A 72,089-nucleotide genomic window follows, 5' to 3' on the forward strand; every position below is an offset into this window, starting at 1 on the left:
TAAGCAGGAGTTGTCAGAAAAGTTACCACAGGGATAACTGGCTTGTGGCGACCAAGCATTCATAGTGACGTCGCTTTTTGATCCTTCAATGTCGGCTTTTCTTGTCATTGTGAAGCAGAATTCACCAAGCGTTGGATTGTTCACCCACTAATAGGGAACGTGAGCTGGGATTAGACCGTCGTGAGACAGGTTAGTTTTACCCTACTGATTATGTGTTGTTGCAATAGTAAGTAAGTAAACACCGCCCGCCTGGGATACGCAGGTTTGGGAAAAGAGCGCTCCTATAACGTCATGGAAGACAGAGAATATCACATGGAAATAGATAACACCGCCCCCCTGGAATGTACAGGTGGTGGAACGAGCGCTCCCGTCGGCGCGCACTCCGACAATCGGTTTATCAATTAAGGGAATAAACACGGATTAAACTATCGGATGACACACAGGCAAGACTTGGTAGCGGCAGGAATGCTTTCTGTAATGACACGCACGTCCGCAAGGTGAGGCAGGAAAGGTGAAGGTGATACCGACTCGTAGGCAAAGGATTCAGGTAACTCAAAGGAGGGGGATCCGCCGATCCACACGCTCCTGCCGAACAATCAGAACACTACAGCTGACGACAGGTTGTCATCTCTTGCCGCCAGGAACCAACCTGGACACTCCCTAAACCCAGCCTTTTATACACACAGATGCAAAATATCTCACAAAGTGTCCCAAAGAGCAACAAATTTGTCCCCATTGACGATGAAAAGGTACAAAAGATGCAAAACCATTACCGTGACACAAATAAACAACAAAAATATTAGAAACATACCAATTAAAATAAAATACTACAACGTGTTAAAAGTTGTTGGAGTGTCTTGGAGCCAGTCACTTTTGATTGTACTTTCACATAAATGTTTTTGTCTTCCAGTAAATCACGACTGCAGGCATGACCGACATACCAACACCGGAAAAAAAACTAACATCCTGCTGAAGTATCCAAAAGTCACCATGCAGCTGACATAGAGAACTGAAAGTAAGACTTCCGTAAATGGAGTTTCCACCTCAGACTGGAAAGTTTTATCTGCAGATACTTAGAGAACAATTCAGACCATCACAGACCTTCACACAGCAGACGACACTCCATCTCACACAGGTATGTCTCTCTGAGTTCACCTTCTCAGGTTCAGATGCCTTTTCATCAGATTGTTCACACGAAAAACAGAAAAACAACTGAGACTCTATCAGACTTTCAGTTATTCAGTCAGCAGGTTTTTCACATCGCGTCTATCAGTGTTTGAGTGATGCCAATTCTGTAGCTAAATGCTGACTCAATGAGCAGGACACAGAGAGCTACTTGGAAAAATGCTGATGTTAAAGATCGGGTCAATGAGTTCACCAACTGCTAATGCTAATGTTAATGCTAATGCTAATGCTACCTGTTGGCTGGGTGATCATTACATTGTTTCCCTCTCTGCTGCAGACTCCATCATGAGCTCAGGAAGTCAATACCGATGGGCTGAAGAAAACTTACAGCTGCCGCCTGGGGCCTCTCGTATGGAGCTCTCAGGGCCCGTTAACTGTAAAATCTACGAGATGTACCTCGGTACCACCAGCTCCAACGCCGACATGATCCTGAGTTCAGGCTTCAGACAGTTTTCTGACGGGATGCTGGGTCGAGGAGTCTACCTCAGCAGGTCCCTGGAGAAAGCCAGCCGCTACCCGATCGGGCACCCAGAGTACGACAGGGTGGTCATCAAGGTTCTGCTCAAGGTAGGGAAGGCGGAAGCCATCTACCATGCTGCCCCCCTCCAGAAAACCTGGCACGACCTCAGCTACGACACCTGGGTGGCGCCACGCGGTTGCATGGTGAGAACCGACCTGGAGGACTGTGTGTTGGGCCCGGCCAGCATCCAGCTCATCGGCACCATCCGGCCCCAGCCCATCAACGGTCCAAGCAACTGATAAAATGCACTATAACCAGGCTAATAGAAATTATTATTGTATCTTCAAATGTATTTTATGTATTTGGATTAAAAATAGTCAAAAAGTGTCCATGCGTATTGTTTGAATAAAAGTGGTGGACATGAGCGAAACAGTACATAAAGACAAAAAGACAACATAAAGATAAATAGACATAACATAAAGACATAAATAAAATGTCAACATTGTCTGGAGGATACACCTTTTAAGATGAAACATCTCATTTTTGAGGGGGTCCTTAAATCCACCAAGGACAGAAATCAGATGTATAAGACAGGTACAGTATTATAGACATGATGTGAAATACAAAATACAAAACCAACACAAACAATAACACCAGAAATACAGAACCCTCTGCAGTCACTGCCCACAGTTACACTACAAGAACATTTACTATTATTATTATTATTATTATTATTATTATTATTATTATTATAAATCAAAAACAGTTGCTAATTAGTTTGAAGATCTTAAAAAATGCCATTTTAAAACATTTGATTAGAATAGTTGATTAGCATGCTTTAGACCATAAGGTCTCCATCTCTTCCAAACTCTGCCCTCTGGAAGGAGGTTCTGCTCCACCAGGACCAGAACCTCACGACACAAGAACAGTTTCTTCCCCTCTGCCACCGCTCTCATAAACAAGGCCTGTAAATCTTCGTCATATTTGTTGTTGTTGTCATTGCTATTGTGTTGTTTTTGTCTTAATTCCTCTTATTTCTATTTTATACCTTTGCCTTTTTAAATCTGTTCTTTCTTGTGTCTGTGGTCGCACCTTCACCAAAACAAATTCCTCATATAGGCTGCTGTACTTGGCAATAAACCTCTTTCTGATTCTGATTCTGATAAGTTCTGATCATGTCCACGTTTTAACCTCTGGAGCGCAGCCCTCTCCGGCCCAGATCAACCTCCTGATGGGCTCCAGACTCCAGAGGCTCCAGGCTAAAGGGGCTGCAGGGGCTCCAGGCTCCAGACTCCATGCCTCAGTGGCTCCAAGCAGTCCGGGGGCTCCAGGGCACGGCTGCCAACCTCTCAGTGCTGGGGGGCTGCTTCAGGACACCATCTCAATATAGTGCTGGTGCCATCCTCAAGATTTGCAAGAAGAAAAACAAAAGAAAGAAAAAAACACACAGCCCAAAAACAAATGACTTTGTGCAATCAGCTGGGCTGCAAGTGGAAGAGACATAAAACATGCAGGAAGGGTTAGGCTTAGGACTGGAGTTCGACACAAGTGCTCCGGGGCAGGGGAAGGCCTCTACGGGCCATGAGAGCCGACTTCTGGTCTCTCCACAGATGAAATACAACATGCAAGAAGAAAGAGGAAAAACTCTCAGGTGATTTATTTTAACTGTTCAGAACAGAGCAAGAGCTCCCTCTGCTGCACACAGTCTCTCCCCTTCTCTCTCACACACACACACAAAACACACACACACACACACACACACACACACACACACACACACACACACACACACACACACACACACACACACACACACACAGACGTAAAAAATGTCCAAAAGAATACCAGAGAGCAACAGATGTGTCCACATTGACTGTAGAAGTGAACAAAAACACACCAACCCATTGCAGAATGGCTCAGTGCATTACAGAACACATTTAAAAAAATGTTCCTATTTAAAATAAAAACATTACTAAAATGTAATAGAATGTATTAAAAGTTTTAAAAGTGAGTCGGACCATGTTAGTTTTGGTTTTATTTTCCTGTAAAAGCCTTTGTCTTCCAGTAAGTCAAGACTGCAGGCATGAGACCGCAGAGCGACATGCCAAGGCCTGAAAAAAAAACTCTCATATCCTCCTGAACGTTCACAAATGTGATCATGGGGCCGTCATAGAGAAACTGAAAGTAAACATTAGACTCCCATATATGGAGTTTGCTCCTGTGGTTGTGAGGTTTTATCTGCAGGCACTGGCAGAACGACACGGACCAACACAGACCTTCACACTGCAGACGAAACTCCATCTCACACAGGTACGTCTCTCTGACTTCTCCTTCTCAGGATCAGATGTGTTTTCATCAGACTGTTCACAGGAAAACAGAAAAACCACTGAGATTCTATCAGACATTCAGTTTCATTGTGTTTGATAGGAAGGACCCGGCGCTCCTCGGGTGAAGGAGGTTTTAGTTTTAGTGATTTTAGTTTATTTTGAAGCACGGCACTCTCAGAAACCAGTTCAAACCGGACCAGATCTAGATTCACCCCGTTTCAGAAAAAAGCCCAGCAGAGGTTGTAGTTTGTGCGGCAGAGGAGCTGCCGATCACTCTTGAACACCACCGTCATCCCGTCTGTCCCCCGTCACTCCCTCACCGTCTGGTTTGGATAAAACAGGATAGAAACGGAGAGCAAAGGAACAACCGGGTCTGCAGAGGAACAACCGGGTCCGACCTGCCCTCCACCCGGGACCTGGACAGGAAACAGGAAACATCTCTGCAGACCCTTCACATCCCAAACACACACTCTTTACAGTCCTTCCTTCTGGTAGGCGTTACAGAGCTCTGCACACCAAAACCAGCAGATGACTTTTTCTCCCCCGTTACCCTGATGAACGCTGCAAAACCTCCAGAACCCTGCCGTCACACGGTCACTGCAAACACCGATGGATCCTAGAATGTTCATACTATTGAGATTTTTATAATGTCCATCATTCCCTAACCTAATTTCAGTACTTTGTCTCTTTTTCCTTCTTTTCTGTTGCTGCTTGTTTTTTTTTTTTAATTCTTTTTTTCTTGTCGTCATGTTAAACTTAGAGAGTGAAACATAAACCGGAGTCGAATTCCTTGCTTGTCTTGAACAAACCTGATAACCGCAGACCAGTTCAAATAGAATTAACACAGAGAGAAACAAAATCATACCAGTCAAACGCATCGAACTACGCACAGTTTAGTTTGAACCAGTCACAAAATCACCTCAGTCTAGTTATAAAACAGCTTAAATCAACCCAAAGCTTGACAAAATCAGTTTAAAGGACCTATATCATGCAAAATCCACTTTTTTAAAGTTTTAAGCATGCCACAAAACTGATTTCCCTTTCAAACCACCCCCAAAATGTTATATGCCTTCATCCACACATGTCTGCGTAATCTCTTTCAGTCTGCTGCTCTCCACAGCAGCCCCTCCCTTCGGGTAGAAAACAGCTCGCTTGAAACTCTTCAAACCAAAGTACTTCACAAAAGTTGAACTCCTCCCCAGCACTCTCCCCCCCCACCCCACCCCCCCCCCCTCCAAATGTGACAATTGTAATGATAAAAATATACATGGATAAGTGACTTGATAAGTTACTTTACGTACTGCTAATGCTAAAGCTAACTGTTGGCTGGGTGATCAGGACAGTGTGTTTCTCTCTCTGCTGCAGATTCCATCATGAATCTAGGAGGTCTAATCCAATGGGCCGAAGAGGACTTCCAGCTGCCGCCCGGGACCTTACGTATGGAGCTCTCAGGCCCCGTTAACGGTCAAACCTACGTGATGTACCACGGTACCACCCGCTCCAACGCTGACCAGATCCTGAATAATGGCTTCAGGCAGTCTTCTGACGGGATGCTGGGTCGAGGAGTCTACCTGAGCAGGGACCTGGAGAAAGCCAGCCGCTACCCGCTCCGGCACCCCGAGTACGACAGGGTGGTCATCACGGTTGTGGTCAACGTGGGGAAGGTGAAACGCATCGACTATCAGAAACATCCCCTCCAGAAAACCTGGCACGACCACGGCTACGACACCGCCTGGGTGCCGCCACGCTGCGGCATGGTGCCCAGCGGCCTGGAGGAGAACTGTGTGTGGGACCCGGCCAGGATCCGGATCATCCGCACCATCCAACCCAAGCCAGCACCCAACATTCAGGATCGACCTGACTGCGCCTGCAGCTAATGCAGATTCTTTTAGTGTCTTCAAATGTATGTTTTATAACTTTGAATTAAAAGATAAAAAACAAAGTGTCATTGGAATATTTTGAATAAAAGTGGTGGACTTGAGACAGACAGGTTCACAAAAACAGGACGAGACACAAAACGATGAAAAAAAACCCATGAAAACACAATTATCAAAATACCTAAAAGGGCCTCTCTCTGTATCAGCCTCCCTCCTTCCCTGCCTCCCTCTCAGAGTGCATGCTGTGTGTGTGTGTGTGTGTGTGTGTGTGTGTGTGTGTGTGTGTGTGTGTGTGTGTGTGTGTGTGTGTGTGTGCATGTGAGCTGTGAAGGAGTTTGAGTGTGTAATCGACCTTTGTCCACATTATTCTGGGTGTTTTTTTTCACTTTCTGGTTTCGTCCTTTAAAAATTCATGACTTATTGGTAAAGGGCGGGAGAGTCACTTTATTAGCGGGTTCTTGTTGGAGGAGTCATGGCGTCCCTCCCTGGGGAGGGCTCGTCAGCTCGAACCATCAGACATGGGGCTCGGGTGGAGGCTCGGTTCTCTGTGGAGCAGGTCCTCCTGGCTGCAGGACACCTGAACATCCTGTACGCCTCTCGGATGAACAAGACCGTGACAGTTTTTCTCTGAGAGGAGGTTTTGGTCCAGAATCAGGGCGTCTTACTGGATGTTTTAAATGTGAAGGTGTCATTATTCATTCCATCCTGCAACAGAAACTGAGCTTCAGGGAAGTCAGACTCTGATGCAGACATGATAAAGTGAACCACGTCCAGTCCCTCTGCAGGCAGGCCTTCATATATGAACGACTGACACTGCACACTCTCTTCTGTAAGGCCTTTGGACTCAGTGGAGACAGAGAAAAGTGGACTTTGAGAGTTTGGACAACTGGTGGGAGGTGGGAAACCCAGACTAAACAGCACATCTGGTTGTTGATCAGCATGTGATAATAATAGATATAACAGTACAATGTCACAATAATGCTGATCAGAATCATACAACTACATCAATGACAATCAAGTACAATATAAATCCTTCAACCAGTTCTCTCAATAAACATCTCTATCTGTCTGAAGAGTTTATGACTTCATTTCATTCTGTTTGTCTGTGTGTCCTCCATGTATGATGTTTATAATAAACTCGATCAAAAGTTGAAAACTGATCTATTTATGATCACTTCTATGCAACACACAGCAGCGTGAATGTCTGCTCACCCTCTAGCAGACTAGACAACAATGCTTGTTTTCATTGGTTGTTGCACTATTTTAGCCCATCCCTTCCCTTTTTTGACTGACAGGTATGTGACAGGCTTGTGTTTGATTCCATCGCAGCGGCGCACCAGACAAAATTACCGTTAATTTGTTTTTTCAGTTTTCAGTATATGGCATGAGTGCGTGACAAAAGACGTGTGGGGCCGAGTCGGGGCCGAGCTGGTCGGGGCCAACTTGGCTTGGGGCCGATTTGACTGTAATCCGAATGCGTTGGCTCACTCTCTGACTCTGTTGGATTCTGTATATCATGGAGCACTGAGGTTCGTAACCAGTTGTAAACCACTCACACGTCACTGCATGTTATACTCCAGCGCCAACCTATCGTCACTATCCCAGTGCAGAACCATGCACTGGTTGTCACACCCTGTGCCCCCCGGCCATGCGGGGGCGCTCTGGGCCAGTTTTGGTTTTGTTTTCTCATTTTTGCATGCCCTGTCTCTCCTGCTTGTCTGTTCTTCACGTTCTACGTTCTCCTGTGTGTCTCCGTCTCGTTAGTGCCCTAGTGTGCCTCACCTGTGTCTACCCTGTTTAAGCCTGCATCCCTCACTTGCCCTTGTCAGAGCGTTGTGGGTTGTCTGTGTGCTCTGTGTCCCTGCCTGCACCACAGCTCGCCCTGCGTTCCTGCAATAAATAAGCTCAACTCTGCCTGGCTGCCTGCGTGTGGGTCCTTCCATCCTGCACCCGTGACACCGGTATATGTTTATTTATAAATCCATCCTGGGCCTGCTGCCTTCTTACCTGTCTAAGTACATGACACCTTCTCGGTCACGCTCGATCTCCGTTCATTAGAATACTTAGCCTTCACCGTCCCTCCTGTTCGTACTGAACTTGGAAAAAAGGCTTTTTCATTCTCTGCCCCTTCAACCTGGAACAAGCTACAATGTGAGCTCAAGTTCTCCAGCTTGATTCCTTTTGGTGAATTCAAAAATCAATTAGGAAGGCTGAAGAGCCTGTCAGTAGGGGATTGCTCATGTTTTTTTTTTAAATGTTTTTAATATCATGACTGGTGTTTTTACTGCTTCATTTTAGTATTTGTATATTTTAATGTTTTATGTTTTGTATGTCTGTCTGATATTCATTTGCTGTTGCACAGGTCTCTCTTGTAAATGAGACCCTGGGTCTCAATGGGATAACCTGTATAAATAAAGGCTAAATAAAAAAGTTAAAAAAAAAGTCTTGTTTGTACGGCTGTTGGAAGTGGATTCATGCACAGAAAATAAATGGGTCGCAGCACCCAAAGGGAGGAAGTGTGGGACTCATTGATTGACTCGCTGTGCAGACACGTCCCCCTCTCCACCCTCAGGAACTCAAAGTGTATGAGCCCAGACAGGGAATGGGTCGTACACACACACACTGTTCTGTCAGAAGTGGCAGTGAGCCGACTCTGCCTCCCATCCCATCCCCCGTCAGGGAGAACAAAGACCAGGTGATTCCTATCACCTGATTGATGCTCCTGGCCAGGTGGGTGGAGGGAAGACCTGCTTCACAGCCTTCCTGCTTGGGGCAGGAGACAGACCAGGGGAGGACGCAGCTCTAGTAAAAGCTCTCACAAAAGTTGTTCTTCCCTGGGTTAAACCAGTGCGGAAGAACCCTTCGAACTGGATGGACTGCCGGTAAGCCTGCGGAACGGTGGCCATTTCCACATCTCCACTGACTTCAGGGAGAAGCGTTGCGTGCAGGAGCACCTGGGCTTTCCAGCTGCGAAGGACTTTAAGTTTAACATTTTCTTTTCATCAAAGTCATTAAAGTAGTAAGAAGTCATTCACTAGATCAAAGTAAGACTTAATATTTTTTATTTATTAAGGTGGTAAAATTTAAGTTAAAATCCACTGGAAAGGAACCTTAAGATAAGCAGTTAGGAAAGGGATTTGATTTATTTTTGTGCTCATTTGCCACCTGTGCTTGAGCTGTTAAATAAGTTTAATATTTTAAAACTGAGAATCTACCTTTAATACTGAGAACCTGCCTTTGTTAAAATCACTTGGTCCTTTATGGCCAGTTCATTATTAGTTCTTTTGTAAGAGAATCTAGAAGTAATTGGCGTATTTTGTTTCCTTAAGGTTTTTCACCTGAGGACCTTCCATCAATTATAAGTTATCTAACATCCTAAAGGGAAGCCCAAAGCGATTAAGAACCTGCTAAAGAGCTAAAGAAAACTAAGGGATCTAAAGGGCTAAGGAGTTAAAGGAAACTAAAGGAATCCGGAAAAAAACACAGAATTGTTGGAAATAAGAGTGGGAAAGAAAACCTGGACTGGTTCTTGAGTGAAACCCTGCACAACACCTTTTCGAGGGGAATGCTCTGTGTCAAGTCCGACACGGCGCACAAACACGGATGACTTGACACACACACACACACACACACACAGATGTAAAAAATCTCCAAAAGAATACCAGAGAGCAACAGATCTGCCCACATTGACTGTAGAAGTGAACAAAAACACACCAACCTATTGCAGAATGGCTCAGTGCATTACAGAACATTATAGAATGCATTGAAGAAATGTACCTTTTTAAAATAAAAACATTACTAAAATGTACTAAAAGTTAAAATAGTATAGACTATTGTAATGCCCTTTACATCGGAGTGTCCCAGTCTCGCCTGAATCGCCTCCAACTGGTGCAAAACGCTGCAGCTCGCTTCCTAACAAACACGCCTCACCGTGAGCACATTACCCCAGTTCTTCTATCATTGCATTGGCTTCCAGTTTCTTTTAGAGTCGATTTTAAACTCTTACTTTTTGTTTTTAAAGCACTTAATGGCCTTGCTCCCCCATACCTTACAGAGCTTCTCAAAGTTCGCAGTTCAAACAGGGCTTTGAGGTCATCAAACCAGCTCTTGTTGGAAGTCCCTAGAGCCCGATATAAACACTGGGGAGATCGGGCGTTTCCTGTTGCTGGGCCCAGACTTTGGAACGAACTGCCCCCCGACATGCAAACCATCACTGACCTGGGCCTTTTTAAATCCAGGCTTAAAACTCAGCTATTCAGGCTGGTTTTTAACTCTCAGCAGCACAGTGGCTCTTTGTTTTAATTGTATTTTATCTGTTTTTATTTTCACAGCTCCTTTTAATTGATCATGGACAAAATTTCAATTTGTACCATCCGTTTTATTTGTTTTAGTTATGATTTTATTGCTTTTATCTCACTGCAAAGCACTTTGGTCACCTTTTGTGTGTAAAGGGCTATACAAATAAAATTTGATTAGATTTTTGATAAAAGTGAGTCGGAGCATGTTAGTTTTGTTTTATTTTCCTGTAAAAGCCTTTGTCTTCCAGTAAGTCAAGACTGCAGGCATGAGACCGCAGAGCGACATGCCAAGGCCTGAAAAAAAACTCTCATATCCTCCTGAATGTTTACAAATGTTATATGCCAATCATAGAGAAACTGAAAGTAAAAATGTAGTTTTTGCTCCTGTGGTTGTGAGGTTTTATCTGCAGGCACTGGCAGAACGACACAGACCAACACAGACCTTCACACTGCAGACGAAACTCCATCTCACACAGGTACGTCTCTCTGATTTCACCTTCTCAGGATCAGATGTGTTTTCATCAGACTGTTCACAGGAAAACAGAAAAACCACTGAGAATCTATCAGACATTCAGTTTCATTGTGTTTGATAGGAAGGACCCGGCGCTCCTCGGGTGAAGGAGGTTTTAGTTTTAGTGATTTTAGTTTATTTTGAAGCACGGCACTCTCAGAAACCAGTTCAAACCGGACCAGATCTAGATTCACCCCGTTTCAGAAAAAAGCCCAGCAGAGGTTGTAGTTTGTGCGGCAGAGGAGCTGCCGATCACTCTTGAACACCACCGTCATCCCGTCTGTCCCCCGTCACTCCCTCACCGTCTGGTTTGGATAAAACAGGATAGAAACGGAGAGCAGAGGAACAACCGGGTCTGCAGAGAAAACAACAGGGTCCGACCTGCCCTCCACCCGGGACCTGGACAGGAAACAGGAAACATCTCTGCAGACCCTTCACATCCCAAACACACACTCTTTACAGTGCTTCCTTCCGGTAGGCGTTACAGAGCTCTGCACACCAAAACCAGCAGATGACTTTTTCTCCCCCGTTACCCTGATGAACGCTGCAAAACCTCCAGAACCCTGCCGTCACACAGTCACTGCAAACACCGATGGATCCTAGAATGTTCATACTATTGAGATTTTTATAATGTCCATCATTCCCTAACCTAATTTCAGTACTTTGTCTCTTTTTCCTTCTTTTCTGTTGCTGCTTGTTTTTTCTTTATTTTTTCTTTTCATGTTAATCATATAAAGAGAGAAATATAAAGTCAAATTCCTTGGTTATTTTGTACAAACCTGGCTAATAAAGCTGATTCTGATTTAGATAACAGCAGACAAGTTCAAATCAGATTAACACACAGAAACAAAATCATACCAGTCTAACACATCGGAACACTCGGTTTAGTTTGAACCAGTCATAAAATCACCTCAATCTAGTTACAAAACGGCTTAAATCAACCCAAAGCTCGACAAAATCAGTTTAAACTGGTTGAGTAACTACCTCAAACCATTTTTTAACCAATGCAAACTAGATTAAACTAGCCAGAAAACCAGTTTGAACCATTCCAAAACCAGTTCAAACCAGTCAGAAAACCACTTCAAGTCAGAAAACGGTTGGTAACTATTTATTTGTGGCATGTGGAGAACCAACCACAACAGTCAAGACAGGAACCATTTTTAACATTCTAACCCTGAGACCAGTTTCAGCTAGTAATGTTGAGGCTAACAGCAGGCTCAGTGAGCAGGACAGAGAGAAAAGGCTGATGAGAGTGATGCTAAAGCTAAATGTTGTGTCAGGCAGTGGCTGCTAGCGATGCTAATGCTGAAGCTAAATGTTGTGTCAGGCAGTGTCTGCTAGCGATGCTAATGCTGAAGCTAAATGTTGGCTCAGTGAGCAGGACAGAGAAAGCCACTTGGAAAGCTGCTGGTTGTGGTTATGAGTCCGTCCCTGTCTGTCTGCAGAGTCGCACACTGGCAGCTCTTCGTTTATTAATCTGTTCTCGGGCTGCTTCCTACTTGACGCCATGTTTGATCAGGTCAAGAAAACATTTTGGGTTGCACTCTCAGGATCTTATTAAAATGTCTGTTCCCAGGCGGTCTGTGTCCCCCCTCATGGAATTGTCTCCAGACGGTCACTGTTGGGGAATTTAAATCCCTGCAAAAGAATGTATTTGTTGTTGTAACTACCTGCTGCAATGCTGAGTCCCTCTTATAAAAGGGGTTTTATATCTCAACGAGGCTTTTACCATGGTTGTAATGATAAAAATAAAATTGGATAAGTGAGTTTACATTCTGCTAATGCCAAAGCTAACTGTTGGCTGGGTGATCAGGAGAGTGTGTTTCTTCTTCTGCTGCAGATTCCATCATGAGTGAACACCAATGGGCCGAAGAAGACTTCTACCCACCCCCAGGGACCTTACGTATGGAGCTCTCAGGCCCCGTTAACGGTCAAACCTATGTGATGTACCACGGTACCACCAGCTCCAACGCTGACCAGATCCTGAGTTCTGGCTTCAGGCAGTCTTCTGACGGGATGCTGGGTCAAGGAGTCTACCTGAGCAGGGACCTGGAGAAAGCCAGCCGCTACCCGATCGGGCACCCTGAGTACGACAGGGTGGTCATCAAGGTTGTGGTCAACGTGGGGAAGGTGAAACGCATCGACTATCAGCAACATCCCCTCCAGAAAACCTGGCACAACCACGGCTACGACACCGCCTGGGTGCCGCCCAACTGTGGCATGGTGCCCAGCGGCCTGGAGGAGAACTGTGTGTGGGACCCGGCCAGGATCCGGATCATCGACACCATCCGACCCAAGCCCATCAGGGCTGCAAGCATCCAGTACCCGCCCAGGATCGGGTTCACCATCGGCATTCAGTATCAAACTGGCTGCACATGCAGCTAATGCTGATTCTTGTTGTGTTTCAGATATACGTTTTATAAATTTGGATTAAAAGATGAAAAATGAAGTGTCATTGGAATATTTTGAATAAAAGTGGTGGACTTGAGGTCAAGGTTTATTTGTAAAGCACATGTAAAATACAGTAAACACTGCCCAAAGTACTGTACATATTAAAGCACGAAAATAAAAGAACAACAAAAGTACATTTAAGGAATTGAGGTACAAAAAAAATGTCGAGCTCAGCTCGTGTTGAAAGCCAGTGCAAATGAGTTTTTAAAAGCGATTTAAAACACAACAGTTGGAGCTGAACGAATGCTCAGTGGGAGCTCATTCCAAAGTTTAGGTGCAGCAACTGCAGAGGCTCTACATGACCGCAGAGCTCTCGCAGGAGCGTACAAACAGAACTTCTGACAAATATTCAGGAGCCAGACCATTCAAACATTTAAACACACACAATAAAATCTTAAAATGAACTCTAAAAGTCACAAGGAGCCAATGAAGTGATTTCAGCACAGGAGTGATGTGATCAAAGCGCCTTTTCCCTGTCAGGAGGCGAGCAGTTGCATTTTGGACCAGCTGTAAATGACGAAAGAAGCGTCTAGACCACAGTACAATGAGTTACAATAGTCTAGACGTGTCGTGATTAGCGTGTGAAATAGTTTTTCCAGCTGGTCCAAGGGTATATAAGATTTTACTTTTGCAATCAGACGCAGCTGAAAGAAACTTGTTTTCACCACTGAACAGATTTGCCTGTCTAATTTAAAAGAGCTGTCAATCATGACACCAAGATTTTTCACACAAGAGCTATGAGTAACATCAAATGTAACTGTGGGGTCAGGTTTTCCAAACACAATTACCTCAGTTTTATTCTCATTTAGGTTCAGAAAATTGGATTTCAGCCAAACTTTAACTTCATTTATATAATTTTGTAAGGACTGGAGCGAGGCTTTGGACGTGAGTGGTATATATATCTGAATATCATCTGCAAAGCAATGAAAGGGAACTTGATATTTCCTGAAAATTGAGTCAAGAGGCAACATATATAAAGAAAACAAAGTTGGGCCTAATATGGAGCCCTGGGGCACTCCACATGTAAGGCATGCTTTGGATGATAAAAAGGAACCAATATTCACAGAAAAATGCTTCCCGGAAAGACACGACCTGAACCATTTTAACGCAGTGTCTTTGATACCAACTACAGAATCTAGCGTGATAATACAATCTCATGATCCACAGTATCAAATGCTGCAGTGAGATCTAAAAGCACCAAAACAGCAGGGTGACCAGACTCCATTGTTAAAAGTAGATCATTAAAAATTTTCAACAGTGCAGTTTCAGTGCTGTGACAAGATTTAAAACCAGATTGAAATTTCTCAGCTATTTTGTTAAGATCCAAGTGACACTGAAGTTGGGATAAGACAACTTTTTCTTGAACTTTTGATAGAAAAGGCAGCTTAGAAATTGGCCTATAGTTTGAAAGTTCTGCAGGATCCAAGTCGTGCTTTTTTAAAAGGGGCTGGACAACAGCATGCTTGAAAACCTCAGGAACACAGCCTGAGTTAAGTGAAGTGTTGATCAACTTCAAGATGTATGGACCAACGGAATCAATAACAGATTTTAAAAGTTTTCATGGGAGGCTATCAATCAGACACGCAGAAGCTTTTAGGCTTTGGACCACTTTGGTAATTTCAGGCAAAGAAACTGGCTCAAAATGACTGAAATTCACAAGGTCACTGCGGCACCCAACAGTAACAGCAACAGAACCAGTAAACATACAGTGTGTGTGTGTGTGTGTGTGTGTGTGTGTGTGTGTGTGAGCTGTGGAGGAGTTTGAGTGTGTAATGGACCTTTGTCCACATTATTCTGGGTATTTTTCACACTTTCTGGTTTCGTCCTGTAAAAGTAAGAGGTGTTTAATTCATGACTTATTGGTAAAGGGTAGGACAGTCACTTTATTAGCGGGTTCTTGTTGGAGGAGTCATGGCGTCCCTCCCTGGGGAGGGCTCATCAGCTCGAACCATCAGACATGGGGCTCAGGGCTGAGCCTCAAATCTCTGTAGATCAGGTCCTCCTGGCTGCAGGACACCTGAACATCCTGTACGCCTCGGATGAACAAGGCTGTGGCAGTTTTTCTCTGAGAGGAGGTTTTGGTCCAGAATCAGGGCGTCTTACTGGTTGTTTTAAATGTGAAGGTGTCATTATTCATTCCATCTACTTGGGTTACTGTGTCAGGAATTCCCCTTTCATTCCCAAAGACATCCTGGAACAGAAACTGAGCCGCTTCAGAAGTTTTCCCAGCAGCTTCAGGGAAGTCAGACTCTGATGCAGACATGTTAAAGTGAACCACGTCCAGTCCCTCTGCAGGCAGGCCTTCGTATATGACCGACTGACACTGCACACTCTCTTCAGTCAGGCCTTTGGACTCAGTGGAGACAGAGAAAAGTGGACTTCGTGAGTTTGGACAACTGGTGGGAGGTGGGAAAAACCCAGATGAAGCTCTTTTGGAAACAGCACATCTCACACAGTGCAGGATCTCATAAAACATGTCAATTTCAGCTAAAGAAATAAATTGGTGCACTAGAAGAGCACTTGTTTGAGGTTCTGTGTTCCTGTCTGGATTCTGAAACTCTGCCTTTGAACTGCACGAGGTCCATCCTGACCCTGCTCCCCAGAAAGAGGGATCTGGGTCTGTGGAAGAACTGGAGGCCATCTCACTCCTCTACACTGATTATAAAATACTTGCGAGGTGTATCGAAACAGACTAAAGGACTATATGAACTTCATCATCAAGGAGGGACAAACTTACTGTGTCCCAAAACGGACTGTGATGGAGAATCTCTTTTTAATGAGAGACATTACTGACATTTCTGAAGCACAGGGCTTAAATGTTGGACTGTTGTCAACTGATCAAGAAAAAGCTTTTCCAACCAAACAGGAGCACATCAGACTCCACACATTTCCTCAAGTGAGTCCACCTGCAGACTTGGTGAAATAGGCTGAGTCTAGTGTGCTCTTGCTTGGTTGGATCAAAAACCAGCAGCCACAGCGGCCCTTTCTGGACCGGTTTGGAGACCCCTGCTCTATCCTCTGACTGAGGGGGCCTGAGGACTGGTTGATCTTTATAGTTGACTGCAAACACTCCGACTTCAGACCGCACAACGGTACCTATTGGGAAAAATCCAAAACTCCCACTACAACCAACACCTGTTTCTGCTGAACCTGACTGGCGTCCATTTATCGCACACATCAGTCTTTTACCGGTCTGTCCTCAACGTCTGGAGAATCGTCTTCACTGTCATTACTCTGCTCCACCACCATGGAACGAGTTTAGACATCAGCCGGTCTGACCAAGCTGGGAGATCTGAGGACGACTGGACGAAGGAAGACTGCAGCCAGACTGAGCCGTAACACCGGGCCAAAATCACAGCGTACGGTGGAGAAACATCTGGACCAGGTGATGGGAGCTCGTCACTGGCTGATGTTCAGGAGCCCAGTTAGTCCGGGACGTTGGCATCTGGGTCCTCTCCCAGAGGCACCTGGAGGCCCCTGTACAAGGCCCCAGCAGAGAAACACACTGTGGTGTGTGTGTGTGTGTGTGTGTGTGTGTGTGTGTGTGTGTGTGTGTGTGTGTGTGTGTGTGATGTACTGTATAAAGTAGTTTTCTTTCACATGTTCACTTGAAAAAAATGGGATTTTTTTAAAAATATGACAACTGACCAATAAAGCATTGGTTAAGGGTCCAAGATACCTCTCTCTCTCTCTCTCTCTCTCTCTCTCTCTCTCTCTCTCTCTCTCTCTCTCTGTCTCTCCATCACTCACACACAGATACAAAAAAATCTCCCAAAGTGTCCCAAAGAGCAACAAATTTGTCCCCATTGACTATCAAAATGAACAAAAGATGCAAAATCATTACAGAGACACAAATAAACAACAAAAATATTAGAAACATACCGATTAAAAAAAAAAAATACTATAACGTTGTCGAGGTGTAGAATCTTCAGGCCGTCTCCATGAGGCCGCTCCAGCAGAGGCTTCCCCTCCAATCACGCCTCGATCCCACAGAGCCTTTTTGGATCCCAATATCAAGGTGTACAATAAGGACCTGACAACTTCTGGCTGTTTAGTGTGTGAATTTATTACAAAAAGATGTTGTTTCCCTGACAAGGAATTCTAGTCTTTGAGTCCCTGGTCTACCCAAAAGTAGCGTCCAGCAGGCAAAAAGCGATGTCTAATCTGTGTGTGTGTGTATTTCTGATTCCTCCCTCGCAGGCGGGGTTCTCAAACAGTGGTTCTCGGTAGTTTTCCATCGTCCGCCCCGTCCTTTCTCCCAGGCACGTGGATCTCCCAGGTTCCACATCCCGGGTTATCTCGCTCCGACAGTCTCCGTCCTTCACTCCCTCAAGTGTTATCTGCAAGAGCTCAGACGAGAAAAACTTCCCGGGACCTCATGAGCTTTTTTCATGGCTAAGGTTACAAATCATTAAGAAATACAAAGAAATACAAAAGCAGCTGCAAAACAAAGTTAAATGCATATTATATTGGGATATTTTTCCCTGAGTATCATATGTGAGCAAGCAAGTATTAAAATAAGGATATTGAAACTAAAATAAATTCCCACAACGTGTTAAAAGTTGTTGGAGCGTCTTGGAGCCAGTTACTTTTGATTTTACTTTCACATAAATGTTTTTGTCTTCCAGTAAATCACAGCTGCAGGCATGACCGACATACCAGCACCGGAAAAAAACTGACATCTTGCTGAAGTCCCGGAACGTTAACATGCAGCTAGAAAACTGAAAGTAAGACTTCCATATATGGGGTTTCCTCCAGAGGCTCGACAGTTTTATCTGCAGATACTCAGAGAACAATTCAGACCTTCACACTGCAGACGACACTCCATCTCACACAGGTACGTCTCTCTGAGTTCACCTTCTCAGGTTCAGATGCCTTTTCATCAGATTGTTCACACCAAAAACAGAAAAACAACTGAGACTCCATCAGACTTTCAGTTAATCAATCAGCAGGTTGTTCACATCACGTCTATCAGTTTTCAAATGACACTCATTCTTTAGAGAGCTACTTCGAAAAGTGCTGATGTTAAATATCAGGTCAGTGAGTTCACCAACTGGTAATGCTAAAGCTTCCTGTTGGCGGCAATCAGGACAGTGTGTTTCCCTCTCTGCTGCAGACGCCATCCGAGTGTGTTCTGCTTAAAAAAGTGAAATACGTAATTCTGAAACAGTGAGAAACAAACCGGCGCTCCTCGGGTGAAGGAGGCTTTCATTTTCGTAATTTTACTTTGTTTTGAAGCACCGCAGCAGGTTTTTCACATTACTTCTATCAGTTCACAGACACAGATGAATGAAAAGATCAATTTCATCTGCATTCTGTCCTGATAAAGCTCTGAAATCTGCTCCACTCTCCATGCTCTCAGCTTCGCTCTCAGAAACATGACTGCTGCTTCTCTCAGACTCCAAACCAGTTCAGACCAGCTGGAAACCAGTTCAAACCTGACCATGTCTGGTGTTGGTTCCTGAATGAAGCCCAAGCTTGACGCTCATATTCCCTCTTCTAATCCACACTTAAAATGAAAAAAGCTTCACAGGATCCTCTGGATTTAGTTCAACTGTTTAGTTAAAGTTAAAGTTAAAATTAAAGTTAGAGTTAGGGTACAAAGCAAAATGTCCACAGGAAACAAAGTTCAACTGTTTAAATGTCCACAGGAAAATGTCCACAGGAAACAAAGTTCAACTGTTTAGTTAAAGTTAAAGTTAAAGTTAAAGTTAAAATTAAAGTTAGAGTTAGGGTACAAAGCAAAATGTCCACAGGAAACAAAGTCAAATAACAGAGGTAATAACAAGAAAAGTAAAAAACTGTGGCTCTGCTCCACTTGCGTGAAGCATGACAGCCAGACCCATAACTTAAAATTTCAACGGTCAATTAAATATGCAACCTTACAAGAGAATCTGTTTACTCCATAATATCAAACCAAATCAAATGTAACTGATCACACCATGAACTTATTATCCTGTAACTATTTTAACCTGTAACTAGTCCCTTTGTATCTCAGACACAAATAAACTTTTTTTCATTCATTCTCCGCCGCTTTATCCCTTTCAGGGTTGCGGGTGGCTGGAGCCGATCCCAGCTGCTGTGGGCAAAGGCGGGGTACACCCTGGACAGTTCGCCAGTCTGTCGCAGGGCTGACATATGTAGACAAACAACCATTCACTCACACATTCATACCTAGGGGCAAATTAGGGTGATCAATTAACCTACCATGCATGTTTTTTGACCATGGGAGGAAGCCGGAGTACCCGGAGGGAACCCACGCACACACAGGGAGAACATGCAAACTCCCCGAGACCTGGCCGGTATTTGAACCCAGGACCTTCTTGCTGTGAGGCAAGAGCGCTAACCACCGCGCCACCGTGCGGCCCAAATAAACTTTTCAATATAAAATTGCAATTTTCACGTGAATAAACTCAAACTGTATCTTCTACACTTCCACATCTAGATTCATCCAGTTTACACCATCGCAGAGCAGTTCAGATCAGATTACTGCAGTCAGGAATGAAATCAGATCAGTCAAGCTCCAGTTAAAGGAGCAAAATGTTTGTTTGTTTGTTTGTTTGTTTCGAGCAGAATTTCATTCTCAGTGCTCAACAGTAAACAAAAATCATCACAATCCAATCCGACACAATACAATAACAAAACACATTTATATTATCTCGAAAGGAAGTGGGATGAAGTAAAACTTATTATCTCCCATCCCTCTTCACTTAAACGCTTTAAAGATATTACAACCTTCATTGTTACACAATTATGTTCACTGTACAGTTAATAACACACTTCCTTTTTTATAAACAAAAATCATTCTCCTTAATATATTTTTCAAAGGGCATTTCTTTAAAGGTGTAACATAGGATGTTCTATTTGCTTTGAGTTCCGGGTGGCTCATCAAAATAACTGGTGGGTCTGTTTGTCAATCATTCTGCTGAGCTGCTTTCGTAAAGCCGCTGAACGTGCTCGCTCCCAATAAGGTTCTACTTATTGTGCATTCAGAGTGTTTATGTAGCGGGTGAGCTTCAGCTTCAGCCAGTACTTTCCAATGGCGAGTCTGACATGATGAAACTGTAACTGTTTCGGAAAATAAGTTTTATGAGCAAGGCTGATCGCACAAACTGTAAACAGAGCCGTGCACGCCCGGAGAAGATGAGCTCGCGCTCGCTCGCTTCCGCCATTGATAGGCGTTTCCTCGGTCGTCTGGCGCATACGCCAGACAACCGAGGTTTGGCTTCGTCTTTTTCGAGAAAATCCTATATTAAACCTTTAAAGGCATATTCGAGGATTCTCCGCCTATTTCATATAAACATGGCCGATTTGCCATTTTTGGAGCACTGCGCATGCACGGCTCCCTCCATGAGGACTGTGGGAGCGCGCACGTCAGCCGCATGTCAGTTTGTTTACATCCGTACAGCTGGAGCATCGTCTTTCCACATAGGATTAAAACACATTTGTAATCATGTCGGACTCTTCTTCCAATCATACATAAGAATACGATCCGTTAAGTAGAGTCTTACGTGTTTATGCAGCAGAAACGTTTGAATGTGATAATCAGCATGTTACCTGTCCAGCAGAAACTTCCCCATGTCGTGATCAGTCCTAAATCCCGTTTGTGTTTTGAATGTCCGCCGCCTCGTAAAGGAATCTCCCAGTAAAACACATGTTTTTCCCTTCTTTTCTATGGGCTTCCTTCTATCCTCTGCCATCTCAAACAATGTTCTTTTTTTGGGGCTGGCCGTCTTCGGAGGCTCCCGCTGCATGTCACTTCCTAAACAATGCTCTGCGCATGCCTGGCTCGAAACCAGAGCGCACAGAGGTGGTGACTCGACATGATATTTCATCACGCAAACGCGTTCCCACATTGATTGGCATTATGACTGCCCAATCACGATTTGGAACCATACAATTCTGATTGGTTCTAAGGAGCCTCCAGTATACTTTTAAGTTGCTTTTTAAATAATCTCATATTTGGACATTCCTTGAGCTGTCTTCCCAGTTTGTTCCACAGTTTTACCCCTTGAACTGAAGGACAAAGTCTTTTCCGTTTATTATTTGCCCTTCTAACTGTAAAATTATGTGTATGTCGTAAATTATACCCTACACCTACTCTTTTAGAAAATAAAAGTTGGATGTTTTTTGGAAGATTGTCCTTACTTGCTCTAAATACGATTTGTACAGACAATAAATCAACAACATCTTGAAATTTTAATAATTTAGAATTTGCAAAAAGTATGTTTGTATGTTCTCTGTAACCCACACCATGTTTTATTCTTATTGCTTTCATCTGTAAAATGACAAGAGGGTGTAATGCTTAGCAGCTTAAAGGTTCTTTTAAAAGACAGGTCGTGGTGAGAGTAAAGTTACCTCTACTAGTTTCGGTCACATCCGGTGACCTTCCTCAGGAGGCACGTCATGTGATGGGAAGTGATGTGTCAAATAGGCTGCTGGCTCTTCTTCTGATGTTTTCCAGACAGTGACGTGCCTCCTGAGGAAGGTCAACGGATGTGACCAAAACTAGTAGAGGTAACTTTACTCTCACCACTACCTGTCCTTTAAAAGAACCTTTTAGCTGCTAAGAGAATTGAAGACAGTATGAACCTTTACCAAAAGGGTGTAACGCTATTTTATAGTTATTTCCCCATACTTCTGCACAGTCAGTAAAATATGGCAAAACTAATGAACAATAAAGTATACGCAATGAATTTTTATTTAGGTCATGTTTTGCCTTATTTAATACTGAAATACTTCGTGAAACTTTTCTTTGAACATGACATATATGATTTCCAATTAATTTTATCATCTATTAATACTCCTAAAAATTTTATTTCATTTACTTTTACAATAATTGTATCATCCAACTTACTTTTAACATCATTTGTTCCCATGTTTCCAAACACCGTTGACTTGGTTTTCCCCAAGTTTAATGACAATTTGTTTCTATCTAACCACAATTTAATTTTATTCAATTCTGTATTCATTTCCTGCTCTAATGCCTGGAGATCATTCCCAGTACAAAAAAATATTTGTATTATCCACAAACAAAACTAACTTAAGAACATCTGAAACTTTACATTTATCATTTATATAAAAAATAAATAAAATGGGGCCCAATGCTGCTCCCTGTGGGACACCACAAGAAACATCCAACTGAAAAGAACAGAAATCTCCACGTTGTACAAATTGTTTACGGTCAGTCAGACAGCTCTTTACCCAGTCCAACACTCTCCCTCGGATCCCATATCTCTCTAACTTATATATTAAAATGTCTTGGTTAATAGTATGGAAAGCCTTCTGGAGGTCAAGGAATATTCCGATTGTATACATATACATATGTCAGAAATGTACGATATAAATAGTCAAAAACGTTCCCATTTGCTGTCTGTCCGTTAAGAAAACTTCAATTGAAACAATCTGTCGTCTCCATCAACAAGGTCTTGGTCAAATTATTTTCTTTCAATCTGAGAGGCAACTTGGGTGGGCGGGGCTTACCCATCACTACTTCCTGGTTCCAGAGCCAATCATATCTGAGTTCCTGAGGTTGCCAAACAAGCAGCATAGCACTCTGTATTTTACGTCTGCTCTGCCGGCCGTGCCGACCGTGTCGACCATGTGCTGCGGGTGCAACGCCGACTGTGTTCCAGCTGTACTTGTTTTTAAAATGCTCTGAATAAAGTCGAGTTGAGCTGCTAAAGCTAGCTGTTGGCTGGGTAATCAGGGCAGTGTGTTTCCCTCTCTGCTGCAGACTCCATCATGAGCTCAGGAAGTCAATACCGATGGGCCGAAGAAAACTTACAGCTGCCGCCCGGGACCTCTCGTATGGAGCTCTCAGGCCCCGTTAACGGTCAAACCTACGTGATGTACCATGGCACCACCAGCTCCAACGCCGACATGATCCTGAGTTCTGGCTTCAGGCAGTCTTCTGACGGGATGCTGGGTCGAGGAGTCTACCTCAGCAGGTCCCTGAAGAAAGCCAGCCGCTACCCGATCGGGCACCCCGAGTACGACAGGGTGGTCATCAAGGTCCTGGTCAAGGTGGGGAGGGTGAAAGCCATCAACTATCAGAATCACCCCCTCCAGAAAACCTGGCACGACCAGGGCTACGACACCGCCTGGGTGCCGCCACGCTGCGGCATGGTGAGAAGCGGCCTGGAGGAGGACTGTGTGTGGGACCCGGCCAGGATCCGGATCATCGGCACCATCCGACCCCAGCTCATCAGCGGTGCAAGCAACCGATAAAATGCACTAAAGCCAAGCTAATAGAAATTATTATTGTATCTTCAAATGTATTTTTGCTTGTTTGGATTAAAAATAGTCAAACAGTGTCATTGCGTCATCGCTAAAACAGCTGAATGGGATTAAATATTGCTTCAAGTAATTGGGATAACTAAGAATAATACATTTAAAAATCAAGAATAGCCAGTGGAGTTGTCATCTGGAGGATGGAGTGAGCCGGGACAGCTGCTGATACAGCAGTGATGAGTTCTGATAGTACAGCGGAGAACAAACCTGCAGACTGGTATAAGGAACATTATGAGGCAGAAGATTAGCGGTTGTGGAGTTATGATAAATTATATCCCCAAAATCAAGTATAGAAAAGAATAAATGCGTGACTATCCTCTTTCTTACTGATGAACTAAAACAATTAATTGACTGATAAGCATTTTTAGATGCTAGGCAATTTTATGTTTAACAGAATGTATGTGAAAACGGAAAGAAGGAGTTGGGTCCAACCATGAAAAAATGTAAATTGCAGGTCACTATCAGTTCTAGGTCTGTTTTTTTTTTTTTTTTTCTAAAATAGCATTGAATGGGATTTGCTTTTATGAAAAAACAGTTTATTTGTTTGAAGCAGCATAATTAAACTGTATCAAAATCATTTTGAAGTGAATGCTGGATATCAGGAATATCGGATTTGGAATAGTAAATAACTGTATCATCAGTCTACAGTTGAATATTGCAGTCTGTGCAGGTGAGAGGAAGATCACTGATAAAGGCTGAGGACAAAAGAGGACCAAGTGAGGAAGCCCGAGGCACTCCTCCTTCCATCGTTTGAAAATCAGAATGGCAGCCTTTAAAGGAAACACTGATGGAGATGTGAGTTAAACCAGAGAAGAGAAGAACGATAAAGACCAACAGAGTTAAGCTTTCTAGAAGGAGATAATGATTAACCATGTGAAATGCTAACTGGTCTGAAAGAGAAAGAACCGCCACAGGACGGGGTATTAAAAGACACAGCAGAGTATGAAGGGGACTGTAGGACGAGAAACATTTCTATTATTGATATGTATATTATAGAACATAGAAAAACAATCAGATTTACCTACTGCATCATTAGGTTGGTTCTAGAAATGCCTGGGATTTTTAAATTACTTGATGATGAGTTCTTACAGTTTATTTAGCATTTCTGGTTTCTGCTGTACACCTGTTTCTGTGATTTTAGATGCTTCCCAGTCAGCAGCATCATGTGTGAGGCGATACTTCTGCCCTACTTCATCCCTCTGTTTAAAGGAATACTCCGAAGATTTTGGACCCACGCCCTTTCCCTGTCATTGACAAAGTGAGACAAGCTCATAAATATCTTTTGTGTGTCTCTGCGTCCAGTGACTGGATCCCAGCTGTTAGCATCGTAGTTAGCTGAGCTCAATTTCTGGAGGTGAACAGGAGACAGAGTTGGACTGACAAAAGTGGACAAAATACTCCTCACAGTGGTCCAGGGCATGGCATATTAGCACGTGAAGTAAATCCGAATGTTTATAAAACATTTTAAAAGACGTGTTTTCTTTTCAATCTGTTAAAATAACATTTTCATACACACAGACCTGCACAAGCATAGTGATCCGTGGAAGGATATGCCGGCGCACAGCGGCTGAGTCTATGGCTTCTATTGCTGTGCTCCGGTATATCCTTCCGCGGAGCACTTATTATTATTATTTTCTAACATTATTACAAGCCTAGTAGTGTATACGATAAATGCTGTGCCAAAATAAAAACGCTATTTAACGTAATTTGTCTTTTATTACCCATTTATTAGTAAGGCTTTTATTTTGGTAGGGAGTCCATTTGACCCGTGACGTCAGGGGTCACGTGCTTCCGTTTTTTCGTTTTGAGACCTGAAACGAAAAAATGAAAAATTGAAATCCAAAAAACAAAATTCGGCCGTAATTTGCTTGTGTTGGTTTTGTTTTTGGTTTTGAATTGAGAAAGAAAAAACCGTTTTTTCGTTTTTTGGTTGAAAACGAAAAAAGGAAAATTGAGCCATTTTTTCCATTTTCGTTTGCTGGTTTGGTCAGAAAAACAGATTATACTTTTGGCCCCTGACCACTCCCCCAGGTCTTTTCACACTGAAGTTTTGGGTACTGTATGAAAATCTGCTGTCTGCTTCGTTCTACGGTTCCTTGGAGATTGTTTTTTGGAGTTTGGTTCTGCTTTGGCTCTTGACGTTTCCTTGTTTGTTTGTGGTGTTTTTGTAATTTAAACAGAGCTCAAAACTCAAAACTACGCTCTCAAAACTGAGAGCGTAGCGGGCACACCTTGAAGGTTCATCGGTTGGGTAATCCAGTCAATCGATCAAAGGTTTTTACACACCTGAAGCCGGTGAACTCAGGTCGCATTGCCCTCGGGTAAGTCAGGCTTTTCATTCCAATTTCAACTCAAAAGCTCGACATATTGCTGTTTTAATCTGTAGGAGAGCCAAGTTTAATCCATGAAAGTTGTTTCTGATGAGAATGGCGGATATGGTTGCTGGAACCCCGATGCAGAGAGAAGTTTTGTTGGTGAATGTTTATGCTCTTAACTTTGATGGTGTAGGTTTTGGACGACCCCCCCACCCCCTTCTTAGATACTCCCCTGTGGATCTAAATTGTGTTTTTGACTCAACGTTGGATCGGTGTGATCGGTTTTATTGAATCTGCTATGGCTTGGATGTTTTCTGACTTTGTGAGCCGAAAGGGTCTGGTTGACTCGTGGAGGTTTTAGAATCCGTGTTCTGAACTTTTTCTATTTACTGCTAGGTACATAATTCATGGTCCTGGATAAACAGTTTTTTTATAGACAGTGCCCTTTATCTCAAACTGTCAAGTGATTTCTCAAAAAATCAATCAAATGAAAATACTGCCTTTCTTTTTTATTTCACTCAATCCCTCTGTTTCTGCTGTAACTTTAGTTTGTTCTTTTCGACCTATCAACTTCTCTTTGTAAACTTGATAATCATATTGTTCTAAATACAGTTAAAATCTGGTCTCAATTCAGACGGCATGTCAGATTCTCAGGTCCATGTCTTTAAAGGGCAACTCCGGTTTTTTGACACCTGGACCTTATTTCTAGGTGTGTCATGCTCATATACTCACTCAGACAAACATCGTGCAGCTCGGAGTCCTTCAGAAGTTATTTAGATCCAAACGATGTAGCCGCACTAGCGGGGTTGCCATAGCAATGGAGCGTTAGCGCGGGACATAATCTCTGCACAGTCGCTCATTTCGGCTGTATTTCTTCATCCATCGCCAGTGTTATCATAAAGTCAGCTCGTCTACCGTCTTCAGGTGGGTCAGCTGAAGAGCTGACAGTTTTCGCTAACTTAGCCACAATTAGCTCGGATGGGAACGTTGCGGAGCTCCTCTCCCCAGCAGAGAGGCACTTTGAGTCGGCCTCGGCTGTCACGGTGCCCCGGCGTCTGACTTCCAGGGGCCGAGTTGGAAAACGGCCCTCAGCTGCTCCACGGAGGCTCCGGACACCCGCGAAGACGCACGGCTCACGCGCGGCCGCTGGATGTCTCTCCTCGCCGGGAGGATGCGTATCTCCGCTCCCCGGCGGATGCGCGCTCCGGGCCGGCCGCGGGACGCGCGACGGCCCGCCGCGCCGAGGCCGGTGCTCTCTCCTCGCCGGGAGGAAGCGTATCTCCGCTTCCCGGTGGATGCGCGCTCCACGCCGGCCGCGGGACGCGCCACGGCCGGAGCTCTCTCCTCGCCGGGAGAATCCAGATCTCCGCCGCCCGGCGGATGCGCGCTCTGAGCCAGGCCGCGGGACACCGCTGGAGGCCCCCCTTCCGACCGAAAGGCAACCCAGCGCCGATGGAGGAAAAATACAGCCGAAATGAGCGACTGTGCAGAGATTATGTCCAGCGCTAACGCTCCATTGCTGTGGCACCCCCGCTAGTGCGGCTCATGGCCGTTTCTTCCTATAGGCCAACTAGGCGAATGCCTAGGGCCCCCAAGCCACCAGGGGGCCCCAAAGCTGCATGTTCAATCTCTTCTGAGGATAATTAAAATGTCCTGTTTTTATCTGTAGCTAGCTCTTGTGTTTATTACACCTCTTACATGCTTAAAAATAAACGTTGGATAAAATAAACTGCAATGATAAGCAGTGGCTGGTGATTTTATGGCATTATTAGTGTGTTGGACCGCTCTGTCACACAGCAAGTGACGTCACGTAGCGGCCGCCGACAGGTACTATGGGAATGATGGACAGCTACCCGTCATTAGCGAGAGGATTAACAAAACAAACCATAATGGCATCAAAAAGAAATTATCCCAGTGGCGCGGAAAAACGGAAGAAAAAGAAGACTGAGGAAGAAAAATGTTCAAAGGATAAAGGTAAGTCATTTGCTGGTGATGTGGGCTGAAGAGGTGGAGGTGACACCAAGTTTTTTTGTTTGTTTGTTTTTTGTTTTTGTTTTTTTGCAAGTTTGTTTATTTGTCCCACTTGCCAACTAGCTAGCGTCGGATAAATGTTAGCCTGCTGCCGGCTGTTATCTGTTCGTCACAAACTCAGCTTTAATGTTTGTCTCATGAAAGTTGGCCTGTCTTACCGTGGGAATGATTGGCTGACTCCGTAGACCCGTTCATTCAGATGGAGGGAGAGGAGGGGAGGGGAGGGGAGGAGAGGAGAGGAGGATGGAGAGGAGGTGAGGAGGGAGGGCATGTTGTAGTCTGCTCTGTCAGTGTTCAGTGGAAGTTGTCTCACATATTTTACACTTTATTTTATGATTAGTTAGAATTAATTTACTAAGTTTAGTGTGTCTTGTATAGGGCTCTAATTAGGGACCGAGCCCGGAGGGCAAGGTCTCCACATTGTTCTTAAAACTGCTACTGTTTAGTTTAGTTTTTAATTTAAAGGACTGTTTTAAAGTTTTGTTTTTAATCTATTAATCAATCAACATTTATTTAATAGAGCCCTTTACAACACATACAGTGACCAAAGTGTATTCCAACAAAATTAAAGCATATGAATAAAAATAACTACATAATTTAAAGCCAATAAAGCAAATAATAAAACAAGATTAAACCAATAAAAACAAATACAAGGAATTTATTTGATTATTGTGTTTTAATTGATGTATAAATGTTATTCATGGCGTTTTATCCTTATTTCAGACTTTTGTGGCAGTGGTTTTTTTGTCTCAGTTTTATTACTTTAGTACAATTTGTAAACTATTGCAGAAAACTCTTAAAAGTGGCAACTTTGTCAATCAATCAATCAATTTATTTTTGTATAGCCCAGTATCACAACAACAGTTGCCTCAGAGGGCTTCAAGATGTTACATTGATTGGTAAAAATAAAAACAGTGAATAAGCATAATGTTAATATGTCAAATTCACTTTGTAACTGGATACAAACTTTAAAGGGACACTGTACATCACAATGTTTAATATAAAAACAGATTGCCAGTCATTTTAATTTTCTGTGTTACTGCAACAACACTAATAATAAAATAGAATATGTACTCAGGATCTATTTTTTGCTTGATAACCTAATGAGCTTTGACTTTGCAGGAGCAATTCTAAAATATTTCGGAGCTCCAGACATCGAGCCTGAGTGATCGTCCGAACATCCTGACCCGGAAGCCCCGGGGCCATCAGGTATCTCCTTCTGTCCAGGAAGCTCCAGAACAATCGCTAACATCAGAACCTCTTTCTGCCCAGGAAGCATTGGAGCAGAAGAAGATACAAATACAAACTCTGAGAGCAACTCCCTGTGTTGTGTTTACCTTGGCAAGTGTGCTCACACCCGGTCAGACCCCTTTCATTGATGGTAAACTTCAACCAGGTCAAATTTTTCCATTACTCAACCTTTCCATAACCCCACCTCACAATTTTAAGCAGCGGTTTGTTTTGATTGTTGCACTTTAAAATACATGTTGATTTGTTATGTTTTCTTATTTGAAATAAACGTGTTTCTTTTTATAAACACTCAATCTGTTTTATTTATTGACATATAGAGGATGGTTTTCCTCGTATTATAGTTTTATCGGTTTAACTTGCCTGAGTGGCTCAACTCTTCAGATGTTTGATTTTAACTGTAGCCTCGGCTTAGTAGACCATCTAAAGGGTTAGGAAATCTCTTCTTCACAGTCTGACAAAATAGGGGCCCCCAGACAACATCTGGCCTAGGGCCCCCATGAAGCTAGAAACGGCCCTGGTGCGGCTACATCGTTTGGATCTAAATAACTTCTGAAGGACAGCACAATGTTTGTCTGAGTGAGTATATGAGCATGACACACCTATAAATAAGGTCCAGGTGTCAAAAAACCGGAGTTGCCCTTTAAGGTCCCTGAATCAACAAACACTGATTTCCTCCATCTCTGTTCGATTCTGCATTTTGGGTGTGAGATGACAAGGGCATGAAGCAACTGAAAAACCTATATGTAGATGGTATTTTTGCGAGTTTTGACAACAATGTTTGCTTTCAATTTTGGCATCAGGCAACAAATCGATCACTAAAATGAAGAACGGATGGGAAAACCAACTGGGAATACAACTGGATGACTGTTTTTTGTGTTTACATACAATGAAAGTGTGTGAATTAATTCTCCAGAGAGTTCAGTGTTTGCTCTTCTTAATGAAAATATTTTGGAGGAAAAAAAGTTACAAAAGTTACTCAGAGCATCTTAGTTTTGGTTTCATTTTCCTGTAAAAGTTTTTGTCTTCCAGTAAATCATGAGTGGAAACCCCTGACCTGAATACCCACAGCTGCTAAAGAAAAAAACACCCTGCTGAATTTACACAATAGTTTACATACAGCTGGCACAGGGAACCGAAAGTAAAGATTAGACTTCCATATATGGAGTTTGTTCCTGAGGCTGGAAGGTGTTTTATCTGTAGAAACTGGCAGAACGACACAGACCTTCACACTGCAGGCTAAACTCCATCTCAGGAAGGGAGGAGCGCTGAACCAGCACAAAGCTGCAGAAACACTACTGAGACCCTGTCAGACATTCAACTTCCTTCTGTTTTACTGATCGATTGGCAGAGAAACGTAAACACTTAAAAATCACTACTCTAAACTGGCCTGACTCACTCTAAACTTGCGGACCCCCCTGAAGGAACTTTTAGTTTCAGTGATTTTAGTTTACTGTATTTTGAAGCACAGCAGCAGGTTTTTCAGTTCACTTCATTCAGTCTACAGACACAAATAAGTGAAAATTAATCAACACCTCATCTCCATTCTGTCCTGAAAAAGCTCTGAAATCTGCTCCAGCCTCCAAATTCTCAGCTTCGCTCTCAGAAACATGACAGCTGCTTCTCTCAAGATGAAGTGGCTTCAGTCACTGCTGAGGATTCATTCATCATGTCTCTGATTAAAACGGCTCCTTTTCATTGGTTAAACCGCAGTCTTATAGCAACGCCTGCTGGCAGGAGCAGCACTTGCAGATTCTGCTGACTCGGATCTCAGTCATCAGAAATGTATGTTTTAGGAGAGAAAAATACACATCAAAAAACAATCTCAAATGTGAGGCTGCAAATTCTCTCAGTATCAGTATAGTCATTCACAGTTACAATTTGGTATTTAAACATTCTAATGAACAAATGATACTGTTTTGTATAGTGGTTATTGGTTCATAATAGAATCCAAAAATGTGTTAATATCGTTGTTATTAAAGGAAAAGTACGGTTTAAACTGCTTTCACCTTGTTTATAGAATGAAGTAGACCAATATCCTCACCCAGAAGGCTTTTCTGATCCGAACAGTACTTCGGTAGAAATTTAGATCCAAAATCGAGTGGCGGACATCCTGTACGTCTAGCAGACGGGGCATCGGTAACGCCACTCCTGAAGCGGCTTTAATCATCCAATCTGATCCTATAAACAATGTGAAAGCTGTTTAAACTGAACTTATCCTTTAGCAACCTGAGGCAGTTCTGTTTGCTGCTGTTTCCTTTTCACCATCTTACTGATTCATGTGTTACTGGAACTGATCGGTTGGTCACACATACGGGAGGAAAATGATGTTTGTTGAAATAAATCATCATACTTGGAAATCTGTAAAATCTCCATGAGTTGTTTGGATTCTGTGAGTCGAAACTTCCTCCAAGGGCAACTCTTACTTATTATTTGGACTTTTTGGAAAGAAAGAGTCGCCATAACAAATCTGTACACCTCATATTGTTTTTTGCCATTGCTGAAGGGAAGCAGGTCCTGGGATCAGCTTCGGGCAGATTGTGGGACAGAGTCTCACGTGAAAGAGAAACTATCTGGCTCCAGAGACAAACGACGACCAGCATTTCTGCAGAAGCCGTAAACATCGGTAGGTTTTCTTTGTTGTTCCTTTTCTGAAGGGTACATTGTGAAACTGACACGCTCTGATAATTCAGTTTTGATATTGTTAAAACATTTTAATTTTTTACTCAATCATTAATTTACAATTTTGGTTTACTTGCAAATCTGTTTTTCTTTATACTTCTTTACTTTGAGAAGCATCACATCGGGAGGATTTGGGTTGAGGTTTGCATGTTTTTCTTTGTGTGAGATATTTAATTTGCTTAACTGGACTCAGATAAAATTTAATTGTCATGTATGTGTGACTCTGTAGGTAAATAACAGGGCGAACTATAAAATAAAGGGCTGCCTGCCACGTCTGCAAGACCAGGAGGCCCTCAAAATGCAGGATTGGGTTGTCAGGTCCTGCGTCTCAGCTCTGGCACGCCAGGTCGCTGGAATGCTCACAGAGTGCCAGGTACTTCCATTTTCATGCTCTTTGTCTTAGTTTGTCTATATTCTGGACAGTTTGAGGCGAACACAAGTGACCAGTCACATTTGCAAATCGTGACTATGATTTACTGCAAATACCGTAGACTGTTCCAGTTCGTAATGTGTGACTCTTGTCTCCTGCGTCCTTTTTGGAACCCAATGCAGGACGAGGGATCCCCAATGTTCTGGCCTCAGGTGGCTGTCCACTCCAGGTTCCTGTGCCACTGTTGCAGCAGACTGGAACGATGCAGAGAGAGGTTCTTCCCGGACCAGGTTCTCCAGGTTTGGAGTCGACCCTTTTGCAACAGAAGAGGTGAGACTACGGGCTGGAATATGCCTTTAACCTGAATAACCGGACAGAATGGAAGATGCATTGCAGTAGATTTCCCAAAACAAAATGAAACTGAAATGGCTGGAAGGTACACAAACCGGGCGAGGGAGGAGAGTAATGCTTGCACCTTGTAAGGGGCAGGCACAAAGAAACACCAACAAACACACCCACCGATTCGTGAATTAACTCAGAATTACAGATGATTTAACCATTCAGATCAGAGCAAGAAGTCCACACACACACACACACACACACACACACACACACACACACACACACACACACACACACACACAATCTCCAAAACTGAACCAAAGAGCAAAAAATCCGTCCACAGTGATGGTAAAGAGGATTACAGAGATTCAAATAAACAACAAAAATGTGAAACAAACATGCAATTAAAAATGCCTAAAAAGTACTGAAAGTTGTAAAAGTGAGTCAGAGCATGTTAGTTTTTTGTTTTTCTGTAATTGTTCACACCTGAACTGAAGTCACAACAGTACACACAAACACACACACACACACACGCTCAGTCTCGTATTTCTATCCTTGTGGGGACCGTCCATTGACTCCCATTCATGTCTAGCCCCTAACCCTGACCCTTACCCTAACCCTAACCCACACCACAACAAAGCCTAACCCTAAAGAAATGTTTTTGCACTTTTACTTTTTTCAGTAACAACAACATGGTCAAGAAAACACTGTTTCTCCTACTTAGGACCGGAAAAAGGTCCCCACAAGGCACGTCGTTCCACGTTTTGCTATCCTTGTGGGGACATTTGGCCCCGACAAGGATAGAAATACGAGAACACACACACACACACACACACACACACACACACACACACACACACTCCAAATATGTACTAAACAGCACTGAATCTGTCCACATTGATGATAAAAGTGAACAAAATCATGCAAAACAATTGCAGAAATGCAAATAAGAAAAATGTAGAAGTATATCAATAAAAAAAAAAAAAAAAAACCTAAAATGTATGAAAAGTTGTAAAAGTGAGTCAGAGCATGTTAGTTTTGGTTTTGTTTCTCTGGCAATGTTTTTGTCTTTCTGTAAATCATGACTGCAGAAATTAAACCACCGAGCCTCACGGCCACACCTAAACAAACTACAATCCTGCTGAAAGTATCTGAAACTCACAGCTGGCACGGAGAATCGAAAGTTAAAGTTAGATGTCCATATATGGAGTTTCCTCCTGAGACTGGGAAGTTTTATCTGCAGATACTCAGAGAACAATTCAGACCATCACAGACCTTCACACTGCAGACTACAGTCCATCTCACACAGGTACGTCTCTCTGAGTTCACCTTCTCAGGTTCAGATGTGTTTTCATCAGATTGTTCACAGGAAAGGAGGAGCACTGAACCCACAAAGTTCCCACAGGGATAACTGGCTCGTGGCGGCCAACTGTTCATAGTGATGTCGCTTTTTGATCCTTCGATGTCGGCTCTTCCTGCCATTGTGAGGCAGAAATCACCAAGCGTTGGATTGTTCGCCCACTAATAGTGAACATGCGCTGGGTTAGACCGTCGTGAGACGGGTTAGTTTTACCCTACTGATGATGTTTTGTTGCAATAGTAATCCTGCTTTCATCAGATGGTTCACAGGAAGGGAGGAGCCCTGAACCCAGCACAGAGCTGCAGAAAACCGACTGAGCCCCGATCAGACCGTCACTTTAATTCAGTTTTACTGATTTATTTACAGAGATACGTAAACAGCTGAAAATAAGTACTGAAACTGAACTGAAGGACTTTAAACCAAATACATGGAAACACTCATGACCTTGGCCGTCGGCCTTGGCCAGGAGGTCATGTTTTCAGTTGCATTTGTCTGTTATCAACACAACAGAGCTGTTTGTCGGAGGTCTGCGCTCTCCGAGTGCTTTCCTGATTTAAAAAGTGAAATAATTCTGAAACAGTGAGAAAGAAACCAGCGCTCCTCGGGAGAAGGAGGCTTTCATTTTCGTAATTTTTGTGTGTTTCAAAGCACAGCAGCAGGTTTTTCACATCACTTCTATCAGTTTACAGATACAGATAAGTGAAAAGTTCAATTTCATCGGCATTCTGTCCTGAAAAAGACTCTGGAATCTGCTCTACCCTCCATGTTCTCAGCTTCGCTCTTAGACACACGACTGCTGCTTCTCTCAGACTCCAAACCAGTTTAGACCAGCTGGAACCAGTTAAAACCAGCTGGAAACCAGTTAAAGCCTGACCATGTAGGTTCCTGATTAAAGAAGCCCAAGCTTGACGCTCATATTATATAGTTAGCTCTTAGTTAGGTAAAGTTCAAGTTCAAGTTCAAGTTAGGGTACAAAGCAAAATGTTCAATGGAAAAAAGATGAAATAAGAGAGCTGGGGCTGCAACTATTACTCGAGTAACTCAAGTACCTCGAGTACAAAAACTGATCAAGGCAAATTCTTATACCTCGAGGCTTCGTTTAATTAACCTCACGTGCTGATGAGGTGCGCGAGAGAGAGAGAGAGAGAGAGAGAGGAGAGAGAGAGAGGAAAGAGAGAGAGAGAGAGAGAGAGAGAGAGATGTGGTGTGTGTGTGTGTGTGTGTGTGTGTGTGTGTGTGTGTGTGTGTGTGTGTGGGGTTTTCTATCCTTGTGGGGACCAAATGTCCCCACAAGGATAGGAAACCTGCACGATGTGGCTTGTGGGAACTTTTTCCGGTCCCCATGAGGAGAAACTGTTTTCTTGACCATGTTGTTGTTACTGAAAAAAGTAAAAGTGCAAAAACATTTCTTTAGGGTTAGGCTGTGTTTTGGTGTGGGTTAGGGTTAGGGTAAGGGTTAGCAGTTAGACATGAATGGGAGTCAATGGAAGGTCCCCACGAGGATAGAAGTATGAACCTGTGTGTGTGTGTGTGTGTGTGTGTGTGTGTGTGTGTGTGTGTGTGTGTGTCATCCGGACTGTTGTAACTAACCGACATACTCAAGTGATGCCAGACAGGGTTTGCTTAAAGCTCGTGTCCGGAGTTTTGAAAGAGAGAGTTTTTTTTTTAATCCAACGTCTCAGGTTCCGCCCTCCCTCTACTTTCTTGAGCGACCAAGCCACGCCCCTTTAATTGTGCACGCTATTATCTGTCGGGTGAAAATGAGAGCCTCTGAGTCATACAGCATCCTACATGTTGAGCTGTTTACGGTGGATGTTCAGCAGACAGTGGATATATCCGAGGTAAGCGGGCCGGTTGCTGCGTAGCTAACTCACCTCTGCCTGGGCGAGTGGCCGTGCTCTCTGGCTGCGCACACACGCTGATTGACAACACGAGAATGCGGAAGCTCAAAATCTATTGGCTGACGCTGACCGGCGCTTTTTCGGATAACATGGGGGTCTATGAGACGAAGGCGGGGCTCCTAAATAAATTTTTATATTGCTTTATGCTAATATTATATTGTAGTATCGAACCAGACTGACACATTTAAGCTCTGTTAAAAAATGATACATACGTTGGAAACGAACGGAAACGAACGGACACAAGCTTTAAATAATGGCGGAAGATGGGCGAAAAAAACCCCCAAAAAGGTCTGTTGTGTGGGACCATTTCACACTTAGAAGTGCCGATAATATCATTCAGTGTGCGTACTGCAATGCCAAACTTGCAAACCGTCCCACCACGTCGTCGACGCTGAAGCACCTTAAATGCAAACACCCTCACTACACCGCTTCCAGTGGATTGTAGAATTCTATTACTGCTTTGAGCAGTATTGTATTGGCTTTGTTTTAATTAGAGTACTTGATTACTGGAAGATATAATCAACAGAATACTCGATTCCAATAATACTCAAGAGTTGCAGCTCTAAACAGAGATAATAACAACAGAGGTCATAAAACTGTGACTCTGCTCCACTTGCCTGACCGACTGTCTGAAGCACGACAGCCACACCCATAACTAAAAATTTCAATGGTCAATTAAATATGCAACCTCACAAGAAAATCTCAGTTTACTCCATAATATCAAACAAACCTTATCCATATGGAACTTTAGCTTTAACTTATTAACACACATATTTTCAAATGTAATTAACCACACCATGAACTTATTATAATGTAAGTATTTTAACCTGTAACTAGTCCCTTTGTATCTCAGACACAACTAAACATTTACATATGAAATTGCGATTTTCACATGAATAAACTCAAACTGTATCTTCTACACTTCCACATCTAGATTCATCCAGTTTACCCCATCGCAGAGCAGTTCAGATCAGATTACTGCAGTCAGGAATGAAATCAGCTCATTCAAACTCCAGTTAAAGGAGCAAAATGTCAGAAATGTACGATATAAATAATCAAAAACGTTCTCATTTTCTGCCTGTCACTGAAGAAAAATTCAGTTGAAACAATCTGTCGTCTCCATCAACAAGGTCTTGGTCAAATTATTTTCTTTCAATCTGAGAGGCAACTTGGGTGGGCGGGGCTTGCCCATCACTACTTCCTGGTTCCAGAGCCAATCATATCTGAGTTCCTAAGGTTGCCAAACAAGCAGCACAGCGTTCTGTATTTTACGTCTGCTCTGCCGGCCGCGCACCATGTGCTGCGGGTGCAACGCCGACTGTGTTCCAGCTGTACTTGCTTTTAAAATGCTCTGAATAAAGTTGAGTTGAGCTGCTAAGGCTAACTGCTGGCTGGGTGATCAGGACAGTGTGTTTCTCTCTCTGCTGCAGACTCCATCATGAGCTCAGGAGGCCAATACGAATGGGCCGAAGAAGACTTCTACCCACCGCCGGGGGCCTATCGTATGGAACTCTCAGGCCCCGTTGACGGTAAAACCTATGTGATGTACCACGGCACCACCAGCTGCAATGCCAACAAGATCCAGAGATCAGGCTTCAGGCAGTCTTGTGACGGGATGCTGGGTCGAGGAGTCTACCTGAGCAGGGAGCTGGAGAAAGCCAGCCGCTACCCGATCGGGCACCCCGAGTACGACAGGGTGGTTATCAAGGTTCTGGTCAAGGTGGGGAGGGTGAAATGTATCGACTATAAGAATCACCCACTCCAGAAAACCTGGCACAACCACGGCTACGACACCGCCTGGGTGCCGCCCAACTGTGGCATGGTGCCCAGCGGCCTGGAGGAGAACTGCGTGTGGGACCCAGCCAGGATCCAGATCATCGGCACCATCCGACCCCAGCTCATCAGGGCTGCATCTGGCTGGATGTACTAATCCAATGCTGATTCTTTATGTATCTTCAAATGTATTTTTATATATTTGGATTGAAAATAAAGTGTCATTGAAACTGAATAAAATGGTGTAAATGAGAAAAACACCCAAAAATGTCTCAAATTAGAAATTGTGAGTGACTCCTTCCTCTCATAGAACTAAAGGCCTTCTCCACTGGTCCCGGCCTGGTCTGACTTGACCCGGGTGGTTTTCCATGAATCCAATCAATCCCATTAAAAACAATCATATTAAAAGCATCTGGATACATGGACGCCATATAAAGCGACCCACGTTCAAGCCTCGTACCCACACACCCCAGGTGAAGTGGACTATTCAGTAGATGTGACATGCATATTTTCCGTACTGGTTGTGGAACACTGGACCAGCTCTATACCCTCCATAGGGGCTCGAGGGCTCCTGGGAGTTCACTAAACCAGTTCACATGTGTTTTGTGGACTTGGAGAAGGCATTCGACAGTGTCCCTCGTGGTGTCTTGTGGGGGGTGCTCCGGGAATACGGAGTCCGGGGCTTCTTGTGAAGGGCCGTCCGGTCTCTGTATGACTGGGGCAGGAGTCGACAAATTTCGGCAGGAAGTCGAACCTGTTCCCGGTGCATGTTGGACTCTGGCAGGGCTGCCCTTTGTCACCGGTTCTGTTCATTATTTTTATGGACAGAATTTCTATACAGCCAGCGGCCGGAGGGGGTCCGGTTTGGTAGCCACAGGATTTCATTTTTGCTCTTTACAGACGATGTTGTCCTGTTGGCTTCATCGAACCCAGACCTGCAGCATGCACTGGGGCGGTTTGCAGCAAAGTGTGAAACAACAGGGATGAGGATCAGCACCTTCAAATCCGAGGCCATGGTCCTCGACTGGAAGAAGGTGGTCTGTCCTCTCCAGGTCAGTGGAGAGACCTTGTCCCCAGTGGAGTAGTTCAAGGATCTTGGGGTCTTGTTCACGAGTGGGGGACGGATGGAGCGAGAGATTGACAGGCGGATCGGTGCAGCGGCTGCAGTGATGCAGTCGTTGTATCAGTCCGTTGTGGTGAAGAGGGAGCTGAGCCGAAAGGCGAAGCTCTGGATTTACCAGTCAGTCTACGTTCCCACCCTCATCTATGGTCATGTGCATGAGGGCCATGACCGAAGAAAAGACAAGATCCCCGATACAAGCGGCTGAAATGAGCTTCCTTCGTAGGGTGGCTGGGATAACTGGCTTGTGGCAGCCAAGCGTTCATAGCGACGTCGCTTTTGGATCCTTCGATGTCGGCTCTTCCTATCATTGTGAAGCAGAATTCACCAAGCGTTGGATTGTTCACCCACTAATAGGGAACGTGAGCTGGGTTAGACCGTCGTGAGACAGGTTAGTTTTACCCTACTGATGATGTGTTGTTGCAATAGTAATCCTTACCCCTTACCCCCAATTTCCACATAAAGCGAAAGCACCGCGGTGCTCAGCGGAGCGAAGCGCCGCCGTCCTGCTCCTAAAGTCAAAGCACACTGGAAGTGCAGCGCAGCTGGGCGCCGTCCGGAGGGGTAGGGCTGCTTCTCGCAGAGGCTCTCATGTGAATAGCGATTTCACAAGATGACACATGAAAGGTTAAACTCATTAAAAAGAATCAATACAGAGTAGTTAACTCACCATCCATTTCCACAACTGTTGAAATTTTAGATCACGGCCGGTCCTTTCTGCCAGTGTCCTTGTAGAAAGGATGTTTTGGATCAAAAATGATATTGCATTTTTTCACTTCAGTGATCAACTTCTCTTCGTTCATGGCGTCGTGCTGTGTCTGGGACCCTGTTGACCTGACGCTCGTGCCTCCCGAGGTGACGCAATAGCTAGCAACATACAGGAATAAATGTACGTCCGAGAGGTCGTGCATTGCATTTTATTTTGAAAGTTCCGGGTTGACTTTATATCTGTCTGGTGCTTTCTCAACAACAGTGAATTTGCGTGGTTCTGAAGCAGCAGCACAGAAAATAGACCTAGAGCCAGCACCGTGGCCCACGCCGGCGATTCAGGGATGCAGCGTGGCGATCTACAGCGTGTGCAGTGGAAATTGTCTGATAGAAGAGAATGGGTTCTAAGTGCTGCCCAGTATGATTCAAGAGCGTGGCGCTGGGATCTGGGATCCTCCCAGAAGAGCTGGAGGAAGTGTCTGGAGACAGGGAAGCCTGGGCATCCCTGCTGAGACTGCTGCCCCAGCGACCCAGTCCTGGATAAGCGGTAGAAAATGGATGGATGGATGGATGTGACGTGCACCAAAGGGTTTTGTCCCACTTTCGAGGTTCTGCTCTTTCGCTTTGTGGTCAGCAGTGCTCAGCCCCCAGCAGAGTGTTTTTATCCGCTGGATATCTGCTCAAACAGTGTTCAAACATCTTCATGCTGCACTCGATAGCGAGCGCTCCGCTGGCCGACAGAAAGCATTTCTCGCGGGAGACCGCATTCATTCAGCGAAGGTGGGGGACACCTCTGGCAAGGCACAAAGATTACTCTCCTAGCCGGCCTCGTCCAGGGTTGACATTTTGTTATTATTTGTTTGACATGAGAACTTTGCCGAAAAACTAGTCTCACACCGTTTGGAGCAGCACCACAAAAAGCACATCATAGCTTGTGGAAAATTCAGGAATAGCGTGCTGTGACTTTTCTCGGCCTTCCGGCAAAAGAATTCCTACAAAACCCAAAACCAGTGAAGTTGGTATGTTCTGTAAATTGTAAATAAAAACAGAATAAAATGATTTGCAAATCTCTTTCAACCTATATTAAGCTGAATACACAGCAAAGACAAGATACTTAAAGCTCGTGTCCGGAGTTTCCGTTCGTTTCCAACGTATGTATCATTTTTCAACAGAGCTTAAATGTGTCAGTCTGGTTCATTACTACAATATAATATTAGCATAAAGCAATATAAAAATGTATTTATGAGCCCCGCCTTCGTCTCATAGACCCCCATGTTATCCGAAAAAGCGCCGGTCAGCGTCAGCCAATAGACTTCGAGCTTCCGCATTCTCGTGCCGTCAATCAAAGTGTGGAGCAGCCAGAGAGCACGGCCGCTCGCCCAGGCAGAGGTGAGTTAGCTCCGCAGCAGCCGCCCCGCTTACCTCGGATATATCCACTGTCTGCTGAACATCCACCGTAAACAGCTAAACATGTAGGATGCTGTAGGACTCAGAGGCTCTCATTTTCACCCGACGGATAATTCGCGTGCATGATTAAAGGGGCGTGGCTTGGTCGCTCATGAAAGCAGAGGGAGGGGGAAAAAACCTCTCTCTTTCAAAGCTCCGGACACGAGCTTTAACGTTCGAACTGTTCAACTGTGTTATTTTTTGCAAATATTAGCTTATTTTGAATGTGATGCTTGCAACATGTTTCAAAAAAGCTGGCACAAGTGGCAAAAAAGACTGATAAAGTTGAAGAATGCTCATCAAACACTTACTTGGAACATCCCACAGGTGAACAAGCTAATTGAGAACAGGTGGTGCCATGATTGGGTATAAAAGCAGCTTCCCTGAAATGGTCAGTCATTCACAAACAAAGATGGGGTGAGGGTCACCACTCTGTGGACAAATGCGTGAGCAGATTGTCGCAGAGTTTAAGAACAATGTTTCTCAACAAGCTATTGCAAGGAATTTAGGGATTTCATCATCTACGGTCCATAGTATCGTCAAAAGGTTCAGAGAATCTGGAGAAATTACTGCACGGAAACGTGAAGGCCGAAAACCAACATTGGATGCCCGTGACCTTCGATCCCTCAGGCAGTACTGCATCAAAAACCAGCATCACTGTGTGAAGGATGTCGCCACATGGGCTCAGGAACACTTCGGTAAACCACCGTCACTAACTACAGTTCGTCGCTACATCTGTAAGTGCAAGTTAAAACTCTACTATTCAAAGCGAAAGCCATTTATCAACAAGCCCAGAAACGCCGCCGGCTTTGCTGGGCCCGAGCTTATCTAAGATGGACTGATGCGAAGTGGAAAAGTGTGTGGTATGACGAGTCCAAATTTCCAATTGTTTTTGGAAAGTGTGGTCGTCGTGTCCTCCGGACCAAAGAGGAAAAGAACCATCCGGACTGTTATAGGCGCAAAGTTCAAAAGTCAGCATCTGTGATGGTCTGGGGGTGTATTAGTGCCCAAGGCATGGGTAACTTAAACATCTGTGAAGGCACCATCAATGCTGAAAAGTACATTCAGGTTTTGGAGCAACATATGTTGTCATCCAAGCAACGTCTTTTTCATGGACGCCCCTGCTTATTTCAGCAAGACAATGCCAAGCCACATTCTGCACGTGTTACAACAGCAAGGCTTCGTAGCAAAAGAGTGCTTGTTCTCGAATGGCCTGCCTGTAGTCCAGACCTGTCCCCCATTGAAAATGTGTGGCGCATTATGAAGCGTAAGATACATCAACGGCGACCTCGGACTGTTTAACAACTGAAGCTGTACATCAAGCAAGAATGGGAAAGAACTCTACCCAAAAAGTTTAAAAAAATTGGTCTCCTGTTCCCAAACGTTTACCGAGTGTTGTCAAAAGGAAAGTCGATGTAACACAGTGGTAAAAATGCCCCTGTGCCAACTTTTTTGCGACGTGTTGCTGCCATCAATTACTAAGTTGATGATTATTTGCAAAAGAAAATAAAGTTTCTCAGTTCGAAAATTAAGTATCTTGTCTTTGCTGTGTATTCATTGAATATGAGTTGAAAAGGATTTGCAAATCATTGTATTCTGTTTTTATTTACGATTTACACAACGTGCCAACTTCACTGGTTTTGGGTTTTGCAGAAAATCCCCCCAAAAAATCGTTTTTCTCCCCATGTATTCCGGATGAGTCACCCAAAAAACACACAAAAAATTCATCCCCGAACAAGTCCATCATGCCTCGCCACACTCGCATGTAGAGATGTCATTAAAATATCAAAAACCTTGCCATTTTGTTCCTCTATCCAGATCAGAAATTATACCTCAAAACATAGCATTTTTCCTTGTAATTCTCCCAATGCTTTCATTTTGTCTCTATCTCAAACGTTTCTCTCTCCAGATGCATTTGTTTGAGGAGAGAGCAGAATTTTCTCCCATCTGCTCCAGTGCATTTTGGAGAGAGATTTTCTCAATTGGATCCAAAAGAAAAAACATTTTTACCAAGTCACTGTGGCTATTTGGATCATCCTACTGACATGAAATGTTCAGGATAATTCCATGAAAGGCTTCTGACACTCACAGTGAAAAATAATTTTCAAACTTCACCTCTCGGTTCTCGAGAAACGACATTTCTTCAACCATACAAACTGGATGAAAAACTGCTGATTCACTGTCATGGCTGATCTCAGCTCAGAGCTCCAAGTGAATATGGAGGAGTTATACAAACACACACACACACACACACACACAGTTACATACAAACATGGCTTGACAACACAGAATCATTGGTCAAAAAAACACCGTTCCTAGTCGGCTACGGCAGTTTCGTCACAGAGTTCATGGGAAGAAGTAAATCAAAACATTAAAGCAGCGCGCAGCATGGCTGATGATGCACACACGTTTAATTATTTTCTGTTAATTTATACAAGGTTAAGCAATAACAAAATAGTTATTTTTAGGGAAAGATTTATTTATTTTATGCTCAGAAGCAGACATTTTTCTGTTAAAGAAATATATTTTTATTATGAAAATATTATTTTGCACTAAACATAAATGGTTTAAAAAGTAATTGATTTCTACGTGTTCATATCAGAACGTATGCATCCACATAGGTTTGTGTCAAATAATAGTTTCACACACAAAATAGTCCAAAAAAAAAAAAAAAAACCACCATGCTGGGATGGGTGAAAGCAATCAGGTCGCGCGAACCGCCGGACAGCTCTGCCGGTGAGGTGTTCCTTTTTTTCTTAAAAGGGAGTTGGCAACCCTACATACATTGGAAACGAACATAAGCTCCAGACACGAGCTTTAATGAGAGAATTTGTTTTTCCAATAAAATTACTTTTTTCATGAATTAACAACAGCATATTTAACCAACACCCATATGTCATTAAAGAATCTATTTCCTAATATTTCAAACTGTGTTTTCTGGTCTCAATATCCAGGCTTGTGCACTTGAGGCAGGTCTGTATTTATCAGCCATTTCCTCACGCAGGCTCCACAACTCACCAGTGAGCAACAACAAGTACAAAACACTGGCTCATCCATGACAGCTGCAAATCCTAACCTGATTCAGAAATACACATGGTGGTCTTTAACTGGATGGAATGGAAGATATATTCTGTTGGATTTCCCAAAATGAAAAGGCTGAAAGGTACACAAACCGGGGGAGTGAGGAGAGTAATCCTTGCACCTTGTCAGGGGCAGGCACAAAGAAAAACGAACAAAAACACCCACAAATTTATGAATTAACTCAGAATTACAAATAATTTAACAGTTCAGATCAGAGCAAGAACTCCCTGATGCAACACACACACACACACACAAAATCTCCAAAAGAGAACCAGAGACCAACAAATCTGTTCACAGTGATGCTAAGGACGATTCAAATGAATAACAAAAACGTCAAAATGTGAAACAAACATGCAATTAAAAAATGCCTAAAAATGAAGGACCCACGCTCAGGCAGCGTTGAGCTTGTTTTATTGCAGGAATGCAGGGAAACAGGGACGCTGGGCAAGCTGAGCTGAGGTGCAGGCAGGGACACAGAAGCACACGGACAACCCACAACACACCGACAAGGACAGCTGAGGGATGCAGGCTTAAACAGGGTAGACACAGGTGAGGCACATTAGGCACTAATGAGGCGAGACCAGGCAGGAGAACACAGGAACAGACAAGCAGGTGAGACAGGGCATGCAAAAATGGGAAAACCCAAACCAAAACTGGCCCAGAGCGCCCCCACATGGCCGGAGGGGCACAGGGCATGACACAGAGCATGTTAGTTTTTTGTTTTTCTGAAACTGTCCACACCTGAACTGAAGTCACAACAGCACACACACACACTCCAAATGTGTATTAAATAGCTTCAAATCTGTCCATTGATGATAAAAGTGAACAAAACTATACAAAATAATTTCAGAACTGCAAATAAACAACAAAAATGCAGATATATTTCAAATAAAAATAATCCATAAAAAGTATAAAAAGTTGTAAAAGAGAGTCAGAGCATGTTAGTTTTGGTTTTGTTCCTCTGGAATTTTTTTTTTCTTCCTGTAAATCAAGACTGTCGGAATTAAACCACTGAACTTCCCAGTCACACCTGAACAAAGTACGATCCTGCTGAAAGTGTCAGAAGCTGGCAGGAAGAACCTAAGGTTAAAGTCAGATGTCCATATATGGAGTTTCCTCCTGAGACTACAAGTTTTTATCTGCAGATACTCAGAGAACAGTTCAGACCACCACAGACCTTCACACTGCAGACGACACTCCATCTCACACAGGTACGTCTCTGATTTCACCTTCTCAGGTTCAGATGTGTTTCATCAGATTGTTCTGACCATTAGCCTGGCTCTACATCTGGAGAGGGGTCCCCGGGCGCTCTCAGCAGCTGCCCACTGCTCCTTATGGAACACTTCAGCAGCATCGAAGGATGGGTTAAATGCAGAGGACAAATTTCGTTGTACATTCACTGCATAATGACAAATAAAGCACCTTTATCTTATCTTATATTTCACAGGAAGGGAGGAGCACTGAACCCACAAAGTTCCCACAGGATAACTGGCTCGTGGCAGCCAAGTGTTCATAGTGACGTCGCTTTTTGATCCTTCGATGTCGGCTCTTCCTGTCATTGTGAAGCAGAATTCACCAAGTGTTGGATTGTTCACCTGCTAATAGGAAACGTGAGCTGGGTTAGACCGTCGTGAGGCAGGTTAGTTTTAGCCTCCTGATGATGTTTTGTTGCAATAGTAATCCTGCTTTCATCAGATGGTTCACAGGAAGGGAGGAGCCCTGAACCCAGCACAGAGCTGCAGAAAACCTACTGAGCTCTGATCAGACCTTCAACTGCAGACCCTCAACTTCCTTCTGTTTTCCCGATTTATTCACAAAGAAACATCAACAATTGAAATTAAATACTCTAAACTGGACTAAAGCACTTTAAACTTTAAGTACCTGGAAACACTCATGACCTCGGCCTTTGGCCTTGACCAGGAGGTCGTGTTTTTGGTAGCAATTGTCTGGTAGCAACATAACTGAGCAGTTGGTTGGACGTCTGTGCTCTCCGAGTGCTTTTATGCTTAAAAAAGTGAAATAATTCTGAAACAGTGAGAAAGAAACCGGTGCTCCTCGGGAGAAAGGGGCTTTAATTTTAGTGATTTTAGTTTGTTTGGAAGCACAACAGCAGGCTTTTCACGTCACTTCTATCAGTTTACAGATACAGGTAAGTGAAAACTTCATCTGCATTCTGTCCTGAAAAAGCACTCAAATCTGCTCAGTTTAGACCAGCTGGAAACCGGTTAAAACCTGACCATGTCTAATGTAGGCTACTGATGACTGAAGCCCAAGCTTGATGCTCATATTCCCTCTCTCTTCTAATCCACATTTCAAACGAGAAAACCTCCACAGGATCACGTTAAAGTGAAAGTGAAAGTTAAAGGCAGGGTACAAAGTACAATGTCCACAGAAAGGAAATTAAGTAGCAGAGATAATAACAAGAGAGATCATAAAACTGTGGCTCTGCTCCACTTGCCTGACCGACTGTCTGAAGCATGACAGCCACACCCATAACTTAAAATTTCAACAGTCAATTAAATATGCAAACTTACAAGACAATCTCAGTTTACTCCATAATATCAAGCAAACCTTCTCCATATGGAACTTTAGCCTTAACTTATTTATACACATATTTTCTAATGTAATGAACCACACCATGAACTTGTTATCTTGTACGAGGGGGGACCGGAAAGTAACCGGACTGTGTTTATAAAATTAAAACAAGAATGATTTCAGACTTTTGGCCATTATAGGTCGCTATTGGCCCATTTAGCGCAATTCCTTAGTCATTTCGAACAGCATACTAACTTTTTTTATGAGGGCGAGCTGTTGTTTTTCCAGAGGTGAGTCAGGGAAGGTTTTCGGGACGGACACAACGGAGGTGAACGGTATTTTTGTTCCCCCTCGTCAAACTCATCAAATACACAATCCAACAACCCCAAAACACTTTGGTGGACACGTTATAATCCACACATTCACTATGCTGTGACATATCAATGCAAAATTACCAGATTGAGTTGTTTTTGCGAAGATTGCTAAGACGGAACTACTTAATAAACATGGCGTCTGGGCGTAGTGATTTCAAAAGAAAAAGTAGTTCCCAGTATTTGCTTCAGTGTCGTAACGCCACAGTATTATTTGTTGGTGTTCCACAGCGTAGTGAATGTGCGGATTATAACGTGTCCACCAAAGTGTTTTGGGGTTGTTGGATTGTGTATTTGATGAGTTTGACGAGGGGGAACCAAAATACCATCCACTTCCATTGTGTCCGTCCCGAAAACCTTCCCCGACTCACCTCTGAAAAAATAGCTCGCCCTCACAAAGAAAGTAAGTATGCTGTTCGAAATGATTAAGGAATTGCGCTAAATGGGCCAATTTGCCAAAATGTTGAAGTATCCCTTTAACCACGGAGCAGAAACAGGCTGGGTGGACATGTGCCAGGAGCTGAAAAGGCAGCTGGAGGACGATTGAGGGCTGTTTGGGAAGATCATCCCTGCTGCGGCGGCTCGGGAGGCGGTCGGGCTGAAGCAGCCGGCGCTGTGGGAGAATGGGAAGTGTTTTACGCACAGGGCTCTGCGCGTAAAACAGTTCCTGATGAAAAACGGCATGGCCTGCTGCTTCATCCGCCGTATCCCCGATCTAGCGCTGTGCAACTTCTGTCTCTTCCCAAGAATGAACACGGAACTGAAGGGGCGGAGATTTGATGACGTGGAAGAGGTGAAAAAAAATTTGAAGGACGCTCTTAAAGGGACCATTACGCAGGAGCATGCTGACTGTATTGAGCAATGGAAATCCCGGCTGCAGCGCTGTATTCAAGCCGAAGGAGAGGACTTTGGAGGTGACAGTTTTGATTAAATGTGAAAAAAAAAAATGTTATAACCACAGTCCGGTTTCATTCCGGTTCCCCCTCGTACATAAGCATTTGTAAATATTTTAACCTGTAACTAGTCCCTTTGAATCTCAGACACAAATAAACGTTTAAATATGAAATTGCAATTTTCACATGAATAAACTGAAACTGTATCTTCTACACTTCCACATCTGGATTCATCCAGTTTACACCATCGCAGAGCAGTTCAGAGTTATGTAGATCAGTCAAGCTCCAGTTAAAGGAGCAACATGTCAGAAATATACAATATAAATGATCAAAAACGTTCCCATTTGCTGCCTGTCATTGAAGAAAAATTCAATTGAAACAATCTGTCGTCTCTATCAACAAGGTCTTGGTCAAATTCTTTTCTTTCAAACTGAGAGGTACTGGCTGCAGCAACTTGGGTGGGCGGGGCTTGCCCGTTACTACTTCCTGCTTCCAGAGCCAATCATATGTGAGTTCCTAAGGTTGTCAAACAAGCAGTGCAGCGTTCTGTATTTTACGTCTGCTCTGCCAGCCATGCACCATGTGCTGCGGGTGCAACGCCGACTGTGGTCCAGCTGTACTTGTTTTCAAAATGCTCTGAATAAAGTTGAATTGAGCTGCTAAAGCTAACTGTTGGCTGGGTGATCAGGACAGTGTGTTTCTCTCTCTGCTGCAGACTCCATAATGAGCTCAGGAGGCCAATACCAATGGGACGAAGAAGACGTCTACCCACCGCCGAGGGCCTATCGCATGAAAAGCTCAGGCCGCTATGGTGGTCAAACCTACGTGATGTACCACGGCACCACCAGCTCCAACGCTGACAAAATCCTGAGATCAGGCTTCAGGCAGTCTTCTGGTGGGATGCTGGGTCGAGGAGTCTACCTCAGCAGGGACCTGGAGAAAGCCAGCCGCTACCCGATCGGGCACCCCGAGTACGACAAGGTGGTCATCAAGGTCCTGGTCAAGGTGGGGAAGGTGAAACGCATCGACCGCCAGAAACACCGCCTCCAGAAAACCTGGCACGACCACGGCTACGACACCGCCTGGGTGCCGCCCGACTGTGGCATGGTGCCCAGCGGCCTGGAGGAGGACTGTGTGTGGGACCCGGACCGGATCCAGATCATCGGCACCATCCGACCCAAGCCCATCAGTGCTGCATCTAGCTGTACGTAGTAATCTAATGCTGATTCTTTATGCATCTTTAAATGTATTTTAATTAGGGCAGGGCATGTTAATGCACTGCTTCCTTAACGCCAACAAATATTTTCATCAGGCGTGAACGCCCCGCCCCCTCCCCACACACACACATTGCGCTCCAGCTGAGCATCAAAAAAGCACACACAGCTGCAGCTTTCTGCAGTGAAACACGGTCCATTCCTCATTATTTGCCATAATAAACTCGGCCGAATTATCAGAAAAATCACGAGGAAAAGGCTGGCATAAAATAAGGAACGCAAATATGACAAAAATGAAAGTGAAACTTAAATCGTGTCTTTTGCCGGCACAACGTTTAGGCCCGCTGGGCAGTCTTCAGGCGCTGAAAACACGCATATTAAAGTAAATTTCCTTTCAACACACAATCTGGCTTAATGAGGCACAATTCAGCAAGACTGAATTTATCCTGTCTTCTCTGTCTGAGGGTCAGAGATAGAATGAAGTTTGAGGAAGTGTGCACTCAGAACAAACTTTGTTCTACATCTGCTCAGCTTTTGGTGTGTGTGTGTGTGTGTGTGTATGTGTGTGTGTTTGTGTGTGTGTGTGAGTTTGTTGGGGGGGAGTCAGGGGGTGGTAATTTTGGTAAAGAAGAGTGGTAAAGGAGAGTAGCAGTGTTTTTCTTAAAGCGATACTTCAACATTTTGGCAAATTGGCCCATTTAGGGCAATTCCCTAGTCATTTAGAACAGCCTACTTACTTTTTTTGTGAGGGTGAGTTGTTGTTTATTCAGCGGTGGGTCTGAGGAGAGCTTCACGGCAGACATAATGGAAGTGGATGGTACAGTTGCTTCCCTCGTCAAACTCATCAAATACACAATCCAACAACCCCAAAACACTCTGGTGGACACGTTATAATCCGCACATTCACCACGCTGTGAAATATTAATGCAAAATTCTGAGATTGAGTGGTTTTTGCGAAGATTGCTAAGACGGAACTACTTACTAAACATGGCGTCTGGGCGTAGTGATCTCATAAGAAAAGGTAGTTCCCAGTATTTGCTTCAGTGTCGTAATGCTACAATATTATTTGTAGGTGTTTCACAGCATTGTCGAATTGTTGCATCTGGATTTAAAGTTGTTATAAAACAAACACTTGGTGGTCAAAGTGCAGCTGGAGCGTTCAGTTAGTGAGATTAAGGCTTCATGTTTGAGATACAATTGAAAGAAAACATAATCACAGCACTTTAGTCACTTTTTACGCATGATGAAGTGGCGCACAGCTGTCAGCCGAACGGGTTAAATAAATTAATTTAATGAAATCATAGTCGTGATGCGTGAAATAATGCGAATATCTCCACAATTGGAAACTATTCTTCTCTGCCATTTTGTTGCTCATCAGACCAGAGTGGTCAAGAGGCACTGACCGGAGCACGGACGCGGGAGAGAGAGCGCCGAATGTTTTTTCAATTCAATAAAACTTTATTGATCGCTGGAATGTTACAGGAACGGTGCGCCATTGCAATGAAAACGTTGTATGAAACCTCGCCAAAAGGAACTGAGTAACGCAACGTTTGGTAACGGAAACGGAGTTACTGAATTTATCAAAAGAACGCATTACGTTATTAGTCACTGAAAATAGTAATGCCGTTACGTAACGCCGTTACGTAACAGCGTTACTAATAACACGTTACTACCCAACACTGGTCCTGTGTAACATTGAACTTTACCATCACAACTAAAGCTGTCTTCACTGATGGACAGCCAGTTCACTTTGAGCAGTGACACTTCACTTCTAAGAGAAATATTATCTGCAGCAACAGCATAGCAGATACATCAGATGCAGACAAGTCTGTTTGAGCTGCTTGCTCCAAGCTTGAATCGACAGATGTTCCGGATGGCCTCTCAGTTTGTAAATCCCCTTCTCCGTGGGTTTCCTCGACATCTACTGTCAGTCACATAATCTCCTCCATCTGATCCTTCCAAATCTTCAATTTCATCCACCACACAGTTTTTTCCATCAGCTTCCATTTCCGGGTCCACCACTGTCTCTGCTACTATGTCTTCTGGCTGGAGAGCATCCTGACAATTTACATGTAGGGTTAACAACACTTGCAGCTTCAGTGTGTCTTTGAATTGCCCTTCTTTTTCTTTTTGCATCCTCTCTGTGCATGTGGCTTTGAAAAGCTCGCTCTCCATCATTTTTGGGGGGATGGCACGTGTTGGAAGATCAATGGTATGTATGCAGGAGAAACAGGACCGTTGCTGACAGATCCTGAAATAATTTAGAAATGGGGAAAAAAAAAAATCAACATTAAACAGTGCATATGCCACGCAGATAACGTTATGATCACTGCTAAGGCTAATGAGTCCATATTACAAAATTAATTAATATGGATCAAGAACCAGTCGTGTGGGCCTGGGTCTGGGGTAAAGAAAATGCAACAGGCCTAACTGTTACATGTCATCAGGGCTGAAAGTAGTTTTAAATTCTTGCAGGTACTACTACCAAAACCTCCATCTCTCACAATTTGGTTTTTTTAACTTATTGTTCCTCCTGTCCTGGCGGAGGCGGCATTTTTCGACACCTGTGGATCAGTTGTGTGAAACGTCCCAGTGTATTAAATCAAACGCACCCATCTCCATGGCAACTGCTGTGTTTTGGAAGCAGACTCGCATGCGGAATCACATTCTGCTGAGTGAACTCTCCACTCAGTTCAAATTAAACAAAAAAACACGAAACACAACTGCTTTTAATTGGGACATTTTGCACTGAGTTCGGTGGCCAAAACATTAAAGGTGTGGGAACTTCTTAGTTGTCTGCAAGCTCGGGCTGCTGATCGTCTGGTTAGATCTGTAGGGCTCACCCAATGGGCAGCCACACCAAGGAAGCTCCTTCCCCTAACTGACCAGCAGTCTGTAGCGGTGGCGATGTGATCCACTTTACTCATCTCCTCAGTTAACACCGTTTCAAAGTCTTTGTTAAATTTTCAGTCCTTGATCTCAGGGTGACCGGTATGATGACTTTGGCAGTAGGAAGGAGATCTGTGCGAAGCTCTCTGAAGGCTTCATTTTCAACACAAAAGTTCTTCTAATCAGACCAATGTGGTATTGTTTGTTTACCTGACAGTTTTGAAGGCTGTCAGCCTTCTTCCTCAGAGTGTTGGTCATGTGATGTCAGGTAAACAAACAATACCACATTGGTCTGTTTAGAAGAACTTTCGTTTTGGATTACAACTTTTTTAGGACCAAATGAACCGAAAGTTGCGAATGTAACTACGGTTCTATGAATCCCGGATGACTGCCAGAGGCAGTGCTTAAAGCACTGGGATGTTCCCTTCGCGCATGCGCAGTTCGAGTACATATACCAACAACGTCACTTGTGACCCCTGAGTGACCCAGGAATTACCTATAAATTCCTGCCGGGAAACCCGGTTCGGTTCCTACAGAATCATCTCGCGTGACCACGAGGATTCTGAGTGACAGAGTGCTCTGGCGGTCATCCGGGATTCATAGAACCATAGTTACCGTATTGGCCTGAATATAAGACGACTCCGATTATAACACGACCCCTATTTTTCAAAGATCATTTTGTGAAAAAAAAAAAATGCTGAAGACAGTAAGGCCACTCATAAAACAACTTTTAATCATACAATTATTATAAACTCAAAAACTCACAACTGAGATAACATTTCAACATTTCATGAGATATAAAATGAAAAAATATTACTACAGTATTGAATGAAAAATATATTCTCTTTCTCAAAATAAGAAACAATAAGCAACAAATAAGAAGCCTCAAGGGGTCCAAACTGCATAAATGATGTAAATAACTTCCCAGTGCTTTTAGCTGAATCAGGCTCTGGTGGTGGGCATTCCGTCTTTCCATTTTCCGGTGACGTATTCACTCACCCTTCTATCAGTCTCTCTGAAGCGTCGCTCTTGGGACCACGGAAAGCTTTTCTCATAGCGTTAGCATCTGTAGGCGTTTTTTCTGTGCTCTCCAATAAGAACGAGGCGCTCTGCTACACCATATCTCCCGGCGGCTTGGCAGTAGTTTGATGACTCTGCTGCGTTGATCACCATCAGTTTAAAGTTGGTATCATAACTTCGCCTCTGTTGTTGCTCAGTTGTCCAGCGTTCGAGCCCCTTTGTTCCAGATGATCCGCCATTTTTCATCAGATCATTTGATCTCATTTCATCGCTCCACTCGCTCTCTGGTCAGTGATACTTTGGCTCCATCTAGCGGCACAGATGCGTATTGACCATCTACCGTAAGTCCGCGATTATAACACGACCCCACTTTTGAGGATGCAATTTCTGGAAAAAAACATTGTCTTATATTCGGGCCAATACGGTACATTCGTAACTTTTGTTCTATTTCATCCCTACTGACCGCCAGAGGCCGTGCTTAAAGCACTGGAATGATGTATGCCAACTTGGTCATGAGGAATCCCAGGGACCCACCTCACTGGGACGCCTCTGCTGGGTCCAGGACCACCCGCAGCGGATGCAGAGTCACAACGTCCAACTAGTAGAATCTGGAGAAGGTGCCCGGCGTAGACCAGGAGGCAGCAGCACACAGCTCATCCAGGGGCACCCCCTTCAGGGCGGCCCATGACGTAGACACCGCCCGAGTGGAATGGCAACGCACCCCCTGGGGGGAGGCCAGCCCGCGGCCAGATAAGAATGGCAAATGGCGTCCACCACCCAGTGGGACAGGCGCTGCTTGGATAGCGCAGAGCCCCTTCCAGGGCCCCCATAGCAGACAAACAGCTGGTCAGTAGTCCTCACATCCACTGTCGCCGCCACGTGGCCCCTGAGGGCCCTAACTGGGCACAAGAGTGCCGACTGGTCACCCGAGCCCCCAGGCGCGCTCGTAGCTAAACTAGTCGTCAAACGTCAAACATGAAGCTCCAGGTACAGGTCCACCTCTAACCTGTCAGTCACCATAATCACACAGTTTGTCCTCCAGTCCCCCGCCTGCTACGTGAGGAGAAGCGGCACAGCCGGCACGAAAAAAACTTTGCAAATCGTCGCGCTGCAGTCGGTATCATTGCACTACGATTCCCAGAATGCCTCGGGCACCGGTCACATGACCAGACAGCCGCTAAGTGCTCGTAGCTAAGCTACTCGGTTCAAACAGATCATCAAAAAACTGTGCAAATCGTCGCGCCGCAGCCAGCATCGTGATTTAAAAAAAAAGAGGCTTTTGGCCGAGTTGGTAAGCAGCTTACAGTCAAGTCGGCACCGACCAACTCGGCCACTTGAGAGCCCCCCCCCAGGCCAACTTGGCTTGATGCCGACTTGGCTTGATGCCAACTTGGCTTGATGCCGAATTCACTGTATCCCGGGGGGCGGTACCGAGTTGGCCAGGGCCAACTTGGATTGGTGCCGACCTGACTGTATCCCCCTGCTCCCCACTGCTATGCAGTGGCACCCGTGGAGTACCAGGAGCCCGGGACGGTGGTGCGGCAAACTGAGGGAAGAGGGCGAACACAGTCTGCACGGCAAACCAAGTGGGTGCAGGGGGAAGAAGATTGCCCCATGGCTCTCGCGGGAGCAGCACCACACACCGAGCAACAAGCTGGACAAAAACTGAACGACACCACACAGCAGCCTGCTGCGCAAAGAGCGCAGATATGCAACTAGCGCAACTCTGTCTCAGCGGAGACACCGTAACCGGCGGAGACAGGACCCAAACAGCAGAGGTGTAGCCACAACAGGGCCACGGTGACTATCTGAAGCGCCGCTACGGCCGAGGCACACAAACAGGGCACTGCTACAACGGGATACCGCTGCAGCATAGAACCACCGCAACCGGCGTAACGCAACAGCGTACGCAATGCAGCGTAGCGTAAGCCCCACTACCACCGGCGCAATCGTAAACAGCGCAGAGTCACGGCAGCGGCGCCACGCCGCAACGGAGACACCGTGTACTCACACGAAATACCACCACCGTGGAGAACACAACGGCGGAAATACCGCCCACAGCGTAGAACCGCTAACAATGTCCCACTGCCACAACGGCGCCGCACACCACTACGGCTTAGACCCGCTAACGCCGCAGCACCACTAACAACGTCGCAGCCTCGCAGGTAGCGCTCAGCACAGCTACCGGCTACCACAACACTCCCCCCAATCCCAGCACCGCAGCGGGGCTAACAACCGGGGGAACCCGACGCGGCCGATCCACCGGCCACGTGCAGTCAGCCCAGCCACCTAGCCAGGCGGAGGAAGCACAACGCTGCGCCCGAGCGGAGGAGACGTGCTCCCCACGGGCCGACACCCACGGCCAGCCCACGTTGGTACCCACGTACCAACCGACAGAACGTTGGCGTCCCGGTGTCCTCGTGTGCTCCCGAAATATCCACAACATTACCACAGTCTGGAGGGCAGAGGATCTCACCACGGAGACAGTCACCGCGACAGCCAAGCGTCGCGGAGGAGAGGGAATCAGGGAAGTCTTGGTCACAGCCTTTGGAGGGCGATCCACAGCTCCTGATAGTCACAAGGCTCCCAGCAACCAAGCCAAAAAAATTGCCAAAAGAGGGAAGTCCCGATTGTCCAAGGCTCGAACAGAACGCGAGAAGAAAAAAGGAACCGAACCAGGTTTCCCAGCAGGAATTTATAGGTAATTCCTGGGTCATCCAGGTGACGTTGTTGGTATACGTACTCGAACTGCGCATGCACGAAGGGAACATTCCAGTGCTTTAAGCACCACTTCTGGCGGTCAGTAGGGATGAAATAGAACTTTTTGGACTATTCATTTTCAACAGTTGACAATGGCTGGAGCCCGTTGACAACATACTGAACAATGGCCTTCTCAACTGCAGTCTGAGATATGGATCGGGTATCCAGCAAGGTGGTCTGTTTGATGGTGGAGGTCTCCGCTTCTTAAGCCCTCTTTCTTTTCTGTGAAGTCAGCTGCTCATAATTTTTTAGATGGTGTCGATGTGCTCTCTACCTGAAAAACACAAAAGTAAAAGAAATAACATTAGTTTAAATGATACTCAAGACAACATTCAACATTTACCACAATGATAGGTCTGGATTGTTCTAATCACTTTCACCCTGATGTCCCATTTGTGGGCATGTCCAGCACTGATTAAAAAAAATGTTGGTTAACTGTTAACTATGTTTTATCTTTCACAAATACCAAATTGTTTAAAGCTAAAACATAATACAGCCCACTGAGCTTGGACATCTAATTGCTGTACAGCAAATACAATTTAAAAAACAAAAACAAAGCCATTTTATTGAAAGGCATGCTATTTTACTACAGCTCCTATGAACAAGCAACAAAAAACAATAACCTCATGCTTAAAGGGGCTGTATCATGCTTTTTTTAGCTAGTCCAAACCCTAGAAATGGCATTAACATGGTAATAGTTTATTTTTTAAGTTTTTTAAGTTAAAGCTGGGGTTGGCGATTTGAATTAGATACATTTTTTTAAATACTGGTTAAAATGATCTTCATGACCCGATAGGAAGCAATTCATGGCGTTTTCTTAAAGTACTTTGGAAAATATCCGCTATCTACAGCAGGAGTAAAACGGGAAAAACAGCAACCAATCGTCTTGATGGGACACTTTTTTTTAAACCAATCAAATTCCTTCGCCATTCGACCTGCCCCCTGCGCGTACATGTCAATGGCGTGCACTGACCCTGGTTCAGTGAGCGCGTAGAAGGACGGAGCGTCGTTGCAGAATGGCGGAGAAGAATGTTTGGGGGTTTACTCACCGGTAAGTGCGCCATAACTTGGCGTAGTGCAAATAAAGAAAAACGAAGAAACGAAGCGCTGAGGACAGGTTAGGCCAGGAACGCACAGGACGCGGAAGTGCCGCGTGCACCGCGAACGTCTCCGCATCTCCGCTCCCAACGGGAGCTCCTCCAATGGGGTGGGAGCTGGGCGGAGCCTTGGGAGATGCTACATTCGTGCTACATGCTAGTTTTCCAAGATCGCCAACCCTAGCTTTAAAGTAATTTTGTGTGAAACAAAAAATTTTCTGGGGCTGATTCTGAAACCCGGAAGAGAAAACGCTCTGTTTCACTGAAATCCCGCCTCTCCCCCTGTGGACTTTGACTGACAGCTACTTCAACCAATCAGAGCTTCAAAACAAATACGCTGGCTAGCTTTAGCTCTTTAGCTCTAGCTTCTCTACACGCAAAGACACGCGAAAACGTCTTTTCCTGTTAGAAACTCACCAAGTGCAGACCCTTCAGACTAGGGCTGTCACGGTAAACCGGTATTGACGATAATCGTGTTATTAAAAAATGAAATTTCAATATCGTGTTCAAAATGCGCCTATGATAATATCGTAAAGAGGATCTAATGCCACTTGAAACTTGTTGAAGTGTATTTTCAAAATCTGCTCCTGTTCTTCCACCCTGCTTCGTCTCCCTCCTGCAGCACCCCAGCCTCTCCCCCTCCCCTCTCATGTAAACACAGCAGAGCAGCGGTAGCGGCCCGGCTCCTAGCTAGCGTGGCTCCCGGTTAGCGAGCGTCACGAGTGAACTAAACATGTCGGCGGTGGCCGACAACGACAGCGAGACACTCTATTCTAACCCGAAAAAAGTGTGTTTAGCAACACTGACTGCACGTTGAAGCTAGCCGGGTAGTAGTGGGGCCCCATTAGGTAGGTTCCAGACGTGTCATTGTAATGTGTCCGGGGGGGTTTCAAGTTGTGTCGCTGATATGCGCCGTCTTCTCCGCCGCCCCCCTTCTAGCAACTAACCGGTGAGTAGTCGGAAAAGGGCCCCATGCGGGGGATTTTCGACACGCTGTCGTTGCAGCGTCTAGCGTAGCGCCTTAAATTTGTCATTGAAATTGACTGATGTCAGTCGTTCCTCGGGACCCCCTTCAGCTCGGGGCCCTAGCCAGTAGCGGCGCCTCTGGCTGGAGAGAAGCAGCTGCTGCGCTCATTCCGCCTCTGATTTAAACAAACAAACAAACAAAAACTCTCGGCAGTGTGGTGGTGGTACAGGATTTCACCCCAACAGGGCCCGTGGGTTTTCATAACCCACCAACCCTACGTACATTACGCCTCTGCCGTGGATCCTCTGTTAATCAGTTCATCAGATCTTAATTAGTTGAGTGTAACTACACTTTTGGTATGCAGTTGTACAGTTACTGTTCTCATATTGTTTCAACACCTCATTTGACAGGTATTCTGAATGTAATTCATCTGGGAAAAGAGAGAAAACAAACAAAAATAAAATTAAAGATGAAGCTGAATGTTTGTACCATTATTAGTTACATTTTTGCTGATATTGTGATAATATCGTTATCGTGATATTTTTTGCCCATGATAATCGTGAAGAGAAAATTTGATATCGTGACAGCCCTACTTCAGACCCTTCAGACCCTTCAGACTCTTGCTCTTGCTTGATTGTTGTTCACAGACGATGGTTAAAGTTTATCTCCGTAATCAGAGATACAAAAAGCGGCAACGCTGATTACCGAGGGCCAGCGGGGGGGGGGGGGGCTCAGGGGAGCCATGTTCACCATGTGACGTCAACGTAGGAAACAGAGCGTTTTCACGGTGCGGGAGGGGCTGCCTCTCTGAGCACCAGAAACACGAGGAAAGATCAAACACGCAGGCATGAAGGAAAAAAATGCTTTGGGGTGTTTTCGGTGAGTACATAACTCAGTGGCGGACCGTGCATTTCACACTAAGGCCTTCAGAACAGATCCGCCTGAATCAATCCACCTCTCAATAACTATTTTGTCTACAAAAAAAAAAAATCTTATTATGCAGATATGCACATAAAGAGTTGTTGCACAGCAGATAGATACTTGTGCAGCCAGAATAAATGCCTTTGCTGAAGTGCACAAGTCTCCTACTACATCTGTGCACATACAATGAGCATCAACAACTTTATAAAACAGCAATATTATTTAGGAAAAGAGGAACATTTTACTCACCAAAATCCCGATTATTTGAAAACAAAATACATCCTCCTTTCCTTCCTCAAAAAGAGTTCAACTGCTCTGTCATATAGATTATCCGTGCGTTTCAGTTCCATAAAGCCAGGGCTGAAAGTCCAGCTTGCCATGTGGTATTTCTGGCGTAAGTTTTAATTCTCTTCAGGTCTTCTTCTGCTTCTTCTTCTTTGGAATAATTGAGGTAGGCGACCAACAACTTAGGTGCATACCGCCCCCTGCTGTATCTCGTGGTGAATGTAAATCAGAGGGCCTGGATCTGCTGTTGTTAGTGTAGCTAGCTAGAAGGCGCTGAGACGCCAACTCGAAATCTGATTGGTTGAAGCAACTGTCTGTTTGATGCTTCACTTTACTTTACTGGGCTATCAGAACGGATAGCGAAGGCCTCGGGCAGATTTCTTTGACCCTAGCAACAGATGATGCCTGAAATCTGATTGGTTAAATGATTTAATGTGAAAAAAAACATGTCTGGAAGCAGCGCAACCACGGGAAATCTATGAAAGGAACTGGAACATACCGTTTGGAATCATTTATTAATTATTTATGGACAAAATATAATTTACATCAGTCTGTAATTCAGATACTTTTTAGGCCAGCAGAGAAGGCTTTGCAGGCCCTGACGGCCCACCACTGACATAACTATATAACAAGGTTAAAACATACAAAAAGTGAATTTTGCATGATACAGCCCCTTTAACTTCAAGTTACTGGCCTTGTATGATTTGACTGTGTATTTTTCATACAAAGGTGAAGCACTTAATATTAAAAATGTATCAAACAGGAGGAAAACTGCCTTGTTTGAGTAAGATGCTAACCTTGTTTTTTTGACCGTCCTGCAGAACCATTTTTTGCAAGATATCATCTACGGGCAAGTTGATTATGCTATTAGCACATAGCGTTAGCATCTTGCTTCTTACTAGCACGTAATGTTGGCTAACAAAAAGGCCAAAATATTGGCTGAAACTATGTAAAACTACTAGCTCATATTTATTATTGTCCTTTACTGACAGTCATTAAAGGCCCAGCACTTTACTCCTCCTGCCACATGACACGATATTAGCAACGATTAACCTACTTATTCACTTACCTCAATGTGTTTCTTGAGGTTGGATGCAGACTTGTTAAGTACTTTGTGAAGTATATGTACTTCGTTACTTTTTGGGTTTTAAGCAGGAGGTGTCAGAAAAATTCCCACGGGATAACTGCCTCGTGGCGGCCAAGCGTTCATAGTGACGTCGCTTTTTGATCCTTCGATGTCGGCTCTTCCTGTCATTGTGAAGCAGAATTCACCAAATGTTGGATTGTTCACCCACTAATAGGGAACATGAGCTGGGTTAGACCGTCGTGAGACGGGTTAGTTTTACCCTACTGATGATGTGTTATTGCAATAGTAATCCTGCTCTAGTACATGCACTTCGTTAATATGCACCTCTGGCTAGCCGGGCCTCGTCCGGGGTCGACATTTCATTTTTCTTCTTCTGATATGAAAACTTTGCCGGATAACTAGTCTTGCAACGTTTGGAGCTCCGCCACAAAAAGCACATCAAAACGTGCGGAAAATTCAGGAATGGCGTGTTGTAATTTTTCTCAGCCTCTCGGCAAAAGAATTCCAAGAAAATCCCCCAAAAAACTGATTTTTTTTCCCCCCATGTATTCCGGATGTGGTAGGCCTCCATCAGTCGTTGTCGAATCTGCCTCCTTTCTGTCCCCACTCTTTCTCCTCTCTGTCCTCTCTCTGTCTCCTCTCCATATCCTTTCTCTGTCCTCTCTGTCTTCTCTGTCTTCTCTTTGTCTCCTGTCTACACCTTCTCAATCAATCAATCAATCAATTTATTTTTGTATAGCCCAGTATCACAACAACAGTTGCCTCAGAGGGCTTCAAGATGTTACATTTGTCGGTAAAAGTAAAAACAGTGAATAAGCATAATGGTAATATGTCAATATTTACAGTAACGAGACAGAACGAAGCAACCACCGCCTTCGACCCTCACATCCGGCAAGAAAAAACTCCAAAAACCCAGTGGGAAAAGAAGAAATCTTGGGGAGAACCACAGTATGGAGGGATCCCTCTCCCAGGGACGGACAGCTTTGGCAACAGCTAGCATGAGACAATAAGAAGTAAAGCCTAGGACTATGTTGAGGACAGTCCGTTGGACGGTCCAGCACAAGAACCACGGATCCCAGCAGTAGAACCGAAGCCAGTCCACGGGCAGGACCGACAGGGGTGTCCTCCCGGTCCGGACGGAGCTTGTTCATAGGCCTTCGTAATAGTGGAGTCAGCAACTGAAACTGGAGAAGACTCCCCCTCGAAGGGGGGGACAACAGGTGAAAAGCAATGAACGGACTAAAGGGAATAACATTCAGACATTAGAGGAGGACAGGGCTCAGTGCACCGTACTTCCCACAGCATTCTAGCTCCTGGGGCAGCTTTGTGGATACTTAACTGTTTAAACTAGTATTTAGTTAGTATAGTTTAGTTTAGTTTAATTTAGTTTGGTTTAGTTTAATTTTGTTTAGTGTAATTTGGTTTGGTTTAGTTTAATTTAATTTAATTTAGTTTAGTTTAGTTTAGTTTAGTTTAGTTTAGTTTTGTTTTGTTTAGTTTTGTTTAGTTTAGTTTGGTTTACTGTAGTTTGGTTTGGTTTACTTTAGTTTGGTTTGGTTTGTTTTAGTTTAGTTTAGTTTAGTTTAGTTTAGTTTAGTTTAGTTTGGTTTACTGTAGTTTGGTTTGGTTTGTTTTAGTTTAGTTTAGTTTAGTTTGGTTTACTTTAGTTTGGTTTGGTTTGTTTTAGTTTAGTTTAGTTTAGTTTAGTTTAGTTTAGTTTAGTTTAGTTTAGTTTAGAATCCCTAGCTGACCTGATCATAGGCTGCATCGAAGAGAAACGTCTTGAGCCTAACCTTAAATGTGGAGACTGTGTCTGCCTCTTTGACACCACTTGGAAGCTGGTTCCATAAAAATGGTGCCTGATAGCTAAAGGCTCTTCCACCTAGTGTCCATTTAGAGACTCTAGGAGTCACCAGTAACCCTGCATTTTGAGAGCGAAGTGCTCTGATTGGTTGATAAGGCGTTAAAGCATCTTGGAGATAGGTTGGAGCCATCCCATTTAGGATTTTGTAAGTGAGGAGAAGGATTTTAAATCTAACTCTAAACTCGACTGGAAGCCAGTGAAGAGATTTTAGAACGGGAGTAATGTGTTCACGTCTTCTAGTTCCAGTTAATAATCTGGCGGCTGCATTTTGAACCAACTGAAAGTTTTTTAATACACTTTTTGGGCAGGCTGCGAGAAGGGAGTTGCAGTAGTCCAATCTCGCAGAAACAAATGCATGGATGAGTTTTTCTGCATCGCTTCTAGGTAAAATGTTTCTTATTTTAGCTATGTTGCGCAAGTGGAAATATGCTGTTTTACAAGCCAGGTTGATGTGTGCTTTAAATGAGATATCCTGATCAAATAAGACCCCGAGGTTCCTCACAGTAGAGGAGGAGGATACACTGACGTTATCTAAGGTAATAATCTGTTTGGATAGACACTCTCTCAGTTTATGGGGGCCTAGTATAATGACCTCTGTTTTGCCAGGATTCAGACGGAGATAGTTCGTAGTCATCCAGGTTTTAATTTCTCTGATACAGTCACTGAGTCTGTCTATTTGATTAGTTTGATCAGGTTTCATAGATAAATACAGTTGTGTGTCATCTGCATAGCAATGAAAATTGATATCGTGACTTCTAATTATGTTCCCTAAAGGAAGCATATATAACAGAAATAAAATTGGCCCGAGCACGGACCCTTGAGGAACCCCATAACTGACCTGGGAGCACGGTGAGGACTGTTGGTTAACGTGAACAAATTGGTACCTATTAGATAAATAGGATTTGAACCAGCAGAGGGCTTTTCCTCTGATGCCAACCTCACATTCTAACCTCTGCAGGAGAATATTGTGGTCGATTGTATCAAAAGCTGCACTGAGGTCTAGGAGAACCAGGATTGAGACTAGACCTGCGTCAGCCGCCAATAGCAAGTCATTAGTGACTTTAACTAACGCAGTCTCAGTGCTGTGATAAGCTCTATATCCTGACTGAAATTTCTCAAATAAACTATTGTCCTGTAGGTGGCGGTAAAGCTGTTTAACCACAACTTTTTCCAGGACTTTTGAAATAAAAGGCAGATTTGATATCGGTCTGTAGTTAGCTAGAATATCAGGATCGAGATTAGGTTTTTTCAGCAGTGGTTTGATTACTGCGAATTTAAATGACTGTGGCACATAGCCATTTTCTAGAGAGGTATTTATTATAGTTATGATCGTATTTAAGATAACTGGAAGGATATCTTTGAAAAGCTTAGTTGGAATTGGATCTAGGAGACAGGTTGAGGTTTTAGAAGACATTACAATTGAAGTAATCTCAGCCCCATTTACTAATGAGAAACTATCTAGTATTTCAGGTATTTCAGGTGGAGGCAGTGGCTGGATTCCCTGAGCTTGATCTGAGGAAAGCGCTTCACTGATTTTACCTCTAATGGTTATGATTTTATCATTAAAGAATTTAAGAAAGTCATGGCAGTTTAAAGATTCTGGGATTACTGGTTCCACTACAGTATGACTGGTTGTCAGTCTGGCTACAGTGTTGAATAGAAACCGAGGGTTATTTTTGTTTATTTCTATTAAACGAGAGTAATATAATGTCTTGGCTTTAAAGAGAATTTGTTTATAGCTTAGCAAGCTACATTTCCAGGCCTTCTCTCTGTCCTCTCTCTGCCCCATCTGTCTCCTCTGTCTCCCCTCTCTGATAGGGATATAATATATTCTTGCGGGCTGGATACAACTGAAATGCAGGCCGGAAGTTTGATGTCTGCTCAATGTAGCAAAAATGTTCCACCTTGAGTGGCACCGACAAGGGATAATTTTTACTTCTGGCCATATTCTTCTTCAGTGTGGATAAAACTTTTGGCACTTAAAAATCAGCTCCCTGATTCTCACAAAGTCTCTAATGTTCTGGCACGTTCTATTCTTCAGTGCTGGCTGTTCACATTCTTTGCAAACCAAACACTCCTTCTCCGATGCCAAATGGCCTTACAGTATGTGAGACGGAATGTCTCAGCACAGCATTTTCCTCCACTTTGGTCCATGGTCGCCTTGTTTTGCCTGAGCGTACTGAAAACAAAGAAGATGACATAATTGTTAGTATGGCTGACTACATTTTTAGTTAAAATGGATATCAATGACTAACCATGAGAATTAATGGGAGTTTTGTTTGCCACTCAGAGTAAAGGCCCGTCCATGCTTCACATGTCCGCGTGGGTGCGCGTTGCGCGTTGGTCTGCGTGACGTAAAAATCGTCATGAATTCCTGTCCGCTAGGGTCCGCGCGGACCGATCCGCGGACGTCCGCGCAGCAGCCAGAAATTGAGACCGCGTTGCGCATTGCGCGCAGGTTGCGGAAGTGTGCGCCTGCGCCAGAGCGCCATAGCAAACAAAACATGACGGTAAAAGTGAAAGTAGACGGAGCTCCAGCCTGATGGCTCCACTTAAAGACACCGAAAGAGTGAAAAACTCGTGGAAAGACAGAGAGACTGTCTGGAGGGAGGAGAAGGTCTGCAGACAGAAGTGAAAAAGTAACTAATCGCTCTGGTGCCGCCCCGCGATTCAGAAACAGAAAAAAAAAGGCTAAATAAACTTTAATACTTAAAGATAATGGACTGACAATGTATGTGCTCAATTTTCTCTAAATAAACCGCAATAAAGGAGCAGATAAACAGTCTGTAGAGCCGGAAAAGCTTCTCGAGGCTGCGTGGATCACCGCGCCTGCATGAGACGCGCACAGCTGAGCTCAAAATGTAGCATGGGAGAAAGCGCGTCCGCATCGGTGGTGCGCGGACCTTCCAAAGCGGACGCGGAAACGCGTACATGTGAAGCATGGACGAGCCTTAACAGGTGGCGGTAAATCTGTTTACCAATTGTAATAAAAGATGACATATTTCCTGTACACGTACATCGGTTATTCCGTAAAACTGTTTGCACTGCAAAAGGTTGTATGTTTTGTTTATTGATATGTTGACTTTTCCACTTCTTCTCATGGTAAAAACTTTTAACTTTGTCTCTGTCTGTCTGTCTGTCCTTACATGTTGATCTGATGATGATGACTGGATATCATAAACTTGATAAGTATTAAAATCCAACTTGACCATACCATTATGCACAGGGAGGAGTTCATCTGCTTCAGGAGCGTCCACGTCTTCATCGGCTTCAGGAGCGTCCACGTCTTCATCTGCTTCAGGAGCGTCCACGTCTTCATCTGCTTCAGGAGCGTCCACGTCTTCATCGGCTTCAGGAGCGTCCACGTCTTCATCTGCTTCAGGAGCGTCCACGTTTTCGTCTGCTTCAGGAGTAAATAGACTGTGTTGTTCAATTTCGTAATGCAATATATTGATTATTTACAGTTTGCTATTTTTACTGTAAATATGTTTTAAATTGTTGAGGACCAGAAGCCCAGACAGCAGGTTCGATAAACACTAATTTCCAACATCAGTTAGCTCAGTGAAAGCTGAAATAGATCAGACAGGTTGAAATTGTACTGTAACACATACAGACACACACAAGATTCTGACTTGATGAAAACAGTGACATCTGATCCTATATAACTGCTTCGGTCATAAACCAAGATTTAAAATCATGCTAAACTGATGTAACATGCTGCATTTTATTGGATGGCCTTGTATGCTTCGCTCTGTCCTTATAAACCATCACTGCGCCACACACTGACACACACAGGTCTCTGTACTGGTTTTGGTGTTTTGGTTCTCACTGTTGTCCTCATATGCCAAACACTGGCATGCAAACACAAAAAAAAACACACATGCCAAACTGATTCTCAGTAAGTTAGCATTGTTTCAGGTCCTTTTAAAGAACTTCCTGTGTTTGAATGGTAAATGTTCTACACTTACATAGCGCTTTTGACCCTGCACTGACAGAGCCCAAAGCGCTTTACACTGCAATATCACATTCACCCATTCACACTCACATTCACACACCAGTGGAGGCGGCTGCCATGCAAGGCGCTCAGTCCATCCACTGGGGGCGATGTAGGGTTCAGTGTCTTCTTGCCCAAGGACACTTCGACATGCAGACAGGGGGAGACAGGAATCAAACTAACAAGCTTCCGATTGAGAGACGACCGCTCTCCCCACTGAACCACAGCCGCCCTCTACACTGACACACTGTACTGACAAACCTGTGATTAGGAATGTGAGAGACGCTTGATGTGTGCAAAACCTGACCATCATTGACCAAAAACAAACCAACAGAATAAAAACGAACCAAAAACTGAAAAAGGACATGAATATGACTCAAGCTTACGGTGATTGGGGGGCTTTGGGACACAAGACATCACAGGCATCATCAAATCTCAAATTCACAAAGGTCTACACAAGTCTACAGGCTTTAAAGCAAAAACTTTCCTTTGGTTGGATCGATGAATGTCCGCCTACAACACGCCTTGTCCTTTTGTCTGTCGTGATGTTGTGCATCACGTCTGGGGTTTAGTCTGCCTTGCCTCTATGCAAAACATAATGTCAGCCCTTACAAATAAACAGCGCTATCTGAACTCATTTTAGCAGTGGCCTAAAAAGGCATTACGTTCGGCACTGACAATGACACAGCTTCAGCCAGACGATGCTGAAGTGAGCTTACAGCTTCCATCGGGCAGGTAAGGGAAAAACAATGTCGACATTTATTTCCAGCTTAGACAAGAGGGATATTCCAGACGGGAGGTTCAACAAACTCTGAGTCTAACCCTGAACTCTAAGTATGGTTCAAGAGCAGCTGATCTGAATAAGTTCAATCAACTCTGGGTATGTTAAGCACCTGCTAAAAAGCCATCATCTATCCATTTTAATTCAGTACATATTTATACATGATTATGATGACGATGCACATATAATTTTTGGTGGGATGGGACAGACCACAGATACATTACATTTAAATAAATCTTTTCATCTTTAACTTGACAAGCACAGCTGAAGGTGAATATTTTAAAAATCATCAGACATTATTGTATTATAACAATCCGACCCAGTGAAGGGATTAAACCTACACTAAGGAACTTTTCAACCTTAATAAAACATTTTAATATCTTTTGTGATGATACTTCGACTTACAACTAGTTGAATGACCCCTCTGTCACGGGCTGAGGGCGTCAGTATTGCTTTCACTTGGACTGAGCAGCTGTGAGGAGGGTGGTAGGAACCCTGCACACTAACAAGCTCCAAATGTGCGAACTGCTTTACGGCATGCGTCACATCACGATATAACATTGTTTAGCCACCGTTAGATTCATTTAGATTCATTACCTCGTCGCTATCCGTCCTTCACACAGCCACTGGAAACAAATGTAGGCGAGTTTAGTCCGACAGCATGCCACCGGGAGCAGCAATTTACGACACCACGTGCTAGGCCTCATGGGAACTGTAGTATTCGGTCAGGCAAAACACTACCGCTTTTGTCCACTGGCGCCGCCAAAATCAACGAAAACTGAAAGTTCCTTAGTGTTGCTTTAACACTTGAAATGAGGTTAAAAAAAAACGTTGATTTTAAATGTTAGATTACAAACATGTTTCATGTCTTTGATCTACACATTTTTTTAAATATCTTCATCAATATGTTTCATCCTCAGTTGCTCCTGTGTTTCATCTCAGTTATTCCACCACTTTATCATCCAAGTCTGGCAAAAAATGAATTAACGGACAACACTGAACAAAACTATTGTGTTAACCTGAAGGTCCCTCAGTTGGAGGAGCAGAAACCAGCGATGCACACATGGTTTCTCCCATACTACACATGGGCTCAGCGGTGCACGTTCCATGCAGGCACACTGATCCTTGAGAAGCTTTTCCGGCACTATAGACTGTTTATCTGCTCCTTTAGTACAGATTATTTATAGAAAATGAAGCACATACATTGTCATTTATCATTTATCATTTATCATTATCATTTAGTATTACAATTTTTTTTTGCCTTTTTTTCTGTTTCTGAATTGCGGGGCGGCGTCTGAGTGATTAGATACTTTCACTTCTGTCGGCAGACCTTCTCCCTCCAGACAGTCTGCTCTCTCCGTCCATGAGTTTTTCACTCTCTGGGTGTCTTTGTAGACGGAGCTGCAGCCTGGCGGCTTCACACAGTCACTTTTCTGTTGTGTTTTGTTTGCTGTGGCGCTCTGGCGCATGCGTACACCGGCGCGACCTGCGCGCAACACGGTCCCGTGGATCAATCCACGCAAACCCTCACGGACAGGTGAAGCATGGATGAGGTTTAAGGTCCAAGTCTCGTGTCTATTATCAACAAACTCTCTGACGCTATGCGTCTGTCACGTGATCCATTCTTCCTCGTTGGTCTCAGTAAGCCACAGCACAGTGCCGCTGTTTTAGAACGGCGAAGAAGAACTGTGTCAGAGCTAACAGCGCTAACCAGTAAATAGATTTAATAAATGACATGGTATCGGATCGGTGCCTGGACTCCAGTACTCGCCGTTACCGATGCCACCATTTTCGGAAGTATGGGAGCAATTTCCTATACTGGTATCGGAATCGGAACAACTCTACTAACAACATGCATTATTTGTGATAGAATGTCATGATGCTGCACATTAAATCCAACAGCAGAACTTGGGCTACACGAAAATATCCGCCATTTTTACACGCCCCCAACAGAGATCAAACAGCTCAACATCAACTCTATTATTTATAAAACTACGAGTCAGCCAGGACGCTAGCCGGTCCACATAAGGCACCTCAAAACAAAGCTGCAACTTCCATCACTACCGAGCAAAGCCGACTACAACCAAGCGTCCGACAGCGAGCAGCCAAAACACAACAAAAACACTAATGGCTTCGCCGAATGATGGTTGAGCCCCTGACAGAGTTACATGAGTTACATTGACGACGGGATTAGCTTACCAGCTAGCTGCAGTGCTAAAGCCTTTCACACGAGCTCCGGTCCGGCTGTAACAGGCGTGATGCAGACAACAGGAGACACGTTCATAACACAAAAAGGACACTACAGTTGTAGAAAATGAAAACAAAATGTTCCCTCTCCCACAAATCCAGCCTCACAGAAGACGGTTAAAACAGAAGAAGAAGAAGAAGGAGAAGAAGGAGCCTTCTGCGAAAGAGGAGACTCCTCCCAGACGTCAAATGTTGTGTTCAAGAGTGCTTTGTTATGAAGGATATGAAGCCTATTTCAGTCTCAAATTGAGTATCAAACAGCATGGAAATTGTTATTTTCCGTGGTCAAACAGAGACATACAGAGAGGCTGCAAGCACCAAAGATTTTTTTCAAAGCAGGAAAATGCCTGATATCACAGAACACGTCTCTTTGTCGGTTAACAAAATGGATTTTACTCTTACAGGGGCTTGCGTTGTTTAGCTAGCTGACGAAGGATCCAGTAAATGCTGGTACACATTTCATGAAATGAAAAAGTAAAATAAGCATGCGTACAGAACGTGTCGTTATCAGATAACTCCTTAACATTTCGGAGTATTTCTAAGTAGTGCATTAGCTATTCCAAAAAGGTTCATATGGTCTTCCAAGTGTAATCCAAATCGAAGGTTCTTTTACGTCACAACAACATCAGTGACCACACTCTGAGGAAGATGGCTGACAGCTGTCGAAACCGTCAGTAAGGTAAACAAACAAACACACGAAAAGAAGCGAAAAAGAACCTTCGATTTGAATGGTGCATTAGCTAACAACAATCAGCATGAACACAATCCATTATAAAATCTAAAGCTTCTTTAGGTCCACCAAGGCTGTCGCTTAAAGGAATATTTCACCCCAACAATGATTTGGCCTCATTTTCTACTCACCCTCATGCTGAGCAACACTCTGGAGAACTTTTTTGATGTCTCAAATGCAGCCGGAGATCCGGGGGGATTTTCGTTGTCTACAAGCATCCATATAACAGGGACCGATAGAGCAAGAAGGAAAAAAGGTCCATAAAGTCCACAAAACGTGCCTATTTTCCTTCACACTGCTCGTCCGCTGTAATCCAGGTGTGCTGAGCGGGTAACGTCCATAATTAATTCGAAACGATGTCTTTTAGTACATTTTTAGAGCCTAAACAGTGCTATATTGTACTTCCCCAGTGCACGTCAACGCACGCTCCCTGCACTATGGAAGCCACGGCAGACCAAGCCAGAGGCAGACCAAGCAGAGGACACCGAAGTCAAAGCTTTAAAACAGTAGCCAATCACTTTTGTGATTGTCCACAGCTCGGTCACTCACAGCAGAATATAAACAGCGGAACTTCTTCTTCTACGCTTGCAATTTAGAAAAGTAGTCGCTGAAAGCGCGCAAGCATCTGGCTTGGTCTGCCGCAGCTTCCGTAGTGCAGGGAGCGCGCGCTGATGTGTGTGTGTGTGTGTGTGTGTGGGTGTGTGTGTGTGGGTGTGGTGTGGGGGGGGGGGGGGGGGGGGGGGGGGGGGGGGGGGGGGGGGGGGGATGATGAAGACACTATGATTATTGGCTGGTGGGCGGATCATGCCCTGCTCACGTCTCACTCGCTGCATGCGCTGACCGGTAAACACAACAAGCTCGAGCCCAGGACCTTCAAAGGCAGCGTTCTGAAACTGGAAGTCTCACTGGAAGACTTGATCCACGTCTGTCTCCAACAACTGGAACTTTATGAAGCACCTCACATCAACACATGCTAGCATGACACTCGTTACTGCTGCTGCTGCTGCTGCTGCTAACCCCATGCTAACCCCATGCTGACCCCATGCTAACCCACCCCGAGCCCAAATGCAGCAGGAGGGAGACGAGCCGCTCTGTTAAAACAAGTAACGCTCCAGGTGGCCACAGCCGAGAGGAACACACTGATGCCAGGTACACTGCTATACAGTAGGCTTAATGTACAGTTACAGAGATTTGCACTACTTAATAGATAGAAGTTTACATTTGTGTTTTCTTAACAGGCTACAGTTTAGTTCAAATAAATACCAGATGTTCTAAAATACTGTATAAAGTGTTTTTATTCTTCAGTCAGTTGATAGAAGCATCTTTCATGTTATAGATGTTATAGAATTTAGTAATGTATAGAACATGAAAAATAATGTCAGTTACTTTGCTGAGTAACTAGTTACTATTACAGTGAGGTAACTGAGTTACTAATTCGGTTACTTTTTGGGAGAAGTAATTTGTAATTTTAACTAATTACTTTTTAAAAGTAACTTGCCCAACACTGGTTATGGTCCACAGCGAGCAGTTCAGTGAGTCAGTAAAGTGGAATTACAGGCAAGAAACTCATCTTTCTTTCAAACAGCCAGCTGGACGCTGCAATAGTTTCAATAAAATCCATCTGAAAGACAGAAAACATTTTGCAATCTGTTGAACTTCTAGATCTGCTGCTTTTACGGCTTCTGCTGTGACATTGTTTTATAATGAAGTTGGATATTAATTCATGAAAAAATACTATTTGAAATATGGAGATAAGACATTTCCGCCCAATGAAGGAAAACATGGCAGCATCACATCTTCATCAGTGGGAATGTCTCGACTGGAGTTATCAGTCTGGGAAGGAATCTGGTTATTATGCAAAAGCATTAAAGTTATCAGGTGTTTCAGGAATTGCAACACTTGACTAAAACTAATAAGCATTTTCATCTATCTAAAGCTAAAATGTCTGCCTAAAACAACACAAGTTAAAATGAAATGTCATTGTTGTTTGTCTTTCTTTTCACAGTTAAACCACAGATCCAAACGTTCTGTTGTTCTACCAGTTAGCTTCATGGAACATTGTTTTTCAAGAACCCACAGGGCTCATGCTGTTTTGAGTTTCAGGCCTGGGAAGTTTTCTGATAAGAGCTCCAGTGTGTGGATCTCAGTCATGACTGCATTGTCTTTCAAGGTTATTTTCTGTAAACTGCTCAGCGCCTGGGCTCCTCTAACTGGAGGGGAAAACGTTTTTTTCTCAGTGTGTGTCTCGGATTGATTTGTTCATGCAGGAAATGAGGCTGTCGGTATGACTCCTGTAGCCTGAATAAGCTCCCAAAAAGACCATTCGCTGAAGATTCTTTTCATCCAAAGCTGTCAGCGGTACATCACAACATTTCAACAACAGTGTGCACGTGCACGTGCACGACAGGGCAGGAGTTGAGTTGCTAATGCAATATTTGGATTGAAAATAAAGTGTCATTGTACCTTGGTGAATAAAAGTGGTGGAAATGAGAGAAACATTACAGAAAGACAAATGACACAACATCAAGACAAACATACAAAAAGTGAATTTTGCATGATACAGCCCCTTTAAATATACATTTAAGACAGACACATATTTTCAATATAACATAAAAATGTGAGAAACACAAAAGATATATAAAGAGGAGTTTCAGA

At 44.0% G+C, this 72,089-nt stretch overlaps 2 protein-coding genes across 2 annotated transcripts; both read left to right on the forward strand.

Moving 5' to 3' along the window:
• Positions 1–1,042: 1,042 nt before the first annotated feature.
• Positions 1,043–6,155, forward strand: LOC115386924 (uncharacterized). The gene is made up of 4 exons (XM_030089389.1): positions 1,043–1,135; positions 1,463–1,936; positions 3,857–3,955; positions 5,338–6,155. Exons 2-4 carry the CDS (start codon positions 1,471–1,473, stop codon positions 5,847–5,849), a joined length of 1,077 nt encoding a protein of 358 aa, XP_029945249.1. The 5' UTR covers positions 1,043–1,135; positions 1,463–1,470; the 3' UTR covers positions 5,850–6,155.
• A 4,368-nt stretch (positions 6,156–10,523) lies between these two features.
• LOC115386925 (uncharacterized) lies at positions 10,524–48,790 on the forward strand. Its single transcript, XM_030089390.1, has 9 exons — positions 10,524–10,623; positions 12,499–13,035; positions 15,296–15,351; positions 17,868–17,946; positions 22,846–23,336; positions 31,908–32,051; positions 32,231–32,378; positions 37,082–37,579; positions 48,294–48,790. Exons 2-9 carry the CDS (start codon positions 12,507–12,509, stop codon positions 48,788–48,790), a joined length of 2,442 nt encoding a protein of 813 aa, XP_029945250.1. The 5' UTR covers positions 10,524–10,623; positions 12,499–12,506.
• The last annotated feature ends 23,299 nt before the right edge of the window (positions 48,791–72,089 follow it).

This window comes from Salarias fasciatus, chromosome 4 (assembly GCF_902148845.1).
Source record: "Salarias fasciatus chromosome 4, fSalaFa1.1, whole genome shotgun sequence".
Classification (NCBI taxonomy): Eukaryota; Metazoa; Chordata; class Actinopteri; order Blenniiformes; family Blenniidae; genus Salarias; species Salarias fasciatus.

Coding starts and splice junctions, on each gene's coding strand:
- LOC115386925 (XM_030089390.1), top strand. CDS start 12,507: ATGAGTGAACACCAATGGGCCGAAGAAGACTTCTACCCACCCCCAGGG. Junction 15,352..17,867: donor TTCCCAGCAGCTTCAGGGAA/GTCAGACTCTGA, acceptor GGTTTCCTCCAG/AGGCTCGACAGTTTTATCTG. Junction 32,379..37,081: donor ACCCTTTTGCAACAGAAGAG/GTGAGACTACGG, acceptor TCTCTGCTGCAG/ACTCCATCATGAGCTCAGGA.
- LOC115386924 (XM_030089389.1), top strand. CDS start 1,471: ATGAGCTCAGGAAGTCAATACCGATGGGCTGAAGAAAACTTACAGCTG. Junction 1,937..3,856: donor CCAGCCCATCAACGGTCCAA/GCAACTGATAAA, acceptor CCATATATGGAG/TTTGCTCCTGTGGTTGTGAG. Junction 3,956..5,337: donor CGAAACTCCATCTCACACAG/GTACGTCTCTCT, acceptor TCTCTGCTGCAG/ATTCCATCATGAATCTAGGA.